The following is a 63,869-nucleotide window of genomic DNA, read 5'->3' on the forward strand; positions in this document are numbered from 1 at the left end:
CTGCCCAGGCACCCCAACTCCACCTGGCCCGTGGTGAGACAGGACTGACTCCCTTGGGAGCCCTGCAGAGGTCTCTCAGGAGGAGCTGGCCCCACAGCCCTGCAGACACCGTGGCTGTTTAAAATTCCGTGTGAGGCCAGTGGCACCCACACGTGAGCAGCGAGAGTTTCATACTCCACCTTTGTACCCCACATCCATCACAGCTGTGGAAGCTTCCAGACTGCTCCTGACACCTGCTCTCCGTCTGCTGCTCCCTTTCTTCTCGGGAAGGGCTTGAAAGCTCAGGAGCCGAGCGTGGCAGACTTAATTAAAGCCTCTGGTCTGACAATGTCTCTCCATCCCTCAGGTCTCAGATGAAACAATTCTCCCCAAACTGAAAGCACTTGAAAGTATTGTCTTTGTTCTCGTGTTCAGAAAGATGAGAAGGGCCCAAAGTCCCCTCAGCCGTAGGAGGTGAAATTGTGTTTGGCTTATTTTCCTTTCTCAACAGCGCTGTTTCGTGTTCTTGAGAGCTCCTGCCTGTTTTCCGGGCGTGATCCCACCATCTCTCTGGGAATGTCTCATTCCTCGCAGCATATGCTGCCAGCTCCTGCTGGGCAGGGACTGGGATCAGCTGGGAACTGGGAATGGGGCTGGGCAGGGACTGGGAATGGGGCTGGGCAGGGACTGGGATGAGCTGGGAAGTGGGAATGGGGCTGGGCAGGGACTGGGATGAGCTGGGAACTGGGAATGGGGCTGGGCAGGGACTGGGATGAGCTGGGATGAGCTGGCCAGCCCTGCCCTGGCCCTCACGAGGGTCACTCTCACTCCCACCCACGGGAAGGGCAACACGAGGCTTTCCCTCCTCCAGACTGGGAATGGGAAAACGGACAGGGATGGATAAAGAAAGCCAGAGGAGATGAGCTAAAGAGGGAGAGCTAAAATACAATAGCTATAAAACAGACAGGGGAGAAGGCCCAAAGAAGGGCACTGCCGAGGGAACTGTGTGATTTTGGGACACGAAACCTCTCTGTGCAGAGCGTGGAGCAGGGGCTGCCCCGGGGTTGGAGGAGGGAGCGGCCCCAGGAGCAGCCCCAGGTGCTCAGGCTCTGCTCACCGGACCCTGCCTGCACCCAGCAGGACCTGGGGAAGGCAGGAAGGGCTCCTGGCACCTCGGGCTGGGCCTCCTTGCACTTGACCTCCAGGGAGGGGAATCTCAGGCAGCACGAGCCAAGTGCTCTGTGCTTTTACTGCTCGGCAGTTTCAGGCGAGCACTTGGAGTTTACTGCCGACTTTATGGGGAGATTTTGTTTCTCCTTGAAGTCACCCAGCATTCTTTTCCTTTTCTTTTTTTTTTCCCCCTGCAATTTTGCTTTTCATTTATCCTTGGATAGAATGAGGTTTCCAGGACCAGGAGGATTCCAGGGCACGGCAGGCTGATCTGGGGAGCTGCACATCTTCTAATGGGCACATTGCTATTAAATATTGCTGCTGAGGCTGGGAAGGAGAAGGAGAAAGGGAATTCCACCTCTCACCAACCTGTCCCCCTCTCTGCTTGCTGCTTTCTGAAGCAGTTGCTTTTCAAACTGCCCCACTTCGGGAGCAACACAAATATACCTATTTCCAACCTGAGGAATGCAGGTTCCTTTAGAAAATTGTATAGAGAAAAGTGGGGGCAACTGAACTTTTATTTTCAGTTGAGGGAACGAGTCAGTGGATCCCCTTGTTACTTTAAAAACCATAATCGAAAGGGTCTTTGTTGTGTAAGCACAAACCCTGACTGTTGGGAGTCCTACATGTTTAGAACACATGGAATTTACAGGTTTTGAGAAGTAATTGTAATCTTGGGGCCAAAAACATCTTACCCAACTTCAGTGCACGGCACAGTTTTACTCCGAGGGACCAGAAGTGTTTCAAATCAGCTCCTGAACTAAAGCAAGTGTCCCAAGGAGATGCAGTTCCCAGACTGGGGCTCACAGAAGTTGTGTCTGGATTCAGAGCATCCCTGGACCCCGCTGGCCCCGGCAGCTCAGGGGTCAGGAATGCTGGAAAAGCTCAGCTCTGCACCGCAGACACAACAAAATGACACCAAAAAAGTGAGATGTGCACTGGGGCAGGGGAGGTTTGGGCAGCCACAGCTGGGAAGATGCTCCTGGTACCTGGGGTTAGGGCAGGCAGGTGCCAGCAGCGCTCCTGGGCCTGAGAACTCACTCAGTATATTCATTTTATCCTGCAGCCACTCCACCTGAAAGCCCCTTTCACCTGATTTTTACCTTTTGGGTCAATCGGATCACAAAAGGAAAAATATACCCCGGGCAGAAGACAATGTGGATAGAGCCTGCTGTCTGTGATTTATTGTTTTAATTAAAAGCTTTTTAAGCTTTAATTAAAAAGGTACATCAGCACTCGGTATTCAAGAAAAATGCCTTTGTGTTTAGGTCAATTGAATAACGTAAAATATAATGAGATACATATTTCTAGTCTGGAGTTTTGCATGGAAAAAAGCAATATACATAATTAAAAAGTAAATTCGAGCTGATAGAAGGGAGATGCTGGCAGGCGAAATAAAAGGTTTGCTTTAGATTAACACCAGTGATCAGGATGGGTTTTTTTTTTTATTTGCTCCCTTTAACATCTCCTAAAAACGCCGTGGTACAGATGAGTGGAGCTCATGGGTGTGCATGAACGAGGAGCAGGGCATTATTCCTGCCCCTGATGGTGCTGAGAGGGCAGAGGGTGACAGCTGCCAGGGGAACAGCTGGGGCACGGAAATTGGGAGTTTTCAAACCTTTATTTCAAATAAATAAATAAAAAAAATATAAATTTCAAATAAAGTTCTTATAAATATTGATATTTCAAAATATTGATATATTAACAATAAATATTAATAATTAATATTAAGATATTTTCCCAAATATTTGGATGCCTTTAGAAAACTCTGAAAACATATGGAAAACAGTTACATTTTCTTCGAAATGGTAAGATTTTACCTTTTTTCTTTACTTTTTGATGTTACAGATGCTACAGGTAGAGTTTTCTGTGCCTGTGGTTTTAGTGGCCACAGAGACTTTGCAGTTTCTTTCACAAGTCAGAAGAAACTGAGGGAAAATTTTTTCTAATCTATCTTCTTTCATTATTTTCTTCTATTAAAACATTTTTTCAGGAGGGCATCATTATATGTCGACATTGTAAATGGAAGCGCTAAAAGGAATTGACGAGGATTTGTTTTTACAGATTTTGACTCCAAATTCTCACTTTGGTTTTATTGGAATCAACACTCAAATGTATCTGTACTGCAGGAAATGGAGAGATTTCATCCCAAAGTGGGATTTCTCCAAAAATCTCCTCGTGCCAAGGAGCCGTGTCCCACAGCTGGAGGAGAATGTGTCCCACAGCTGGAGGGGGAAAATGTGTCCCACAGCTGGAGGGGATGTGTCCCACAGCTGGAGGGGGATGTGTCCCACAGCTGGAGGGGGATGTGTCTCACAGCTGGAGGGGATGTGTCCCACAGCTGGAGGAGAATGTGTCCCACAGCTGGAGGAGATGTGTCCCACAGCTGGAGGAAAATGTGTCCCACACCTGGAGGGAAAATGTGTCCCACAGCTGGAGGAGAATGTGTCCCACAGCTGGAGGAGATGTGTCCCACATCTGGAGGAGATGTGTCCCACAGCTGGAGGGGATGTGTCCCACAGCTGGAGGGGATGTGTCCCACAGCTGGAGGAGATGTGTCCCACAGCTGGAGGAAAATGTGTCCCACACCTGGAGGGAAAATGTGTCCCACAGCTGGAGGAGAATGTGTCCCACAGCTGGAGGAAAATGTGTCCCACAGCTGGAGGGGATGTGTCCCACACCTGGAGGGAAAATGTGTCCCACAGCTGGAGGAGATGTGTCCCACAGCTGGAGGAAAATGTGTCCCACAGCTGGAGGGAAAATGTGTCCCACAGCTGGAGGAGATGTGTCCCACATCTGGAGGAGATGTGTCCCACAGCTGGAGGAGATGTGTCCCACATCTGGAGGAGATGTGTCCCACAGCTGGAGGGGGATGTGTCCCACAGCTGGAGGAGAATGTGTCCCACAGCTGGAGGAGAATGTGTCCCACAGATGGAGGAGAATGTGTCCCACATCTGGAGGAGATGTGTCCCACATCTGGAGGAGATCTGTCCCACAGCTGGAGGGAAAATGTGTCCCACAGATGGAGGGGAATGTGTCCCACAGCTGGAGGAGAATGTGTCCCACATCTGGAGGGGCCTGGCCAGGGGGGAGCAGCTGCAGTAAATGCAGAATTAGGGCAGTGTTGAAGGAGGGGGCTGAAGGGAGGATTTGGTGTGTCGGTTTTGGCAGGTTCAGCTCCTTCCCTGCTGTGCTGCAGCTCCTGGCTGGCCTGAGAGCAGCACAGGTGCCTTTCTCCTCACTGACAACTCCCAGCATTTAAAAGCAAACTGTTTGAGAGGTGGAGAGTTCTGGTTTGGGGTTTTGTTTTTTTTTTTTTTAATACAAAACCCTTGGAAAGGTCCCTCAGGCTTTCTGGGTGTGAGAAAGCTCACACCTCTGGCTCAGGGGTGTGGGGAGGAGCTTTGTGTCCTGTGTGGCTCCGAGCTGGGGCTGAGCTGTGGAGAGCTGGGGGCTCATGGAAGGTTCAGGAGGAAGCTGTGACCTTGGGGAGCTGGGGGTTCATGGAAGGTTTGAAGGAAGGTGTGTGTGCCTTGCAGAACCGGGCTGGAAGAGGAGAAGCCGCTGTGGGGGTGTGTGGGAGCTGCAGAGGGAGACGGTGCTGCTGTCCCTGCAGGGATGCAGGGCCAGGTGTGAGAGGGGCAGGAGTGAGAGGGGCAGGAATGAGAGGGGCAGGTGTGAGAGGGGAAAGTGTGAGAAGGTGTGAGAAGGGCAGGTGCTCTGCCTGCCCCAGGGAGCTGCTCCAGAGGAGCCCAGGGATTCCAGCCTGTCAGTGCCATTCCCAGCTGTGCCATTCCCAGCTGTGCCATTCCCAGCAGTGCCATTCCCAGCTGTGCCATTCCCCTGGCAGTGCCATTCCCAGCTGTGCCATTCCCAGCAGTGCCATTCCCAGCTGTGCCATTCCCCTGGCAGTGCCATTCCCCTGTCAGTGCCATTCCCAGCAGTGCCATTCCCAGCTGTGCCATTCCCAGCTGTGCCATTCCCCTGGCAGTGCCATTCCCACCTGTGCCATTCCTGGCAGTGCCATTCCCAGCTGTGCCATTCCCCTGTCAGTGCCATTCCCAGCAGTGCCATTCCCAGCTGTGCCATTCCCAGCTGTGCCATTCCCCTGGCAGTGCCATTCCCGTGGCAGTGCCATTCCCCTGTCAGTGCCATTCCTCTGTCAGTGCCATTCCCAGCAGTGCCATTCCCAGCTGTGCCATTCCTGGCAGTGCCATTCCCAGCTGTGCCATTCCCCTGGCAGTGCCATTCCCAGCAGTGCCATTCCTGGCAGTGCCATTCCCAGCTGTACCATTCCCACCTGTGCCATTCCCAGCCTGCCCAGGGCTCCTGGCAGTGCTATTCCCCACCAGCACACAGCTCCTGGCAGTGCCATTCCCAGCTGTGCCATTCCCAGCTGTGCCATTCCCAGCCTGCCCAGGGCTCCTGGCAGTGCTATTCCCCACCAGCACACAGCTCCTGGCAGTGCCATTCCCCACCAGCACACAGCTCCTGGCAGTGCCATTCCTGGCAGTGCCATTCCCCACCAGCACACAGCTCCTGGCAGTGCCATTTCCCCGGGTGGGTCTCCCGTGCTGCCCAGTCAGATCAGGATAATTATTGCACCGTGGATGGATTTGGGGGCTGTGGCTGGATGGGCTGCAGCCAGTTCTCTCTTTAGTCTGTGTTTATTTTTCTCTCTGGCCTTTTCCTCGCCTCCACTTCACTGCCAGGCCCCCTTTTACCCCGGGGGTTTCATTTTCTTGTAGATTATCTGGCTAAGCTAAAATGAGCCAACGACTGAATTAACATCTCTTTATTTTGCTGTTAATTGCCACTTGACCAGCTACTCCAAAATTACACTGTGAAGCTGCATAATGAAAGAATCCACGATTGAGAATGTTTTGGTTTTTGGTGTTTTTTTTTTCTAATTTAAAATCAAACCGGTTTTTCTTATTTGCATTAATGAGCTTCACAGGAGCCAGTGGAAGCTCTGGAAAGGCTGTGCTGGGGGAAGTGTTGGGGTTCCCCTTCCCCCTCCATTTGCTGTTTATAACTTTATTTTAGCCCTTGGCTGCATTTGTCAGTCTGTGTTGTGCATTCTGGCCGTGAGTTGTTGGGTATTGACGGTTCCTATTGGCAACTCTGCCATTTATTGGGTGATTTCTGTGTTCTCACTCACCCCCAGAGTGCTTCAGCAAGCTCTGGGTGCTCCTGCTCGGCCAATTCCTCCTGTTCCTTCCCCAGCAGGCAGCTGGGGTGGCTTTCACCCTCCTGGCTGTGCCTGCTCTTGCCATGCAGCTCACTCCTGCCAGGAGAGCTCCTCACCCTCCCTGCTCACATTGCTGGAAATTCAAAATGACCGCACAGGCTCCGCAATCCGCTCCTGTTTAAAGGGAAGTCAACTCAATTTTCCTCTTCTGACAAAGTGCCTGGGTCTCCCAGGCACACAGAAAAGCCCATGTAACAGTCTTGTAGAGATGGAGCTTGATTTTTCTGAGGTCTTACTTAGCATTGCAAAAATACTCCACGTGAATGCTGCAGAAAACCCCAGCAGGTGCTTCTGCTCTGCTTTGCTGTGTCCCTGTACTGAGTTATTATTAGAAATTAAGGTTTCCAGGATTTTTATTCAGTTATGTGCTGCTGAGGGTCATGCAGGCCTGACCAAGAGCACAGTGATGCTCTCCAAACAGGGCTTGTGCTTTTTGTTAGTGAGCTCCATCCCCTTTCTTGTCATTCTCAGCTCACTTCTGCTTCTTGTGCCTCTTTCCTTCCTTTCCCTGTGGCCTGGCCAGGCTGTTCGTGTTCAGCTGATCACTAAATAACATTTGGTCTGGGGTGGAAATGTTTCCAGCCTATCTGCTCATCACTTCTCATCTGTCAGGCACCAATTGCAGGACTACCAGAGATGGGAACCTTTATTTGTTGTGGTGGAAGTGGAGAAGAGGAATCTCTGTGTTTTCCATTCTCCCCTCTGCAGTCAGGGCAGGGAAGGGCTCCCTGGGTTGTGCTCCTTTGAGATCCCATTTTTCTTCTAATTCCTGCCACTGAAAGCGTGAACTGGCAGGGAAGGAGCAGCAAAGGAAAAGGGGAAGGGCTGAAAAATCCCAGGTGTGTGACAGGTCCAGCAGTGCCTGAGGTGTGCCCTGATCAGGACAGGAGCAAAGGGATCTCCTGTGCCCTGAGGAGCTCAGCAGCACACAGTGGGCTGGAAACTTCCCCAGAACATCACAAAAACAAAGGCAAGATAAACAACGGGTTTGTGCCCACTGGCTGAGGTGTGCTGGGTAATTGTAATCAGTGCAAAACCAGCAGAAAAGAGAAGGGTGGGAGCAGGGGAGCTCCTGGAGGGGCTGGTTCTGCACTGGGCAGTGCTGGGGAGCTGGAACTCAGCACCAGCTCTGGCTGCTCACACAGGGCAGGGGCAGCAAGCTTGGCTGAAAGCCTTGGTTTAATTCAGCCTGCTCCTGAGGGAGTAAATCCATGGTTATCTGAAAATCCCACAGGAGGTGACAAAGCAGGCACTGCCCCGGCTCTGCTTTCTCTGAAGCCCTGCAGAGGTCCAGGGATGTTTTCCCTCTGCTTGGGGCTGAGGTGTGTTCCCCCCAGCCCAGCCCTGCTTAACCTCACACGGGCTGGAAATGAACCCCAGATCACAAAATAAAACCCCAGATCACAAATGAACCCCAGCCCACAAAATAAAACTCCAGATTAAAAAATAAAACCTCAGATCACAAAATAAAACCCCAGATCACAAAATGAAATCCCAACCCACAAAATAAGACCCCAGCCCACAAAATGAAAGCCCAGCCCACGTTCTGCTCCTTGGTCTCACACCTGGCTTAACCCCAGCCTGGGCTGTGGGAGGCTGTTTGAGCCGGGCTCAGCAGAGCAGGCTCTGACCAAGCCCGGGCTGTTTGAGCCAGGCTCAGGCTCTGACCCAGCCCGGGCTGTTTGAGCCGGGCTCAGCAGAGCAGGCTCTGAACAAACCAGAGCAGGCTCTGACCCAGCCCGGGCTGTTTGAGCCGGGCTCAGCAGAGCAGGCTCTGACCAAGCCCAGGCTGTTTGAGCCAGGCTCAGCAGAGCAGGCTCTGACCAAGCCCAGAGCTGGCCCAGGAGCAGCCAGGGCTGCAGGGTGTGACATTCCACAGGGATTCTGTGCCGGATCCTTCGGAAGCGGAGCTGAACAAAATGCAGCAGCTAAAATTAAGACAAGCCCCAGCTCCTTCCCTAGTGGGTGCTGGGCTGTTTCTAGGGAAACGCTGTAAAGAGAGATGCTCTCAAATAGCCGGAGTTATTTGGAGCCCAGTCCTGTTGGGCTGTGTCCCGGAGGCTCTGGGCTGGACTCTGCTCCTGGGGAAGCTTTTCCAAGGCTGGGCTTTCCTTGGCAGTGCTGGGATCTGCTGGGGATAAAATCTGACACAGCTGAACTTTGCCCCACTTGAGTTGTCTTTCAAACTGACACAGCTTTGGTGGCTGCCCCTGGTCTGATTTATTGTTATTTATTGTTCTTGTTGCAAGTTTGGGGTTTTCTGTGGCAGCTGGAGAGCAGGAGAGCTGCAGAGCTTGTTTGAGCAGCCAGCCCTGGCAGGCAGGACCTTCCCCAGGCCTGTGCAGGGCTGGGAGCCACACCTGAGGCTCAGGTGAGGCTGCCCATGCTGCACTGCTCAGCCTTGGCCAGGGGATCCCAGGCTGGGCAATGTCCTGCTCTCGCTGCAGGGAGCTCGCTGGGCTTCTCCCCTTTCTGAGAGTGCCACACTTCTGTCTGTTCTAGCCTGGGCCACAGGAAAATTCAGTCACTTGGCCAAGCAGAGTTTTCTGGGGCAGGATACCCAGATTGTTGTCAGGTGGGAGATCTCTCTGGAGCAGAGGGTTTCTCTGGAGGGTTTTGCCCTCTCCACACAGCTGATTTAATTTGTATTCAAGCTTCAGAAGACTGCAGGGTCAATAGGAGCAGATTTCAGAGCAGAATTACAAGTGGGGTTTCGGGCAGGTTGCAGAACGTGGGATGAAGGATTTTGGCAGCCAGGACTGGTGTGGTTGGAGATGGGGCAGTGCAGCTGGAGATCTTCCTGCTCTTGTTTTTCCTGCCCCTCTTTACCTCCATCCTTCCCAACAAATTTTGTGGCCAGAGGCTGAGGGATAATTTGGCAGGTGCAATCCTTGTTAAGCAAATGTTAATAGCAGCTGCTTGGTGTGTCAGTGGCTGTGTCTCAACCTCTGCCCTGTGCCAGTGTCACACACACAGCTCCTCCCTTTGCTCTGGCTTTATTCCATCTCTGATCCATCTCTGATCCATCTCTGATCCATCTCTGATCCATCAGGTGTCCTGTGTGCCTTTTCCACCTCACCCTCCTGCCATTCCTCAGGCTGTGTCCCCTCACTCTGGCTTTATTCCATCTCTGATCCATCTCTGATCCATCTCTGATCCATCTCTGATCCATCTCTGATCCATCAGGTGTCCTGTGTGCCCTGCCCTCCTCACCCTCCTGCCATTCCTCAGGCTGTGTCCCCTCGCTCTGCTCTGTCCCTGCTGTTCTCCTTTGCTCTCCTTTGCTCTCCCACGCTCCCAGGATTCATTCCAGAGCCATCCTTGCTCTCATCCTCCAGCCTCCCAAGCCCAGACACGTTTCTGGATCAGCATAAGCCCCGTTCCAGCTGCTCCTCCTGAGCACATCCCCGTGCCAGGGAGCAGCTCCTCAGCCCCTCTCTGGCTGCTGCCTCTGTGCTGGTGTTTATTTCTGCAGATGAGATTTGTTCCCACAGTGAAATCATAGCTACAATTACCAAGAGCACTTTTACTACACCCTGCCATTTATTGTTTCCTGCTCCTGGGCCACCAGGAGCCATCAGTTTACATATTTTTTTTTAAAAAAAACCCAACCCTAATGTGGATTCACTGGAAGTGCATTTTGCAGACTGAAGGCCTAAATGCCATTGCAATCTTCCTGCTCCTCCCTGTTAATCCCTGTGTTCCCTCAAATTCTGTGTCAGCTTTCTCAGGCAAAATTGGATTTGTTTTCTCTGTGTTCCTGGGTGTCTCCAGCCCTCCTGAGGGTTCAGGGGGCTGCCCCCGTGAGCAGGTCCTGGGGCAGAGGGCAAGGCTCCTGTTTAATGTTAGTCCTGTTTAATGTTGAATGTTGAATGTTGAATGTTCCATCTCTTGGCTGTGTGCAGCACAGGATTTTCTGCCACCCAACTCTCTCCTGCTTCCCCCTGTGCTCACAGCTCCTGAAGGAGCGTGGGCAAGCTCCTGTCTGCCCAGCACCCCGTGGGAGCTGTCTGCTCCTCTCTTTTAGCCTTTTACTCTGCTCTGGATTGGGTGCCCACCTCTGTGTCCTGTCAGCTCCAAACTGGAGCACTGACACCTAAAATCAGCCTCATCAGCTCCTGGAAAGCACTTTTGGGTTAACACCAAACTCTTACTCTTCACTGTAGGAGGGTTTTAAATGTGGCTGTTTTGCAGGAACAGACCTTGGAGGAGCAGCACAGAAAATACTCTGAACTATGACTAAGAGCCAGTGATCACCAGGGTAATCTCCATCTGGTTTGCAAAATAATTGTACTGCTGTTGGCCAGTGAAACATTTCCAGATGAATCCCAGAATCCCAACCTGCTCTGGGCTGGGAAAGGACCTGAAATGGTGGCACCAGTGCCACCCCAGCCATGGCAGGGACACCTTCCCCTGTCCCAGCTGCTCCAGCCCCAATGTCCAGCCTGGCCTTGGGCACCTCCAGGGATCCAGGGGCAGCCCCAGCTGCTCTGGGCACCTGTGCCAGGGCCTGCCCACCCTGCCAGGAACAATTCCTGCCCAAAATCCCACCCAGCCCTGCCCTCTGGCACTGGGAGCCTGCAGAGCCTGCATCCCTCTGTCCCAGCACTCCGGAGCCATGAATAAACACCTGAGCCCTGCTGTTTGCTCAGGGCTGTTTCTCTCGGGATGAGGAGCAGTTCCTGGCCTGTGGGGTTTGCCTGCCTTGCCCAGTGTGATGGAAACCTCGGCCAGATGAGGTTCTGATGAGATGAAACCTCTGGGTTCATGTGCCCAGGCAGGGCCAGGTGTCCTTTGGGGGCTCTGCTCCCCCAGCCAGGCTGCACACACCGTGCCTGGGCATGGCTGGGGCAGAGGAGCTGCCTTTGTTCTGTGCTGAGAGAGCCTTGCAGGACCTGCAGCTGCTGGGGGACCTGGGGAACTCACAGAGGGAACACAGCCATTTCAACCCTGCAGAAAATCCAGTTCACAGGGAATTTCCCTTGGGCCACTGACTGCACTGCTGCAGTTCTGTGATTCCCACTGACTGCACTGCTCCAGCTCTGTGTTTCCCACTGACTGCACTGCTCCAGCTCTGTGTTTCCTTTGGGCCACTGACTGCACTGCTCCAGTTCTGTGTTTCCCACTGACTGCACTGCTCCAGCTCTGTGATTCCCACTGACTGCACTGCTCCAGTTCTGTTTCCCACTGACTGCACTGCTCCAGCTCTGTGTTTCCTTTGGGCCACTGACTGCACTGCTCCAGCTCTGTGTTTCCTTTGGGCCACTGACTGCACTGCTCCAGTTCTGTGTTTCCTTTGGGCCACTGACTGCACTGCTCCAGTTCTGTGTTTCCCACTGACTGCACTGCTCCAGGTCTGTGCTGCCTGTTCCTGGAGAGCAGCAGCTTTTCCAGAGGAAATGCCAGGCTGATTTCAGATAGATCCTGGGGTTTTATCTCTTTGTGTACATCTCTGCAGGAACAATGTGGATGTGTGTAAGGACACAGCTGCTGTGTAAACTCAAACCCACGCTCTGAGTGCTCCCTCCTTGGTGCCTGTCCAGCACTGGAGCAGCTCAGACCTGCTGAGAGAGGCCCTGGGGGCAGATCAGGGACACTGGGATTTATTGAGAACCCATGTGATAGCAGGGAAAAAACATCAAGGTGTCAAATAATGCAGAAAAACCCCACCCCAAAACAACCAGGCAAACAAAACCTCAAAAACCCACCTAGGGAAGAGATTTTGAGCTGCAAGAAGCAGAGTGTAAGTGGGGAGTTGTTAGACTTGTCCCAGCTTTGGCAGATCTCAGGGCACCTAATGATGCACGTGGGGAAAATCCAGCGTGCCTGTGACAGCGCTGAGCAGAGAGAGATGTAAGGAGGGAAACGGGGACCTGCCTTCAGCTTGTAACCCAGAAGGCAAGAAAGAGTTTATTAGAGCCCCAGGAAGGAGCAGGAGCAGCTGAACTGTGAAATGTGACATTCTGAAGGGACAGAACACAGGACCCTGTCAGGATCAGGGGCTCAGCAATGCAATAAGAGATGAGCCAAAAGGGGCTTTTAAAGCAGCTCCAGGAACACCTCTGCTGCCTTGTGCATGTTTTTCCCACTTCCCAGCCTACTGAGGGTGTTTGTCAGGGATGTCCTGGCTGTGCCTGTCCCTGTCCCAGCAGGGCTGGGAGCTCAGAGCTGCTCCCTCTGCCTTTGGCTTGGGGGGCTGGGTGGGTTTTGCTGTGCTGTGCCAGCAGCTGGGAGTTATCCATGTGCTTGTGAGGGACAAAACGCCCCCTCCTCCTGCCCTGCTCCCTGTTTTCACTCTGCCAGCAGCTGGGAGTTATCCATGTGCTTGTGAGGGACAAAACGCCCCCTCCTCCTGCCCTGCTCCCTGTTTTCACTCTGCCAGCAGAGATCCCTGGAGGGGCCCTGTGCTCACACACAGCCCCTGGCACAGACTGCCCAGGGATGTGTGAGTGGCTGCCAAACCCTGGCAGGTGCCTTTTCCTCGGGTTTGGAATGCCATTCCTGGGAATGGCAGCCCAGGAAGGGCTCAGAGGCACAGTCCCCACTGGTGTGATGTGCTCAGGAGAGTGGGGCTGCCTCCAGATCTCCTGGGATTTGGGGTGAGCCACACGGGATGAGCTGGGAGGTTCAGGGACCAGCCTGTGGGAGCCAGACTGGTCTGCAATGCCCACAGCAGAGCACACACATTTTATATATTTATATATTTATATTCTGGAAACATCTGCCTGGTCCCAGCTCCATTAAAGTGCAGAGAGGTCTCTGTTGCTTTGGCTTTCTTCTCCCGGCTCCTGGAGCTGCACTTTGAACAGACTGACCCAGCAACCAGCCCCTTACCCACCAGCTTCAGCAGGAGCTATTCTCAAAAGACATTTCATCAAAACCTGCAAGATGTGACCCAGAAAACATGACCCCTCCAGAGGATGTGTTGCTTATTTTCCTTCAATCCGTTCTCTTCATTGCAGAACAGTTTGGTGGTAAATTGCTGGGATGAAATATGGAAGGGCAGGGTTTAAATCTCTCCTGCCTCACAAGTTTCAGCTAAACACATCTCCCTCCCCTGGGATCTGCCTGATTCTCTGGATGCTGCCAGGGGCAGGGCTCCCACCCACCCTGGTGTGGGAAAGGTGCCAGAGTCCCCTGGGCTCAGGAGAAGCACAGTGACTGTGATGGGGAATTTGGGGCTCCATTTACATATAAAATATACTAACAATCCTGGAATAAAAGGTGCTTGGCTGCTGCACTTTCCTTTTGGAGGGTGTTCAAAGGGTTTGGGAGGGTTCAAAGCTCTGCATGGCTGAGAATTCCCTTTTCTGGCACCTACATAAGTTAAAGAATCTGCCCCCAAATGGTTCCTCTGCCCTTTCCTGTACCTCCCTGGACCCTCTGAGATAAAATATTCTCCATCTGAGAAGGGAGCCCAGGAGAAATCCCCATTCCCTGCACACTCCATGACCTGTTCTTTATCTTCTCTTTATCTCTGTGTTCCCCCATGGTGGCAGGTCCCTGTCCTGTGCTGGGCTGAGGGCAGGACCCTCCTCAGGAGCTTCCTGGCATGTTTAACTGGACTGGGAACTGAGCTGACGCCTTGCTCGTCAGCTTTACCACTAAAGGACATAAAATAAGGCTTTGCTGAAGTGGAGCAAATGTTTTGCAGCTTGTACAGCCCCCCTGGGCTCAGATGTTGTGAGGCTGTTGATAATTTCAGGTTCATTTCTTACTGTCCTTGCACTGGAGAGCTCAGAGCCCTCTCAGTGCCTTTTAAGCTTGAGCAGATGGAATAATAAGAGTGGCTATGGCAATGAAACTTGTATCACTTATAATTTGTGACATAAAAAGGTGGCAAATATTCTTATTTTGGGAATTTGATAATGATTAATTTATACTGATTTATTTTCTGCCTCAGTCATATTTCTCTTCAGTGAGGGTGTGTGAGGAGCAGAACCTGCTGTGTTCACAAAATCAGGTGGCAAGGGACGGAGGAATGGAGCCTGAGTTATTTTGTACAATCACCTGATGAGGTCATGCTCTGGTAAAAAAATAAATGTTTCATTCCCTATCAATGATGCAGGGCTTTAGTAGCCAAAACTCAAAGGCTGAGTCCCAGCAAGCCTGAGCTCAGGATTTCCTCCTGCTGAGCCAGTGCCAGCCTGGCTGCTGGAATTCCCTGGAATTCCCTGGAATTCCCTGGAAATCCCTGGAAATCCCTGGAATTCCCTGGAAATCCCTGGCATTCCCTGGAATTCCCTGGAAATCCCTGGAAATCCCTGGAATTCCCTGGCATCCACTGGAAATCCCTGGCATTCCCTGGAAATCCCTGGCATTCCCTTGAAATCCCTGGCATTCCCTGATATCCCCTGGCATTCCCTGGAATTCCCTGGCATTCCCTGGAAATCCCTGGAATTCCCTGGCATCCCCTGGAAATCCCTGGCATCCCCTGGCATCCCCTGGCATTCCCTGGAATTCCCTGGAATTCCCTGGAATTCCCTGGAAATCCCTGGCATTCCCTGGAATTCCATGGAAATCCCTGGCATTCCCTGATATCCCCTGGCATTCCCTGGAATTCCCTGGCATCCCCTGGAATTCCCTGGAAATCCCTGGCATCCCCTGGCATTCCCTGATATCCCCTGGCATTCCCTGGCATTCCCTGGCATTCCCTGGCATTCCCTGGAATTCCCTGGAAATCCCTGGCATTCCCTGGCATTCTCTGGCATTCCCTGATATCCCCTGATATCCCCTGGCATTCCCTGGCATCCCCTGGCATTTCCTGGAATTCCCTGTCATTCCCTGATATCCCCTGGAAATCTCTGGCATTCCCTGGCACTCCCTGGCACTCCCTGGCCCCTGTCTGTGTTTGTGGGGTTGCTGCAGGGGGCAGCCACTGAGGTGCCCGTGCTGCTCTGTGATTCCCAGGGAACAGGGACAGGAGGAGAGGGAACAGCTCAGGATGGCCAGGGCAGGCTCAGGGGGGACAGCAGCAGGAATTTCCCCATGGAAAGGGAGCTCAGGCCTTGGCAGTGCCCAGGGAGGGTTGCAGTGCCCATCCCTGGAGGGGTCCCAGGAATTGCTGGAGGTGGCACTCAGGGCTCGGGGTGGGGACACGGTGGGGATGGGGCAGGGCTGGCACTGCCTGGATGGGAGGGATTTTCCAGCCCCAGGGGTTCTGGGATAAAATTATTGTGGATGATCCCATCGGGCTCCATCCTGGGAAGCTCAGACTGTCCAGGAAACCTGTGAGAGTCCTAACAGGAGGAAGGGTCAGAGTGGAGCTGGGTGCCTGCCTCTCCCCCGACCCCATTCCCTCACCTGCCAGTCCCTGGAAGCTCCCAGGGAGTTTTCCCCTCTGGCAGAGGCGGTGCAGAGCCTTTCCCACCCCACAGAAAGCAGCATGGGCTGCCTTCCCCCTCTTCCCAGAGATGTGTCTGCAGTGTTCTGTCTGGGACTGTCACCAGCCCAGCTGGGGATCCCTGTGGGGAGCTGCAGGAGAGAGTTAGAAATTCACTTTGCCATGAATTCTGAGGGGCACAGGAGCTCAGAAAGCATTACTTCCCAAACCATGGCATTACTTCCCAAACCATGGCATTACTTCCCAAACCATGGCATTACTTCCCAAACCATGGCATTGCTTCCCAAATCATGGCATTATTTATTTCCCAAACCATGGCATTATTTCCCAAACCACAGCATTATTTCCCAAACCACAGCATTATTTCCCAAACCATGGCATTATTTCCCAAATCATGACATTATTTCCCAAACCACAGCATTATTTCCCAAACCACAGCATTATTTCCCAAATCATGGCATTATTTCCCAAACCACAGCATTACTTCCCAAACCATGGCATTATTTCCCAAACCATGACATTATTTCCCAAATTATGACATTATCTCCCAAATCCCAGCATGGCAGCAGCCCAGCTCTCCGCAGGGTTGAGGGTGGGGGCTGCAGCCAGCTCTGCCCAGGGTCCCATCAGGAGGGGCTCATCCCTTTCCAGCAGGAGCGGGGTCACAGCAGATAAATCCCAGCGCTGCACAAGCTGCAATAAACACATTTCCTGGGCAGGAGGGGGCACTGGGCTGGGCCATTACTGCAGATAAATTATCGGGCTCTGCTGGCGAGTGCTAATGCCTCTCAATCACAGGGGTGTTTTCTACTCAACTCCTGAAAGGTAAAATTAAAGTCCTTGCAAAGAGCTCGTTCAAAAGCCGATCTCAGCACTGCTGCTGCTGCTGAGCTCTTGGCTGAGGATGAAAATCAACATCTGAGCAGTGCCTGGAGCCTGAGCCAGCCCCGGGAAGGGAGGCTGAGCTGGGTCCTGCTGAGGCTGAGCTGGGTCCTGCTGAGGCTGAGCTGGGTCCTGCTGAGGCTGAGCTGGGTCCTGCTGAGGCTGAGCTGGGTCCTGCTGAGGCTGAGCTGGGTCCTGCTGAGGCTGAGCTGGGTCCTGCTGAGGCTGAGCTGGGTCCTGAGCCTGGTGACATTCCCTGCCCAGCTGGGTTCCTGAGCCTGGTGACATTCCCTGCCCTGCCCAGCTGGGTTCCTGAGCCTGGTGACATTCCCTGCCCAGCTGGGCTCCTGAGCCTGGTGACATTCCCTGCCCAGCTGGGTTCCTGAGCCTGGTGACATTCCCTGCCCTGCCCAGCTGGGTTCCTGAGCCTGGTGACATTCCCTGCCCTGCCCAGCTGGGCTCCTGAGCCTGGTGACATTCCCTGCCCTGCCCAGCTGGGCTCCTGAGCCTGGTGACATTCCCTGCCCTGCCCAGCTGGGCTCCTGAGCCTGGTGACATTCCCTTCCCAGCTGGGTTCCTGAGCCTGGTGACATTCCCTGCCCTGCCCAGCTGGGTTCCTGAGCCTGGTGACATTCCCTGCCTTGCCCAGCTGGGCTCCTGAGCCTGGTGACATTCCCTGTCCTGCCCAGCTGGGTTCCTGAGCCTGGTGACATTCCCTGCCCTGCCCAGCTGGGTTCCTGAGCCTGGTGACATTCCCTGCCCTGCCCAGCTGGGTTCCTGAGCCTGGTGACATTCCCTGCCTTGCCCAGCTGGGCTCCTGAGCCTGGTGACATTCCCTGCCCTGCCCAGCTGGGCTCCTGAGCCTGGTGACATTCCCTGTCCTGCCCAGCTGGGTTCCTGAGCCTGGTGACATTCCCTGCCCTGCCCAGCTGGGTTCCTGAGCCTGGTGACATTCCCTGCCCTGCCCAGCTGCTGCAGCTGCCCTGTGCTGGCCTCCCCACCTGAGCACGGCTGCAGGTGCCTGTGGTGGTGGAAAATGGGAAAGGAAGGAGAGGAGAAGGTTGGTGCTGGTCAGGTGAGATAGGGTTGACTCTTCTGGAGGAGAAAAGCAGGTGAGGGAAGGCTGTGTGTGGCTGCAGCCAGGAGCAGGTGCCACATCCATCCCTGAAATGCAGCCTGGGGCAGTGCTGCTCTGGGGTGACAGCCAGAGCTCTGCTGTGAGCCTGTGTGGAGCTGTTCCACACAGAAGAGACACAAAAATCAGCATCTCAGGGCTGCTCTCATGATTCTGATTCTGATGTCTCCTGAATCCCTCAGGAGCTGTGAGTGAAGCACAGCCTGGTACCACGAGGAACACCTCGGTGTCTCCCTGCAGGCAGCTGCTCTCTGCTCTTTATTTCTTTGTGATTTCTGAGCAGGACCCTCAGCCAGGCTTTGTTCTGATGGAGGGACACTGGAACATTGAGGCAAGAAGTGCCTCTATTAATTTTGGAGAGCTTTGTGTGGCAGGTGCTCTCAAGTGTGGGTTTGTGCTGTGGAACAGGAATGGCCCTTCCTGGCCTCTGGAGCCTTTGTTCCTTGAATTGTTGCTGCAATTTCATCCCTGGCTCAGGAGGCACCTCCTGCCTCGCTCCCTTTGTTTCTGTGTCCTCGTCCTCGCTGATTTTTCAAGGGAGAAAATCGTTCCACTCACACCAGGGGTCCTGTGCCACCCCAAGGCAGGTAAATCTCTGACTGCAGCTCCCAGAACGTGGCTCCTCTCATCTTCCAGCAGAGGAAAACACCTCTGAAATGCTGTTTGGACAGGGCTGTGAGGGCTGCTGGTGCCTGTAACCCACCCTTGGTCCAACCCCACCGAAGGACAGAAGCCATTTGGAGGTCACTGCCAAATAACGCTGCTGCTGTAGTGGGGAAATGGACCTTTGACTAATGTGGCATTTCTTTGTGCATTTAAGTCACAAAAAGCTCCCCTTCCTGAAAGGCTGCCTGGGAGAAGTCAAAATATTGTTCCTCTTTCCTGTAAATAAATGCTGTAGATTTGACAGCCGTCACGGACCTGACTTGAAATTTATTCTTTGTATACACAGTTTATCAAAAGGGGTTAGAAACATCATTTTAAAACAATGGTTTGCTGCTCTCTGAAAACACAACGTGTAAATAATATTTCCTCAAGCATTTCATTTCTACTTTGGCTTTTGGATCCAGACTCTGGAAACAGATCTCTGTTGTAACAGGAATTCATCTGGCCGACCTAAATTACCTTTATGAGCAGAGCCTTTCCTTGTGTGAGGGTGTGGGGAATTGTGGTGGGGGCAGGAGGAGAGCGTGGCTGTGCCAGGGCAGGGGGCAGTGCCTGTCCTGGGGTTCCTGCCCTGAGCAGGTGGCACCTGGGGACACAGCAGGGGTGGCACCTGGGGACACAGCCAGGGGTGGCACCTGGGGACACAGCCAGCGGTGGCACCCGGGGACACAGCAGGGGTGGCACCCGGGGACACAGCAGGGGTGGCACTGCTGGGGACACAGCAGGGGTGGCACCTGGGGACACAGCCAGGGGTGGCACCCAGGGACACAGCAGGGGTGGCACCTGGGGACACGGCCAGGGGTGGCACTGCTGGGGACACAGCCAGGGGTGGCACCTGGGGACACAGCCAGCGGTGGCACCTGGGGACACAGCCAGGGGTGGCACTGCTGGGGACACAGCCAGGGGTGGCACCTGGGGACACAGCCAGGGGTGGCACTGCTGGGGACACAGCAGGGGTGGCACCTGGGGACACAGCCAGGGGTGGCACTGCTGGGGACACAGCAGGGGTGGCACCTGGGGACACAGCAGGGGTGGCATCTGGGGACACAGCCAGGGGTGGCACCCGGGGACACAGCAGGGGTGGCACCTGGGGACACAGCCAGGGGTGGCACTGCTGGGGACACAGCCAGCGGTGGCACTGCGGGGGACACAGCCAGGGGTGGCACTGCTGGGCTCTGTGGCCTGAGAGGCTTTTCCAGACAATTCTCTGACCCTCCAGCACTCTGCCCCCTGACAGGTTTAGGCTGGCCATGTGCTAAAGGGCTGTGTTCAGTATCCCCCTGGCTCTTAAAATCGTGGCACATTCCCTGTGCAAAGTGCCACAGGGCTCTGGAAATCTGAAATTCCGGAAATCTGAGCTGCCTCCTGGGCATCGCTCACGCCTCTCCCCACATTTCCTGGTGTTGATTCAGTTTTGCTCCCTAAATGATGCAGAGGTTACATTTGTGCCTCTCTGTCCCAGCAGCTGGGTGTCCTGGCAGGGCAGGATGGTCCCTGTGGGGTGTGGGGTGTCCTGGCTCTGGAGAGCTCTCACCTGGCTCTGGAGCTCTCACCTGGCTCTGGAGAGCTCTCACCTGGCTCTGGAGAGCTCTCACCTGGCTCTGGAGCTCTCACCTGGCTCTGGAGCTCTCACCTGGCTCTGAGAGCTCACCTGGCTCTGGAGCTCTCACCTGGCTCTGAGAGCTCACCTGGCTCTGGAGAGCTCTCACCTGGCTCTGGAGAGCTCTCACCTGGCTCTGGAGCTCTCACCTGGCTCTGGAGAGCTCTCACCTGGCTCTGGAGAGCTCTCACCTGGCTCTGGAGAGCTCTCACCTGGCTCTGGAGCTCTCACCTGGCTCTGAGAGCTCTTACCTGGCTCTGGAGCTCTCACCTGGCTCTGGAGAGCTCTCACCTGGCTCTGGAGAGCTCTCACCTGGCTCTGGAGAGCTCTCACCTGGCTCTGGAGCTCTCACCTGGCTCTGGAGCTCTCACCTGGCTCTGGAGCTCTCACCTGGCTCTGAGAGCTCACCTGGCTCTGGAGCTCTCACCTGGCTCTGGAGAGCTCTCACCTGGCTCTGAGAGCTCACCTGGCTCTGGAGCTCTCACCTGGCTCTGAGAGCTCTTACCTGGCTCTGGAGCTCTCACCTGGCTCTGGAGCTCTCACCTGGCTCTGGAGAGCTCTCACCTGGCTCTGGAGAGCTTTCACCTGGCTCTGGAGAGCTCACCTGGCTCTGGAGCTCTCACCTGGCTCTGAGAGCTCACCTGGCTCTGGAGCTCTCACCTGGCTCTGGAGAGCTCTCACCTGGCTCTGGAGCTCTCACCTGGCTCTGAGAGCTCACCTGGCTCTGGAGCTCTCACCTGGCTCTGGAGAGCTCTCACCTGGCTCTGGAGCTCTCACCTGGCTCTGGAGAGCTCTCACCTGGCTCTGGAGCTCTCACCTGGCTCTGGAGAGCTCACCTGGCTCTGGAGAGCTCTCACCTGGCTCTGGAGCTCTCACCTGGCTCTGAGAGCTCTCACCTGGCTCTGGAGAGCTCTCCCCTGGCTCTGGAGCCCTGTGGGGCTGCTCGCTGCTGCTCTGCTCTTGGAGCTGCTCCTGCAGCTCTGGATGCAGCTCTGGCTGTGTTTCCCAGCCCCTGCTGCTCCAGCTGCTGCCCAGCCAGGCTGGGCCAGGAGCTGCTGCTGCCTCCTCACATTGATTGCAGCTCCTGCCCTGCTGGGGCTTGCTTGGTGCTTCTGTTTCGGTTCCTGGAGGTTTTGATGTTCCATTAACACTGGCAGCACCTTTCCCTTTCTGTTCTCCCTGTGGCCCACCTGTGACATCCCCTGGGCTCCTGTGACATCCCCTGGGCTCCTGTGACATCCCCTGGGCTCTGCAGCTGCCTGTGTCCCCATCTGGACAGGCACCAGGGCCTTCAGCTCCTCCTCATGGCCAATTTTCCAGCCACTCCAGCTCAACCTCCATCCCACGGAACCACGGTTACTCCTGGTTTGACACACCCCATCTATTTGCTTAATGAGAAAATAATTTCATCCTATTTAGAATCAGCTTCTCCTTTCCTCTCTCTCCTTGCTGAGGGGATTTAACAGGTTTTTATTTGGCCTGCAGGGTCCTGGGTGTTGTGTGGAGTGAGAAGTGGTGGTGTTGAAGATGATGCATTTGTTTGATAGTGAGAGGTGAAAACATGTCATATTGTAAGTTGATAAAAATATCAAAAGCTGGCACCACTTGGAGTAAGAAAATGCTGACAAAATGATTCCTTTAACCTCTGAAACAGGGTAATTCCCAGTCATGGAAGTGCAGACTCTTAGCACCCCTTGGAAAATAAACTTTGGCTGAGGGAGAAATCTCCCAGGTGTATCGAGAGCCAGCAGTTTTTATCACTCTTGATCTGAATTCTGCTCTGGATTGTTCTCTTGGGATTGGTTTTTCTTTCTGTTAAAAGCAGCAGCTCCAGGGGCTTTGGCAGCTGGAAATGAGTTGTCCTCATCTATACCCGGGCTGGTTTTATTCAAACTGCTCCAGAGGCCTGGCCCCGAGGCTGGGGCTGTCCTGAGCGTCCCTGTCCTGTGGCCAGGCTGGGCTGGCTCCTGTGTCCCCCTGTCCTGGCACTGCAGGTGGGGAGTGTCCCCTGAGGTGCCCCTGCCACCCCTGTGTGTGTCCTGCTGCACCCTGGCCTTGCTCCCTGGCTCTGGAACTCCAGGGCTTTATGGGTTTAGGGGTTTAGGGGTTTAAGGGTTTATGGCTTTGTGGGTTTTTATGGGTTTATGGGTTTTTATGGGTTTATGGCTCACCTGCCCTGTGGTTTTTAAAGCAATGCCAAGGCTCTGGAGGTCGGAAAGCAGCTGCTTTCCCTGGAGAAGGGCTGCACCCAGGGCTCTGAGAGGCTTTTCCAGCTCCTTTCCCTGGGGAAGAGCTGCACCCAGGGCTCTGAGAGGCTTTTCCAGCTGCTATCCCTGGATAAGGGCTGGATCCAGGGCTCTGAGAGGCTTTTCCAGCTGCTTTCCCTGGGGAAGGGCTGGATCCAGAGCTCTGAGAGGCTTTTCCAGCTGCTTTCCCTGGGGAAGGGCTGGATCCAGGGCTCTGAGAGGCTTTTCCAGCTGCTATCCCTGGAGAAGGGCTGCACCCAGGGCTCTGAGAGGCTTTTCCAGCCTGTCCCTCCAGGCTCTGTGAAGCTCCCCACACAGAAGCAGCTCCTGCAGTACATTCTGGGTCTTTATCCCAAGAAATGCCAACGTGAGCCCACCCTGGCCCCACACCTTTATCCAGGGCTGCCTTTCCCTGAACGCTCTGAGCCTTTCTGGCCTTTTGGGTCCCTCTGGAACGTGTGAAGGAAATCAAACAGCTCTTCCCATCAAGTCTCCTCCCTGCTGCTGCAAACAGCCCAGTTGGAGGGGACTGGGAGCTTAGTGTGCTTCTCTTGTTTCTGGAGTACAAGCAAACCCTTCCTCATCAGAGCTGCTCTCTCACTCACCCCCAGCATTATTAACTCCCTGCTAACCCTTTCCCTCTGCTGATGTACTGCACAGAAAGTGCAGAATTGGCTCTTGAGCAGCCCTTAATGTAGGCAAGCCTTGAGCATGTGCTACCTTGTTATCCACCTTGTGGAAAATCTGAAATTCCTCTGTTTCTCCTGAATCCAAAATTCACCCAGAAATTAAATGTAATCCCAAGTGTTGGTTATCTGAATCCTTCAGACATCCCTCAAGTCACACAACTAATCAGGATCACTGGGATGCAGCCTTTAAGCATCCTAATTTTATTCAGTCAGGAAAAATATCACTGAAGAATAAACCCCATTGCATGGTAAATCATCTGGATCCTTTTAGTAGGGTTTAACATTCTCATTTTCTCTTTTTTTAGCATTTTCCATTAGGATCAGTGGAAAGGATTTGACTTGAGCACTCATGGACACCTCTCTTTGGCGAGGAGTGGCAAAGTCAAATCTGCAGCTTTCAAAAATCTGCTCTGCAATTAAATTTCCGAAAGCCCTATTGATTTTGAGCGGGGTTTTGTTTTTTGGGAGCTGATGGCAATGGGTATTAGCAGGCAGATGTGATCCAAAGCCGGGCTCTGCTGACTGACAGCTCATTTCACACTTTGCTGCAGCTCTGTGCGCATCTGCCGAGCTCCAGAGCCGTGGGGTGAGAGCCAGCTCCCCACAGCCCCAAACCTACAGAGGGACGAGTTCCTGGGCTGGGCCATCCCTGGGGGAGCTCCCAGACCTTCCCCAGGGCTGTTCCCACGGGCAGGAGCACCTGAGGCAGCTTTGAACCATCCTGCAGGGGAGGAGCAGCAGGCTCAGGGCTCAGCTCTCCTGGCCCTGTGGTTCTTGTATTTTCCATGGGGCTGGACATCTGCTGAGCTTGGTCCTTCAGGCTGGAGCCCTCTGCAGCCAGGCTGGGACACCTGGGCGGGCTCACCTGGAGAGGAGAAGCTCCAGGGAGAGCTCAGAGCCCCTGCCAGGGGGCTGGAGAGGGACTGGGGACAAGGGGTGGAGGGACAGGAGCCAGGGAATGGCTTTAAGCTGACAGTGGGTAGATCCAGGTGGGATTTTGGGCAGGAATTGTTCCCTGGCAGGGTGGGGGAGGTCTGGGGTAGAATTCCCAGAGCAGCTGTGGCTGCCCAAGGCCAGGTTGGACACTGGGGACAGGGAAGGTGTCCCTGCCATGGCAGGGGTGGGATGAGGTCACAGAACCATGGAATGGCCTGGGGTGGAAGGGATCCTAGGGGCCATCCTGGGCTGTGCCCATGCCCTGCAGCACCTCAGCTGTCAGCCCAAGGCTCTTTGCCTGCCCTGGGGTGACAAAGTTCTGCCTTTGGTTTATCTGTTTAATACTTTTTGGTTGAGTGCTCTCAAGTTTCATTAACGTAATTTTCCACTCCTTCCTGCCACACTTGTGACAGAATTGTGTGTGAGCAGCTCGCTTGGACTCCCTGGGACAGATGTAGAATTTAAGAGCGGTGTTACTGCCACAGGCAAGTGTGGATGTAGTTTTGCTTCTCTTTCCTTCTCCCTCGTTATTTTTGCTGAGGGAGGCTGCTGTTGAGCTGCTGGGATTGCTGTGGTGCTGCTGCAGGCTCAGGTGTCCCCAGCACCCGAGCCCCAGGCTCACCTGGGCAGGTGCAGCTGGCAGGATCAGCACGGGCAAAGCCTCCCTTCAGCACAGCCCTGAATCCAATTTCTCCCCTGAAAGGCACTGATGGGAGGCAAAGAGCTGAGGATTGGAATAACTCAGAGGCATCACAGTACAGGAGTGCGTGGGGAAGGGGGAGGACTCGCCCAGCTGTATTTTGCTGTCGTTTCTCTAATGATAACACTTAAATGGGCCCATTATCCATTCTGAAATGCAATTGTGGCAATGTACAATTTCCTGCACTGAGCGAGGGACTTGACCTATTTAAATCTCAGAAGGAGAGAAAGAAGATGGTGGTGTGTCGTTCCCTGCTCCTGGGAGTTGCAGACTTGCAGAAATTGCTCCTGGCTGGGGCTGTTCCTGTGGGGCTCAGAACACCCCTGAGCTCACCAAGCTCCTGCCATGGGGAGCTGAGGAGCCAAACCCCTTCCCAAAGTCACCGGGTTCTGCACAGCTCCTCCACCTGCTGCCAGCTGGCTCGGGGGAAAATCCTGGAGATTCCCTCAGTTGTGTTTCAGAGTAGACTGGAGATGCAATGGGATGGGGCAGGAGAGGAGGGATTTAGAGATTTTGGGCAGGAATTGTTCCTGGCAGGGTGGGCAGGCCCTGGCACAGGTGCCCAGAGCAGCTGGGGCTGCCCCTGGATCCCTGGCAGTGCCCAAGGCCAGGCTGGACATTGGGGCTGGAGCAGCTGGGACAGGGGAAGGTGTCCCTGCCATGGCTGGGTGGGATGGGGGGGATTTGGGGTCCCTTCCCCCAAACCAGGCTGGGATTTCTGGGACTGTGGGACATTGACATGAGGATGTTCAGAGCAGTGGCTCTGTCCCAGGGGGCAAAGGAAGGGTCCTGCTGCATTGTCCTGGGGACTGGAGGGATTTCCCCCCTCCTTTTGGGAATGTTCACAGAATCACAGCCTGGGCTGGGCTCGAAGGGACCTTAAAGCCCCTCAAGATCCAATCCCCCTTCCATGGGCAATGACAACCATGCAAAGTCTGCATTTTCTGTTGATTTGGTGATTACTGAAACTTTATGGGAAAGAAAATGGGAGTTTGTGAGGTTTGGGGGAAACAAGAGTAAAGATTGATTGTTAGTGAAGATGGTATCCCATTATTAATTGTTTAGCTCCTGAGCAGAGAAGTCACACATTGCATAACTGTCTTTGGCTCCAGCTGTCACAGCAGCATGGGAAGGAGGCAAAGCCTCGATATTTGCATGTTCTGTGGCCTGGGTTAAACTTTTGCCAGTGTTCTATTAAGATCATACGGTTTCTGAGCACTCTCCAGGAAATTAATATGGAGAGTTGGGAAGATGCAAGTGAACATTTGTGTGGTGGAGATAATCACATATGGGTGGGGACTCTGCTGCAGGATGACATGAGGGAGAATTTTAAAATCACATGTGTGTTAACAGATGGTTAAACCTGACACCAAATGTGAATTTCTTAGTGCAGAAACCAGCAAGAACAATTTAAAAATCACAGGTTTGTGAAATAATGAAGAAAACGACCCCGTATCTTAATCCTGGGTTATAAATTACCTCATTGGAAAGGATTTGTCTGTTTTGGAGTACTGTGACCCCAGGAGCTGCACAGACCATGTCAGGACACCAGTCAGGAGCCACCTCCATGCCTGAAACGGCTTTCTCAGGGCTCAGAAAGGTGCAGAGCTTTGTGAAATGCCTGAGCTGGGCTTTTCCTGGGGGGACCTTGGAGGTGGGAGCAGAGACAGCCTTATCCCTGTGCTGGGGGCAGCCTGGGCTGGGCTCTGCCACTGCTGGCCAGGCTGGGCTGGGCTGGGCTGGGCTGGGCTGGGCTGGGCTGAGCTGAGCTGGGCCGGGCTGGGCTGGGCTGGGCTGGGCTGGGCTGGACTGGGCTGGGCTGGGCTGGGCTGGGCTGGGCTGGGCTGGGCTCTGTCACTGCTGGCCACTGCTGTCACCAGCCAGGCCCAGCCTGGGGGCTTGGGAAGGCTCCTCCGTGGAATCCCAGGATGTTTTCTCTTGGAGGGGACCCTGAAGGCCACCCCAGGGACACCTTCTGCAGCCCAGGTTGCTGAAGGTGCCGCTGGTCCTGCTCTTGGTGCTGAGGGAAGAGTTTCCTGCAGCCCTTTCCTGGCTCAGAAGCAGCTGGAGCTGCTGGGTGCCCTCCCAGGTGCCCTGCAGGCCATGCTCAGGTGTCACCATCTGTCACAGCTCTGCAAAGGACCCAGGGTCCCTGGCTGGAGCAGGACCCATGGCTCTGCTGCTCCCCAGCCACGCTGGAATTTTTAAGTGGTTTTTTCCCTCCCCTGGAAATACAAAGATTAGTGCACAACGCTCACGGTGCACCGTGGCTCTTTCTGCTTTGGAAATGCAGAACAAACCTGCTTTAAACCCAGCAAACACCAGCTGAAGGCTCGCATGGTTACACAGCCTAATTATAAACATTCTGCACATTCCAAAAGCACAGCGGAGTAAATAAATGCATCACCCAGCTGAAGAATGCATCCCTCAGTGTCAGACAGAGAACACTTTGGAAAGTAATTAAAAGCAAAGAATCCATTGGAGTTCTGCAATTTAGCAGGAGTTTAGATTTTGTTTCAGAAATCGGGATGGAGTGGAGGGGAGCCCCCCCTCCCCATGCAAACAATGAATATTCATGTCTCTGGAGCTGGAAAATGAGTGATTTCTGTGGAGAAGGGAAACAAAGTTTGGGTTTTTCTGGTTTATCTTTGAAGGGGAAGGGCTGTGTGCATTATGGAAATGGTTTGTGTTGTTGTGCAGGGGCAGGAGATGCTGGCTGCCCCTCCCTGAAGCACGGGAGCACTTGGATGCATTCATTCATCGCTGCAGGTGCAGCAGGGCAGCTCCTGCTCTGCCTTGCTGTGAGCAGCTCCAGCCCATCTTCCTGCTGAATTATCCTTGGTGCCAGAGAAGGCATCCCTGAACCAGCCCGTATTGTCCACGAGGGACTGATAGGAGCTGATAAAATCCATTTATTTATGGTGTCTCCAGCTCTCCTGGCAGTGCCGTGTGCTGCATCACCAGGAGCCCAGCCTGGCTTTGCGCTTGCTGCGGAGTGGCTTTGCCCATCCCTGAGCCCCCCTCCTGCTGCTGTGATTTGTGGAAAGCCTGCTGGGCCACCAGAGCCAAAATCTGGCACCTTGTGCCTGTCCTGGGAGTGTGGCTGCACATCCAGGCCTCGTTCCTGCCCTGGTGCACGCTCCGAACCCCGAACCTCACTGGGCTCTGCAGCCGAGGGCTCCCCGGGCCCTGCTGCGCCCAGGAGAGGGCCTGGCTCTGGAAAGGAGTGCGTTTTGGACAGGAACGGTGTTGTTTGGACAGGAATGTTGTGTTTTGGACAGGAATGGCGTGTTTTGGACAGGAACGGTGTTGTTTGGACAGGAACGGTGTTGTTTGGACAGGAACGGTGTTGTTTGGACAGGAATGGCGTGTTTTGGACAGGAATGTTGTGTTTTGGACAGGAATGGCGTGTTTTGGACAGGAATAGCACGTTTTGGACAGGAATAGCACGTTTTGGACAGGAATGTTGTGTTTTGCACAGGAATGGCGTGTTTTGGACAGGAATGGCGTGTTTTGGACAGGAATGGCGTGTTTTGGACAGGAATGGCCTGTTTTGGACAGGAATGGCGTGTTTTGGACAGGAATGGCGCGTTTTGGACAGGAATGGCCTGTTTTGCACAGGAATGGCGCGTTTTGGACAGGAATGGCGCATTTTGGACAGGAATGGCCTGTTTTGCACAGGAATGGTGCGTTTTGCACAGGAATGGCGTGTTTTGGACAGGAATGGCCTGTTTTGCACAGGAATGGCGCGTTTTGGACAGGAATGGTGCATTTTGGACAGGAATGGCCTGTTTTGCACAGGAATGGCACGTTTTGGACAGGAATGGCGCATTTTGGACAGGAATAGATTGCACTCGGGATCCACCAGGCCCATTTTTAGCTGAGGGCTGGCAGTGGATGGTTGCTGGGTGAGGCGTTGTCCCCGCTGGGCTCCTTGGGAGGGCCGAGGTCATTCCTGGAGTCACTCCCACAGCAGGAGTGGGGCTAGGCTGGAGCCAGCACCAGCCGGGGGAGTGCTGCTGCTGCTGCAGGGAGCCCACGGGAGCCCTGGTCCCACACTGGGATGGGGACGGAGGTGCTGGGGCCGCAGAGCCCCCGGCCACGCGCTCCGCTGGGAGTTCTGTCCCCAGGTGACGCCCTGGGGCCACAGAGCATGGGGGATCACTGACACGGGACATCAGGCCCTCAGTGCTGCCAGGTTCTCCTGGCTGGTTTTTCTGCTCAGCCCTGCTCGGTGCTTCCTGGCAGCAGGGTTGGCATGGCAGCAAAACCACCCCAAATCTGCCTTCTGACAGCAGAGAAATACCAAGTATTGCATACGGGGATGAGCACTTAATTAAAATTACAGCCCAAAGCCACCCACCTCCAGACTCTGAGCTCTACACACTTCCATTTGTACCCAACTCAAGAACTGAACGTTTTATTTAATTCAAATGAAGCCTCCTGTCAAAACACCTCCTTACCTGCTCTGGGGGAGTCTGCACGAGTTCCTCGTCCCTGACCTTTCCTTTGCATTTTGTAGCTAATGTTGCTTCTAACAAATAGATTTTAATTGTTGCCGTTCAAGGTTTGGAAGAGATTTGTAGAGATAAAATTTGAAAGGATGGGAAATTAAAAGACTTTTCAGAAGAGAAGCATCTCCAAGATGAGACACTAACACCAGACTGAGTTGTTTATTTTTTTAAACTCTTTTCTGTCATTGTCTGGCCCATTCCAGGTTAAACCTTTTGGAGCATGTCCAAGTGAATTGACTCAGAATAACCAACAGGAGCAGGGCCAGAAGCTGACCTGGATGATGTTTGTGGGTCCTTCCAGCCCAGGACATTCTGTGATTCCATGAGTAAGTGCTTGGGAAGCAAATCCTCATGGGCAGGTGTTGTCCTGAGTGTGGATTTTCCCATCCCACACTTCTGTGACACAGGGCTCTGGTCCTGGAAGTGGGGCTGGGATGATCTGGGGTGCTCTGGGGTGCTCTGGGTGTGCTCTGGGTATGCTCTGGGGTCTCAGCCCTGGGGTCTCAGCCCTGGGCTCTGCCTTGGCTGCAGGATTGTCCCAAGACCCCACAGCTCTGAGAGCACGACACATTTCCCACATTAAATGTACCAAATGATGCACAGGCTCCCTGACCTGGCTGTGAAATTGTCGGAGAAATTGCAGTAATTACCTCAAAGTGCCACCTCCAACCACGCTGAGCCATGGATGTTCTTGAAGTAAATCTGTATTTCACTTTACAAATACCTATGAATGTTTTAATTCTCCCCTTCTACAAAAGAGACGTGTGGGCTGACAGAAATTATTCACCATTTGGGACTTCTGTGATCAGGCAAACTATTTAATTTTCCAAGTGTAGATTCGAGGTCTGACTTTGAGGAGCTGAAGTTTTAAATATTACATTATTTCTTTATTTTAAAAGTGCATGCAGGGACAGCACCACACCGCTGGTGAAAGCCTTCAGGACTTTGTGTGGGGAAAGTCTGCGCTTGGCTCCGGGTTATCTTGGAGAAATTAAAACTTCTGAGCTTTCTGCAAGAATCCAGATATATAGATATTTTATATATATATATATATATGTGTGTGTATAAGTATTGAAATATAGCTGTGTCTGTCTGAGCTTCCATACCTGACTGAGCCAAGGTCATCTCTGCAGGAAATTGTCCTGGCTTTCCTTTCTCTGTCTTGCAATTCTATTAATCCAATGGAACAGACCTGAGCCTTAATTTGGAACTTTTTTATGACCTTGGGTTGAGAAAACCTTTATGTGTTTTAGGAGGAATTTTTTTCCTGGAAAGGGAGCTGAGGCCTTGGCAGGGAGGGTTGGAGTGTCCATCCCTGGGGGTGCCCAAGGGATTCCTGGAGGTGGCACTCAGGGCTGGGCTGGGGATGAGGATGGGGCAGGGCTGGGACTCCATGACCTTGAGGGGCATTTCCAGCCTTAAAGGTTCTGGGATTCTGTGCCGTACTTTAATTTCTTCTTTTTCTCCGACCCACAGGAATTGTGTAACTCTCAGACCTGCTGGCTGAATACTGTTGAAATTACGCTTTAATTTTCGAGGAGTTTTGCATTCTGCATCTCATTTTATTGTGAGCATACATCAGCTGTTACTGAGCGTGACTCCAGAACTAATTTTTCTTCCATTTTCCCAGTTTTGCCTTGCCTTCATGCCGATTGTGTTTTACAGCACACCTTGCTCGCTGTCCTTTCGTTATAATTTTAGGGGATTGTCACATATTTCACACTAACTTTTTGCAGTGCTGCTGGAGAAAGGTTAAGTAGGTTCTTGATTACTCCTGTAGTTCTGGGGTTTATGGCCCCGTTGAATTAAGTGCACATGATTTGTGGCATGGCTTGAACACCAAATGTATACATTGAATTATTTCTTTACATTTCATTGCAGCAACAGGCAATATTCTAGAGGGTAAATATGTATGCAAATTACCTATATTGAGAAAACTTTCTGCTCTTTCTGTTTACAGAAGATGGATTTATTCCTTTGGAAATATATCAACAAAAAGACACAAATCTTTCCAGTTTTAAGAAACCATTCCAGAGCGCCAGGGGAGAGGGGCAGCTTTACAGCCATGGTAAAAGGTGGTTTTATGTGTGAGTTACTTTTTATGTTGTGTGGAGCCCAACCACTCACGTACGCTCTGATCCCTGTTCTCACTTGGTACATTTATATTTATTAATTATTTATGACGTCCATTGTTGCTGTGTGACTTTGTTCCTTGTCTTGCCTAATGTGCCTTGGCATGTCAAAGCAGTATTTTTATAAAAACCCCCAAACTCTAATCAGAAGATACTTAGTGTGCTGTGAAAATTCCGTTCCCAAGACAGAGGGAGTGGGGGGATGCTTTTTCTGGGCTTACAGGAGTTACAAAGCAGACTGGGTTGGCTTCTTAAGAATGCAAATGATTGCGTGTGAGCAAGATCCGTTGGTACAAAAATAAAATATTCCACATCCTGCTTGGGAAATAATAATCCATATCCAAGCAACACGTAGTAGGTGGCTGAATAAGACCCTGGCCTCAACTTGCTGCAAAACACGAGGAGCTGTATTCGCTTGGCAGTGATTAAAAATCAAAGTGTCACTGGTAGCCAACAGAGTCACAATCTCCTTGTGCTGGGGGTGGATGTGCCCAGCTGGCTCTGGAAGTTTGAAATTCCAGGCACGTTTCCCCGAGGGGTTCCCAGCGCTGTTGTTTGATCGACTGTGCCTCACGTGCAGCGTTTCTTCTCCGACGTGCTCCTGATGGATTTGATGGTGCCCAGGTTCCTGGTGTGCAGCTGAAGGGGGTTTTTAGTTTAAGGCAAACTTTGATACTTCTTTAACTTTGCTAAGTGGAAGAATCCATCCCTGGCAGGGTGGGCAGGGGCTGGGATGGAATTGCCAGAGCAGCTGGGGCTGCCCCTGGATCCCTGGCAGTGCCCAAGGCCAGGCTGGACATTGGGGCTGGAGCAGCTGGGACAGGGGAAGGTGTCCCTGCCATGGCTGGGGTGGGATGGGGGGGATTTGGGGTCCTTCCACCCAAACCAGTCTGGGATTCCATAATTCTGTGGTTCCATAAATCTCATTCTAAGCCAGTAGAGCCAGACTTTATTCCCATGAGATCAGAGTCCCGCAGAGGTGAATCCCAACAATATTTTTCACCAGCTGGAGAACAGCAGGTGCTGGCAGCCCAGGAGGTGAACCCTGGGAGTCCCAGCCTCAACACCAACATTCCCTTGGCTGTGTGGATTCCATTTGATCCGGGCAGCTGCTGTAAATCGCAAGCTCCGGGGTGCAGAGCTGGCAGGGAGCTGCCCACGCTGTCCCTGAGCCTGCCAGGCCAGCTCTGAGCGCTGGAGCCGTGTCCTGTGCGGGGCTGGCACGGGACAGTCCCCAGGCTGATGGGGAAGGGGATGCTCCCTCCCAGCTGAGGAAGGAACTGCCAGGTTTGTGCATTGTTTATAAATAAATCCCTCACGGGAGTGCGCTGAGCTCTCCATATGTGCCGCTCCTCACGCATGGAGCACGGGGGGTTCATTATCATATTTTTGATGACTTGCCGTTGTTCTCTGTTTACTTTTGCCCAAAAATATGTCCTTCCTCTGCTGTAGCAACTTCCAGGTTCCCTAATTTGTTTTGTTTGAAGTGTATTTCTCACAGTCACACACTCCAGCGTAATGCCGGCGTGGAGCTTGTTATTTAGCAACTCATTTAAATGAAAATAGACATAATTTAAATAGACAGAAATGTCCTTTAATACTATTTTTAAAGACTAATGGAGGAGCTCTGCGGGCTGGTGCGATGCGCTCCGGAATACAAAATAAACAGAGTTGTTCAGATGCATTTGGATGATTCTTCCAGCCCTTTGTGGGGTTTTTTCAACTGCACAGTGGTAAGATTTATCAAAGGGATTGGGAATCACTTTGATACAAAAGAGATATTTATTTCTCTGCAAGCTGGCACTTCCAGGAGGTGATGGAAGGATTTTTCCTTTTGTTAAAATATTACTTCAGAAATTGCCAGTGGTGAGAATCCTTTCTGTGTCTGCAGCTCCTGCTCTTTGATGAGCAGAGCCCAAACAATGATGGATTGTTTTAATTGGGGAGATTGCTGCATTTCTCTTTGGGCTGGGTTAGAGGGTGGACAGGCCTCAGGCTGGGCCAGGAGAGGTCTGGAGTGGCTATTTGGAATTAATTCTCCATGGGAAGGGCTGCTGAGGCAGGGCTGGGGTCCCCATCCCTGGGGGGAACTCAAAGCCGTGTGGAGGTGGCAGCTGGGGACACGGGGCAGTGCTGGCCTTGGCCCTGCTGGGAATGGGTGGATTTGATGGTGTGACAGGGCTTTTCCAGCCTCACAATTCCCTGATTCCGAGCCAGGGCTCTGCCTGGCGTGTGGGGAACATTCCCCAGGTAAAGACACCTGGCAGCACCGGGGCAGGGCTGGGCTTGGCTGGGGTTTAGGGGCTAAAATTGGCGTCTCCAAATGCAAACAGCCAGATTGGCAGCAGGGCCTCAGATAGAGATTTCATAAATAATTAAATATTTCTATATATAATTATATATTTATATGTATTTCTATTTCTTCCTTTTTTTAATGTAAGAAACACTTTTGTTCTTTCTGGATTCAAAGACTTTAACACAGTATCTGAAGTTTAATGAGTGAACAGAAGAGTGCTGATGGGTGCCTTTATCCTCTTTTCCCTCCTTCTTTTAGGTCTCATGAGGAAAATTGGGTAAATTGGGGCAAGGAATAAAAGGTTTAAGCAAGGCTTGGGTAAAGTAGAGAAAAGGTTTCATGAAGTCCAAGCCTTTCCTTTCCTCCTTTTTGATGAAATCAGGATGGCTGGGAGGGAGTTCAGGACCTTTATGCCTTACAGGGATTTTTAAAAATAATTTTTAAACAACTGAAAGTGAATGTTTGCATTCAAAGAGGCAGTTTCAGTGCTGTGCCATGGCAGGGACACCTTCCCCTGTCCCAGCTGCTCCAGCCCCAGTGTCCAGCCTGGCCTTGGGCACTGCCAGGGATCCAGGGCAGCCACACCTTGTGCTCACCTTTGCCTCTCCACAGGAAATAAATCTGTCCCACTCTGCAGACGTGTGGTTTTTAAACCATGGCAGCTGTATACATTAATTTTTATGACCTGCAGTATTTAATCTTATTAAATAATGACTTTAGGAGCCTGTTCCCTGGTGTAAGAGGATTAGGCTGCTCCACACTTTGTTTGTACTGCAGCGTGGAATCAGCTTAACACAAGTTTTATTGAATTTTTTTCCAACTTGTCTTAGGAGAAGTGGTTAAGCAGAACTCATTGCCAATTAATCTGCTGAGTTAGGGTGACACCGAGTGCTGCAGGTCTGTCTTGGTCCCCTGGGTGCTCAGGGCTCCCCTGGTCCCTGCTGTCCCTCTTGTCACAGCGAGCATCTGCAGAGGGGCAGAAAAGCAAGGGAATCCCAGGATGGTCTGGTTTGGGTGGAAGGGACCCCAAATCCCCCCCATCCCACCCCAGCCATGGCAGGGACACCTTCCCCTGTCCCAGCTGCTCCAGCCCCAATGTCCAGCCTGGCCTTGGGCACTGCCAGGGATCCAGGGGCAGCCCCAGCTGCTCTGGGCACCTGTGCCAGGGCCTGCCCACCCTGCCAGGAACAATTCCTGCCCAAAATCCCATCCAGCCCTGCCCTCTGCCACTGGGAGCCATTCCCTGGCTCCTGTCCCTCCATCCCTTGTCCCCAGTCCCTCTCCAGCTCTCCTGGAGCCCCTTCAGGCTCTGAGCTCTCCCTGAGGCTTCTCCTCTCCAGGTGAGTCCCCCCAGGTGTCCCAGCCTGGCTCCAGCCCTGGAGCAGCTCTGGGGCCTCCTCTGGATCCTCCCCAGGTCCCTCCTGAGTCTGGGGATGCAGAAGTGCAGAGTGCAGGTGGATGGGGTCTCGTTGATGCCCTGTGCAGCCCCAGGTGAGCTGTGGCTCCCTGTCCTGGCTCCTTCCCTCCCCTCAGCTGCTTCCCTGAGAAACGCAACCCGCATTAAAGAGGCGGCATCAAGCTGGTAGAAAATAAAAGAGGTTTAAAAAAAACCCACAGGAAAATGGCATAAATTAGAAGCATTGAGAGTTTCAATTTCTTTGTGCTCGTTGTTAATGCAATTTTTTTGCACTTCTTTCTGTCTAAAAAGATTGAAATTTCTACCAGGGTAGTATTGGCATAATACAATGAAATCAAACTCTTTCAACAAACTGTTGCTATAGAAAACTTAAAAGCAGAAAATTAATGTGCTTTGAAGTGTTGTAATTGTCGTTAATAGAGGGGTACACGGAGGATTAAATATATATATATATATATATATTACTTACTTACTTTTTCCTCACCTGAATTCAGTTTTGAGGCTAAAAGCAAGACATTTAAAATTCTCTTAATGTCTCCAAATTCAACCGCTCCTCTTTGTATTTCTGGATCGCTCTCAAGTTTGCTTAATTAGGAATAGAAATAGGGCTGGAAAATGGAAGAGGCAGCAGCATGAAAAAATGAACGTTTTGCAGGTTGCAGCAATGCTGTTTGTTCTCCCTGAAGCTCAGATTTTAGGGAGCCTGGGATATTTTAAAGATGATTAGCATGGAGAGATTTGTTCGTCCAAGGTATGTTTTAATGGAATATTTAGAAGTATTGGATTGTGTAAATAAATAAAAATCAAAGGGAAGTTTCCTAGGTGGGACAGCTCAGCTTAGCCAGGCTGTGCTCAGAGCTTGGCCCCTGCTGTTTGTGGAGGAGATGAAATCATGGAGCTGCCCCAAGAGAGGCCAAATTGGGGGAGTCAAGGGGCTGGGAGAGCTGGGGGGCTCAGCTGGAGAGGAGAAGGATCCAGGGAGAGCTCAGAGCCCCCTCCAGGGCCTGAAAGGGCTCCAGGAGAGCTGGAGAGGGACTGGGGACAAGGGATGGAGGGAAAGGACACAGGGAATGGCTCCCAGTGCCAGAGGGCAGGGCTGGATGGGATTTTGGGCAGGAATTGTTCCTGGCAGGGTGGGCAGGCCCTGGCACAGGTGCCCAGAGCAGCTGGGGCTGCCCCTGGATCCCTGGCAGTGCCCAAGGCCAGGCTGGACATTGGGGCTGGAGCAGCTGGGACAGGGGAAGGTGTCCCTGCCATGGCTGGGGTGGGATGGGGGGGATTTGGGGTCCCTTCCACCTAAACCAGTCTGGGGTCTTGTGAGTTGTAATGAAGAATTAGAAAACTGCTGTTCCAAATGGTATTTTCAGCATTGTGGGTCCCTTCCCCTGCCTGTGCAGGCTCTGGGTGCCTCACATGGAGCTCTGGCAGGGCTGGGGGAGCCAGCAGAGCCTTTCTGGGAGGAGCAGATCCCTGGGGCTGAGCTGGGCCTGGCACCAGGGCAGGATGAGCCCAGGGACAGCCAAAAACCAGAATTATTATAATTATTATTAGAAAAACCACGGCTCCTCCTGCTCTGAGAGGGCATTAAACAGGACATGGGAGATGGAGGAGCAGCCAGCTGCCAGCCTTTTATGTTTCTCCCATTGTGTTTTGTAGATTTGTCAATTTATTGGCCATTCCATCCAGCCCCTATTGGAGCAGTTGCTGCTGAATCGATATAAAGATAATTTTAGTTTGCTTGCATGTAAAATTTATTCAAATATTGATGGTTCTCTTCACAATATGGCCCACATAGATTTGTCAGGACAAGGCAGCCTATTTCTGAAAGCGATGGTTAAAATTAACTTCAGGATTTCAGAGCTGGACATGCATTTCTTGGAATAATTTTAGCGCTTCAGGTTTAGAATCAGTAGCCCTGTTTGTAACTTAACCATGAGAAGAATTCAGTAATAAGCACCACAGCGCCTTGGCCGATGTTTAAAAGCTCTGTTTGTGCATTTCTAAGGCAGGGAGGAATGGAGGATGATCATCAGAAGAAGGCAAAATTCTCATTTGTATTTGGTGTCGCTGTGATTTCTCCTCCTATTGTCTCAGATCTGGTTCTTTTTTCCTCCATCCCTCCTTTTTCTTGGTCCATCCCCGTCGGAGGAGGAAGTTCTTTCCCAGGTTTGATGTGCCAGAGCCGTGGTGGGACAGCAGCACTCACAAAAGGCTGAGCCCACGTTCCTGCTCTTCCTTTTGAACTGAGGAGCTTGAGCTGTCTCAACAATCCGGATTTTCCACGCTGAACCTCCCCTGGGGCACTTGAGCCCATTTCCCCTCCATTCCCTGCTCTCCTCTGTGCTTTCCCTGCTCTCCTTAATGGTTTCCTCACTCTCCTCCATGGTTTCCTCACTCTCCTCCATGGTTTCCTCACTCTCCTCCATGGTTTCCCTGCTCTCCTCCATGGTTTCCCCGCTCTCCTCCATGGTTTCCCCACTCTCCTCCATGGTTTCCCCGCTCTCCTCCATGGTTTCCCTGCTCTCCTCTGTGGTTTCCCCTCTCTCCTCCATGGTTTCCCTGCTCTCCTCCATGGTTTCCTCACTCTCCTCCATGGTTTCCCTGCTCTCCTCTGTGGTTTCCCCACTCTCCTCCATGGTTTCCCCTCTCTCCTCCATGGTTTCCCTGCTCTCCATGGTTTCCCCACTCTCCTCCATGGTTTCCCCACTCTCCTCCATGGTTTCCCCGCTCTCCTCCATGGTTTCCCCGCTCTCCTCCATGGTTTCCCTGCTCTCCTCCATGGTTTCCCTGCTCTCCTCCATGGTTTCCCTGCTCTCCTCCATGGTTTCCCAGCTCCTGCTGGTGTCCCTGGAAGGGATGAGGGAGCCTGTGGGTGCCTGCTGGGCTCGGGCTGGTGTGGATCCTGTGCCTTGCACAGCTCATCTGCTGACCTGGGCACCACCCAGCCCTGCCCTGGCCCTTTCCTTCACTCCTGCCTGGCTCTGACCCACTCAGCCTTGCTTGGATCAGAGCAAGGATCCATCCTTGGATGGGAGAAGAGCTGATATTTGTTATTTATTTCAGCGTGATCCGCTTCCTGGGAATTTCTGACAGCATTAATTCCTTTTCTAGGCTTGAAGTCTGAACTCCTATTTCAGGTTTTTCTCTGTTTGCCAGTGTCAGGAGTGGATGATCCCACTGGACAGGGTTTGGGATAATGGCTTTTCCAGCCCTTCCCGCTTCCAACACAGCCCTACAGACACAACCAGGGTTATGCTGCAGGTACTTCCCAAGTCTGACTAGACACAACCAGATTTGCTTTTTTTTTTTTATTTCCATTTCCTTTTATATCTGGAACAAATTCAAATGCATGAGAAGGAAAGAGAGACCTTTCAGTATTAGATGTCAGATTAGAAGCTTGAAATAGGTCTGGAGGGGAGGCAGCAGCACTTACACAGCTCCTTTTTCGAGGAAATCTCCTGGGAACAAGAGAGATCCTCACGCAGCATCACTCTGAAAGCAGAATTACCTTTTTTAGATGGCTGATGAAAGCAGATGTGATGGCTAAAAAACCCTCTCCCTCTCTCTCCAATCTTAATTAATAGCTGAACAAAGTTTATATGGAATTTCCCACCTCTCAAAGACACCTCTTTAAACCTTTGGGTAAATGCATTTTGAAGGGTTTTTTTGACCAACACTTAAAATATATTCTTACCTGTTTTTTCCCCCCAAGTCTTGGTTCCTTAAAGCGAAAATAATGAAAAAAAAGTGCTTTAACTCCTCAGCCCTTCAGGTGCCCTGCCCAGCACTGGGGCACAGAACTCCTGAGCTTCCTCGTGGCTGTTCATTTATTTGCCAAAGATCAAAAGGTCAGGCACTTCCAGCTCGGTGAAGCTTCCAGTGAATTACATCATGCATAAAAATTGGCTATTTCCAAGCTACCCAAGCTCTCCTGTGAGGATATCTTGCTCGCCTGAGCAGAAAACAGGCTGTGTTAGCAGCTTTTGTGAGAGATGTTCTCCGCGAGCACACGGGCCCTCCACGCGTCCCCTGGATCAGCCCCAGCTCCTCGCTGCAGCTCTGCCTCGGGGGCTTCCACAGGTTTTTATTCCCATTTCTTCCGCAGGAATCCCGGGGAAATGAGCACAGTAAGGGCCTCTGTTGAGCTGTGCTCACAAACTGGGTTTGAGGGTCCCCCGAAGTGCCCCAAACCTTCAGGAAAGACTGGGCAGGCAGATTCAGAGAGTCATGGAAGTGCCAAGCTTGGGAAAGGCCTCCAAGATGATCAAATTCCACCTTCAGTCAAATCCCACCGTGCCCACTGACCCGAAACACAAAGCTCTGATGCTTTTGAGCACCTCCAGCCATGGGGACTGGCAGCCCCTTCCAAGGCCTGAGCACCCCTTCCGTGGAGAAATCTCTCCTCATATCCCGCCTGAACCTCCCCCGGGGCACTTGAGCCCATTTCCCCTCCATTCCCTGCTCTCCTCTGTGCTTTTCCTGCTCTCCTCCATGGTTTCCCTGCTCTCCTCCATGGTTTCCCCTCAGCCCTCCATGGTCTCCTCACTCTCCTCCGTGGTTTCCCCGCACCCCTCCATGGTTTCCCTGCTCTCCTCCATGGTTTCCCCTCACCCCTCCATGTTTCCCTGCTCTCCTCCATGGTTTCCCTGCTCTCCTCCATGGTTTCCCAGCTCTCCTCCATGGTTTCCCCTCACCCCTCCATGTTTCCCTGCTCTCCTCCATGGTTTCCCCACTCTCCTCCATGGTTTCCCTGCTCTCCTCCATGGTTTCCCCACTCTCCTCCATGGTTTCCCAGCTCTCCTCCATGGTTTCCCCTCCCCTCCATGGTTTCTCCACTCCTCCATGTGAGGTTTGTGGTGTTTGGCTAACCCAGCCCAAGAGCACAGCCTGTGCCTGCCTGTGTTTAGGCAAGGCTGAGGATCGTGGATCGGGAATCTGATCATCTCCAAATTCCAGTTATTGCAAAGCTGGAAATGCACGGGCAATGGCACCAGCCAACGCTGAGGGAGAACGTGTGTGGGAAAATGCAGTGGAAATGGAGGTGCTGTGGGATCAGGCCTGAAGCAGGAAGGGTTCCAAACATCTTCTCTCAGGGATGGCTTTCCTAAACCTCCCGGCTGGACACTGGGGCTTGGAGCAGCCTGGGACAGGAAGGTGTCCCTGTCCAGGGCAGGGCTGGATCAGCTTTAAGGTCCCTTCCCATCCAGGCCATGTTGTTATTTCTGATTCTATGTCATATTGCAAAACCCTCCTGCTTTTTGCAAATTCCGTCCTGAATCTAGAAAATAATTCTAAATGAGTCTATTAAAAAATTAATTCTGATCTATTTTAAAAGGAAAAATGAGACTTAACGTGAAAACATTTTGAACCATAGCAACAGCATAAAAATTATTTTTTGAGGGGGATCTTTTACAACTTAACTCGATCCCTATTTTCTATTTTTAACCTTTAATCAGAGCTTCTGGCTTGTTGGGAAATACAATAAATCTTTCTATCTCCAAAGCTTTTAAAGTGTTCACCGTGCCTGCTGTTCTCTTTCTGACAGGAGATTATCCTTTTGAGTTAGAAATTTTCTATTATTTGTGTCCGAAACGGTTGAAAGTCAAAGTGGGGGCTCAGGTCCCATTAAGAGCAGCCCTAATGAAGGTGTGGGATGTGTGGAGGTTTTTCCAGGCAGGGACATTCTCCAGCCCCACTGCTGGGAGAAAGTCCCCACTTTGTCCTTTGTTCTCTTTTCTGGCTTCAGCCCTGCTGTCCTCACACAGCCCTGTCACGGGTCCAAACCTGGGCTTGTTTTCCCCACCCTGGGCTGCCCAGCCGGTCAGAGGTGCCTTCAGCCAGCTTTAACCTGTCCTGGGTGTCCCTGGGCATGGGAGAGGAGCTGAGCTGGATCCCAGGAGCTGAGCCAGCTCTGTGCTCAGCTGGAGCTGCCCCACAGCTGAGCCGTGGGGATTCCATGGGACCACAGCATGGTGGAGAAGACATCCTAGATCATCAGTCCCAAGCTTCACCCAAACCCCACCACGCCAAATAAAGCCCATCACAACATTCCACCTCTGCTTCCAGGGCGGGGGGCTCTGCCAGTGCCCTGGGCTTGTGTTTCAGGGAAGAAATTCCTCCCAATATCCAGCCTGAACCCCTCCTGGAACAACTTGAGGCCATTTCCTGTTCTCATTTCGCTCGATCCGGGAGAAGAGGCCAACAAACTCATTAACTCCTCCCTAGTTTATTATTGATATAAATGTTTCAGATCATTCTGAGTCATTAATTTTAAGGCATCGAATCCCAAGGTCTCCTGCCTGACTTTTTCTGCTTGTTATTTCCTATCTGCTCAAAAGTTGCTCCAGGACTTGGGTTCCTTCTTTCTTCCTCTTCCCATTTTGAAATTAATCACTCGTGTGTTCCAGTCCGTTGGATGCTCACAGGAGCACAAGGAAGGGGCTCAAAGCCCAACCCTGCAGCTGCAGAAGGGTTCATCCAGCACCATTTTCCATGGCTGGAAGTGGGAAGGTGGAGCTGCTGGAGCCAAGCTCTGGGATGGGGACTGGCATTTGGGAATGGATGTGCTGATGGGGGAAACTTCATCCAGGTAATCCCTTGTGTTGCTGCTTTATCTCCTGAGAAATATTTCTTTTGGGATGGCTGTTTTGTTCTGGAGAGCTGGATGTGAATAATGTGTTTATCAGGGCATTTCAAAGCATTTATTAGGGTATTTCAGTGCGTTTCAGGATATTTTCAATGCATTTTTAGGGTGTTTCAAGGCCAGGGCTGAGGCACTCCCTCGCTCTCTCCAAATGAAGGGAATCAGATCCAACAGCTCCTACTGTGAAAACTTCGTGAAGCTGCTGCAGCTAAAGGAGGAGATTGTAATCTTTGATTGACCAGGACTGTGGGGGAGTGGGAGGACAAGAGGCCCTAGAGCTGCCCTCTTGAGCCACATTTATTAAATCAGCTCTGTAGCCTGGAAATTCCCATGGATGCTTCATATTCCCTGATTTTGTTAATGTTGCTTTTAAATTTAGCTTTAAATTCTTGTAACTGTCAAGATTTGCTTACGGCTATTGAGCACATGTGAATTAATTTCAGACAATTGCCTTAAAAGTAGGAAAACACAGTATTTGTGCAAGGCTTCTACAATATTTTGTTCTGAACTTAAAAGTCTTCCTGTTTCATACAAACCACCAACAATTTGAGTGAGTAATTCTCCTAAAAATAACTCCTACCTGAGGGGAAAATGACTCACCTTTTATGTGAGTCAGCCCGTGGACTTGAGGACCCCCAGGATTTCTTTCTAGCAGAGGTGGGACTGTCACATTCCTGGGAAGATGAGGAAACAATCCCAGCCTGGAGTGGGCTGGAAGGGACCTGAGGGGCTGGAGAGGAGCTCCAGCAGTGCCCAGGGCCAGGCTGGATGGGGCTGGGAGCAGCCTGGGGCACTGGGAGCTCCCTGCCCGTGGCACTGGGTGATCTCCAAGGTCCTTTCCAGCCCAAACCAGGCTGAGATTCTGGATTTTATCAAAGTGCAGGAGTCCAGACCCACGGCTCCCTTGGACAGCTCCAACACTCCCTCTCCCATGGTGGTGCAGTGCCCATCCCTGGAGGTGTCTGGAGTGCCAGAGGTGGCACTCAGTGCCCTGGGCTGGGGACACGGTGGGGATGAGGCACTGCTGGGACTGGATTATCTCAGAGATCTTTTGCAACCTTTATGATTCAGGAATTCTGTGATTCCCTGCTCCTCCCAGCCTTGCTCTCCTGCCATCACCCTTTCAGCTGCAGTACCAATGGCCCTTTATTCCTTCCCTCTGCTTTTTTAGTCCATGAATTCCCTCTGTAATTCTCTGAAATGCAGCTCCTCTTTTCAGTGCAGCTCTTCCTCACAGTGTCCCCAGTGAGCAGTACCCCAAACTCTGTTCCCCCAGGGTGAAGCAGCTGGTGCTCGGTGTTGGGGCAGCTGGGGGGGCTCAGTGGCCTCTGCTCAGGGCTGGTCCCACCCCAGCTCTGCAGACCCTGAGGGAAGCAGGAGCACTGTTCCTGTCAGGACCCTGAGGGAAGCAGGAGCACTGTTCCTGTCAGGACCCTGAGGGAAGCAGGAGCACTGTCCCTGTCAGGACCCTGAGGGAAGCAGGAGCACTGTCCCTGTCAGGACCCTGAGGGAAGCAGGCCCACTGTTCCTGTCAGGACCCTGAGGGAAGCAGGAGCACTGTTGCTGTCAGGACCCTGAGGGAAGCAGGAGCACTGTTCCTGTCAGGACCCTGAGGGAAGCAGGCCCACTGTTCCTGTCAGGACCCTGAGGGAAGCAGGCCCACTGTTCCTGTCAGGACCCCAGACCCTGAGGGAAGCAGGCCCACTGTTCCGGTCAGGACCCTGGAGCCAGGCCCGTTTCCCTCAGGAATGGCTTTGTGGCAGTGCCTCAAGCTCCTGCTCCCCACAGCCCCCAGCTGCTCTCCATGCAGGACCCACGGGGCTCACAAAGGTGTCCACACGCTCCGAACCTCCTGAGCTGGAAATCCCACCGGAGCAGAGCCTGCCTCACGGTTTCTGCAGAGCCTGCCTCACGGTTTCTGCAGAGCCTGCCTCACGGTTTCTGCAGAGTCTGCCTCACAGTTTCTGCCGCTCCCTGCTCCCCATCCTGATGGCCAATTGCCTCGGGAAGAGCCTCTGGCGCTGGGCTCAGGGACCTGCCCGATTCCTGTCCCTGTCCTGGCGGTGCCCAGGGTGGGGAAATGGGACTCGGGGCTGAATCCCAAACAGCCTGTCTGGAGCTGCTGCTGCTGGGCCGAGCTCTCCGGCTGTGCTTTCCCAGCCCCTGCCTTTCCCGTGGCTGTGTCCATGGCACTCGGAGAGGGGCTGGCTCTGCTCCCTCCTGCTGCTGCTGTGTCCCACACTCCAGCGTGGGATCGACACTGTCAAAAACAATACTTATAACAGACACCGCGGGGATTTTCCTGCTGTGGCCTCAGACGAGCTCGGGTCAGCACAGACCCCCTTGGCTGCAGTCCTGGCTGTGGTTGCTGATCACAGATATTCCCACACACACCACGGACCCACCACCTCCTCATAAACAGAACAGCTTCTTTGAAAAGGTTTGGCTTTCGACTCCTGGCCAAAAAAAAAGGTTTTTTTTTTCCAGCTGTCTCCTGAGGTGTGAACCACAGTGGCCTGAGTGATGGGGCTGCACGAGTTGCTCAAGGATATTTTGTGTTGAGCGGTGTCCAGATGGATTTAATGACACCTGAAGAGCTGTTCCTGCCTGGCTGAGTGCTCCAACCCCACCGAGTATCAGAGAAACCTGATGTGTGACAAGTGGTATTTAAAGGAATTGTGATCCTGGGGTTTATTTGCCACGGATCAGTTTAATTAGGAATGGCATTGTGCTGATTGGAAGCTGTGCTCTGAAGGACTCGTTCACTTTGGTTTGGATGTTAGAAATGCGTGGAATTCCCCAAGGAATGCCCTGCATTTGGAATGAGCTAATCCTGCCGGTTTAACAACCACTGCCTTGGCAGAGCAGGGGGAACGCTTGGATCCCTGGTCTGGGAGGGCTTTTCCAACTGAAAGCATTCCAGGTTTCTGTGAAGATGAACTCTCTCATCCTGGCTGTTAGGGGAAGATTTCCCCGAGCTCACCCTGAGGATGTTTAAGGCAGAGGTGGCTGGAGCTGACAGTTCATTAACAATGAATGGCACGGGCTAAGCTGACATCGCCCAATGGGCCATTAAGCAAAACTGCTGCCAGCAGCTTTAAACTCTCCTGCCTTAAGTGACATATCCAAACTAGGAGCTTGGAGCTCGGGAATAAAGCAATTCCTGGAAGAATGCACTGGAAGAGCGGCAGATTTTTCCTGAATTGCAGATTTTTCCATGGAACTGTTCCTCAGCGCAGCCACAGCAACACTTTACAAAGCACAGCTCTGTGTCATGCCCCAAAAGTTCATTTTTTATCCAAACATCAGCACTTTTTCGGGGTGTTGGTGGCTGCCCCTGGACCCCTGGCAGTGCCCAAGGCCAGGCTGAAGCAGGCTGGGACAGGGGAAGGTGTCCCTGGATGGGCTTTAAGGTCCCTTCCCACCCAAACCATGTGGGATTCTGCAGTCCTGGGAAAAGATGCTTCCTGGAAAACAGGAGTTCTCTCCTGGCACCGAGTTCAGGGCTCAGGAGCTGCAGCCCCAGGTGGGTGAGGAGCAGCTTCCCCTTCTCCCTCAGCTCCTGTTCACCTGCAGGAGGAGTCAGGGACAGCCTGGTGTCTGTCCAATCCCCTCTGCAGTGCACGTATCAGCAGGCAGGGAGGGAAATCCTCATTGGAATGAGAGGGTTGATAGCAGAAATAATGAGACTGGAATTTAAAATTCCAGGTTTCAATTCCAGCATGGGACTGGAAGTTTGGGAAAAGCAGCCAAAGGTGTGTTTGTGTCCTGGGCTCTGCCTGGGTGGGTCCCTGGGGATGCAGAGAGGGGCTGGGGGTGTTTGTGCTCCCCTTAACACAGGACTGGATGTGCTGGGGCAGTTTCACCCTGTCCCCTGTGCCACAGGGAGGGCAGAGCCTCAGGAATGACATGGAGGAGCCCCCTCAGTGGGGCTGAGGTTCGGAACATGGAGCTCTGATCCCAATCTCCAATTCAGCACTACAACCCAACACTAAAACAACATTTCCAGAAAAAAGGCAAACCTCCAATTCTTTCAGTCTGAAGTCTGCAGAGCACGCTGAGAACAGGCATGGGGGATTTGGGAGGGGCTGGAGTTTGTTTTTGGTTTGTGCTGGTGACAAAGCTGTTGAAGTTTTCAATGTCACTCGGAATACTTTAAACACAATTAATCAATACCTTAATGACAGCTGCCCCTTTGTGCATGCCGAGATAATTGGGTTGAAATTCCCCAGCTGTCAGGTGCAGATGTCCCTCCCAGAGCTGGGAAGGAAGAGGGAGAGGAGCTGTGATTCCCCAGAGTGGGAATGGGGCACTGGGAGCTCCGTTCCCAAAATAAGGGTTTGTCTCAGGTGTATCTGCCGTTCTATATAACAGAGTTTATTCATATATCATGGGACATGGGACAGTGGGAATGGTTCCCAGTGCCTGAGAGCAGGGCTGGATGGGATTTTGGGCAGGAATTGTTCCTGGCAGGGTGGGCAGGCCCTGGCACAGGTGCCCAGAGCAGCTGGGGCTGTCCCTGGATCCCTCTGGGAGTTTAATGAGGCTGTGCAGGGCCAGGAGCTCCACGCTGCTGTGGGAAGAGTGATTTGGTGGAGATCTGACTCTTCCTTGGCTTCTTTCTGTGCCTCTAAAGCCTGAGCTCAGTAATCAGGGTGGCTTTAATTTGATATCCACCACTTGTGGCTGTGCTGATCGATATTGGTAATATCTGTTCGTAGGGAGATGTTCCAGGAGCCGGAGCATTTGTTCCACGCTCAGCCTAAGCCAGCACTGCAATTTTGTGTGGGGATTAGTTTGAGGCTCGAGCTACACAATATTTTCCAAAGCCCAGCTCTCCAGAGCGTTCATTGCCTTCAGCCTGATATTGATCGTTATTTTTATCATTATTATCCTGGGCTGGAAACCGCAGCTCCTGGAGCCCCTGCTCGGGTCAGCCCAGAGCAGCTGTGATGGAGAGCTGGGAGCAGGACCTTGGAGAGAGGGAGCAGGACATTGGAGAGAGGGATCAGGACACTGAGAGTGGGATCAGGACACTGAGAGAGGATCAGGACATTGCAGAGTGGGATCAGGACACTGGAGAGTGGGATCAGGACACTGGAGAGGGGATCAGGACACTGGAGAGTGGGAGCAGGACACTGAGAGAGGGATCAGGACACTGAGAGTTGGGATCAGGACACTGCAGAGGGGGATCAGAACTTTGGAGAGGGGAATCAGGACCTTGGAGAGCTGCTCGGGAGAGAGAAGGCTCTCCGCTCCATCCCAGCAGGAATGTGAGTGTCACGGGCAGGTTTTCCCTGTTCTATCCCAATGGGAATGTGAATGTCACGGGCAGGTTTTCCCTGCTCCATCCCAGCAGGAATGTGAGTGTCACGGGCAGGTTTTCCCTGTTCCCTGCTCCATCCCAGCAGGAATATGAGCGTCACGGGCAGGTTTTCCCTGTTCCCTGCTCCATCCCAGCAGGAATGTGAGTGTCACGGGCAGGTTTTCCCTGCTCCATCCCAGCAGGAATGTGAGTGTCACGGGCAGGTTTTCCCTGCTCCATCCCAATGGGAATGTGAGTGTCACAGACACGTTTTCCCTGCTCCATCCCGGCAGGAATGTGAGTGTCACAGGCAGGTTTTCCCTGTTCCATCTGCACACATGCAGGTTTTGGCAGGGTCACTGCTCCCCATCCCACCTACGGTGGCCCAGGCTGTAGAAACCACCCCAAAATGGAATTTCTCTGCCGAATAAATAATTGTGCTGCACTGAACAGTTACACTGGAACTGGAATGTTTCAGCAGAAGTGTCCTTTACTTAGAGGAATTGGTTTTTCAATTAGGAAATTTGCTTCTCCTTGCCCTAAATGATAGAAAGGAAATATCGGTGCCGAGGGATAAATTCAGGTAATGGCACTGTAAATCCCCAGGCCTGTGGCAGTCAATAAGGTGAAGGAGGTTTTTAGGTTATTTCCAGCCCAGGTGATCTGACAAAAAACTGCTCTGCAAGTTACCCAGCACCTTTTCTGGGAGGTCTTGCAGGATTTTTGTGCTTGGCTTAGTACTGACAATTAAAGCTGGTCTAGAGCAATTATTTCTGGGTTTCCTTTAGAACGTGAAATCCTTACTAGGGCAATTCAGGAAAGAATATTATTTAATCCTGTGATATCTGAGAGGAATAAGAGGGTTTCACTGGGAGGTTTGGGGCACTGGTTTCAGGTGAACACCATTTGCTGCCAGTTCACAATCACAAGGAAAGCTCAGCACCGTGGTGCCACACAGTCCTTAAAATGCCCCAAGTTTGTGGGAAAAAGCTGTTTCTGATGTGTCCCCATTGCAGTGGTGGCTGTAAGGGGAATAAAACTGGTAAGGTTTGTTCAGAGGTTGGTAACTGGAAATGCTGCCATGGCAGGGGGATTTGCAGCTGCTTATGAAACCTCTGGGGGCCAGGAAAACACTTCCAGTGAGGGAGAAGGCTGGGATGATGATCCCATGGGAATCGTGGGAATTGCACACTGGGGCTGAGCTGGGTCAGACAAATGAGTCAGAAAAGCTTTGGCTGGGGGTCTGTCCAGCCCCCTTACATCCAATTGTTTAAAGTTCATCAAGTTTCAACAGCAATTACAATAATTATGACACAGCTACACATCTCTGCTGCTGGCTGCAGACCATCCACGCTCATCCCATTACCATTCAAATGAAGGTAATTTGAATTTGGCGTTCTAATGCAGGTAAATAAAAGGAACACCCGTGTTAGGTGGCAGCCCCTGCTTGTTTTTAATGGGACTGGCAATTACGGAGATGGATGGCTTTGTAACAGAAGGGTTGGGCTGAGGGGCTGTGAAATGAAGGCTGGGGATGATGGATGCTGAGGCCTGAGCTGGCTCTTTTCTTCCTGCACCAGCAGCTGCCACAGCTCCTGCCCCTGCAGCCTCCGGGAGGACGGGGAAACCCAGAGCTCTCTCCTTCCCAGCTGGGCTCAGCTGCCCCGTGCTCAGCAGGGCTGTTCTGAAGGACAGGTTGTCGCTGTCACCCAGCCCTGTCCATGTCCCTTTGGACGTGTTTTCCTTCAGAGCCCGTGGTTGTCCCAAACCACCCTGACCTGGCACAGGTGCCCAGAGCAGCTGGGGCTGCCCCTGGATCCCTGGCAGTGCCCAAGGCCAGGCTGGACATTGGGGCTGGAGCAGCTGGGACAGGGGAAGGTGTCCCTGCCATGGCTGGGGTGGGAATGGGGGGATTTGGGGTCCCTCCCCACCCAAACCAGGCTGGGATTCCCTGACTCTCTTTGTCCCCAGGCTTTCCCAGGCTGTGCATTCCAGTTCCACTCTCAACACCTGGCTGAGTTTGGCAGGGCAGGGCCTCAGATCCAGATCAGAGGATCTCAGATCCAGGCTGCTGCCCTGTCCCAGAGCGAGGACACAGCTCCAAACAACAGAGCCAAGATCTCCAGGGATTTCCTGCCCTTAGTTCAAGCAACCCAGGCCATGTGGGGCAAGCCCCATCCCTCATTCCCATGCTCTGCTCTTCCCTTCATGCAGCTCCAGCCCACCTGGGGTTTGGGCCAGGGCATTTGGGCTCAGCACATCTGGGCTGGGGCTGGTTAAACCCTGCCTAACTCAGAAAACCCAACTGGAGAGAGAAGAACTCTCACTTAGAGAGAGTTGGGGAAAAGTAAATATTGTAGAGTGTGGGGCCCTCACCTGTATAGTGTGTAGGGCTGGGGAATCTATTTAAATGATGAATTATTTAATATTAACGCCCCCCTCGCCCTATGAGCAGCAGAAGTGGGTAATGTATAGCACAGGCACAGACTCTGCCTTCCCCTGCAGCCACAACTGCCAGGCTTTATTTATTGCCAATATCATCAGCAATGTCCTGAGCCTGCGTGAGGCTGCTGCTCACAAACCACCGGAATGTTTCTCCATGAAATAGAAGATGGATAAAAAGGATCTTTATCCTGTCAGTTTGATGAATAATTACAGGATAGGAGCGACTAAAGAGCTGTGCTTGATGCAGGTTTCACCATCAGAGTTAGGGCTGACAGAGAAATGGGGTTTTTTACTACATTAACAAAAGCTGTGTTTACAATCCAAAAATTGACTGGATGGCCCCAGTCCTTTAGAGGGGTATTAATGCACATTTAATTCAAATATATGGCATTGATCTGGGTTGTGCTGAATATAATGGAGCTTCCAGCACGGTGGGCCCCTCCAAAAGCCTCCGACTGCAAATATTTGCCTGACTCCAGGCTTTCTCAGTCTGTTTTCCTGCAATTAATGCCATCTATGAGCTTCCCTCGGCACGAGGGCTGTCACTGGAAATCAGTGCCTGTGATGAAGCTGTGCCACTCCAGGAGAGGTCCCTTTGGGCCACATCTCCAGCCCTGTGCTGTGTCCGTGTGAGTTTTCCTGGAGTTCCTCTGCCTGGGATTTGCACCCCCGGAGGAGCCAGCCGTGAGGTTAATCCTGGAAATGAGTGTGTTAATCCTGGAAATGAGTGTGTTAATCCTGGAAATGAGTGTGTTTGTTAATCCTGGAAATGAGTGGGTTTGTTAATCCTGGAAATGAGTGTGTTAATCCTGGAAATGAGTGTGTTAATCCTGGAAATGAGTGTGTTTGTTAATCCTGGAAATGAGTGTGTGCCTGGAATCAGTCCTGTGGGGAAGGGCTCTGTGGTCAGGGAGTGAAACTCCACTGATTTATCCCTGGGGATGGGACAAGGGGGCACAGCCTTCAGCTGAAGGAGGGTGCAGAGCCTGGATCAGGAAAAATCCCTCCCTGGGAGGGTGGGGGGCCCTGGCACGGAGCAGGATGCTCAAGGGATGCTGCTGGGATCAACCTGGGACACTGGGAGCCCCAGGGCTGTCCCTTTGGTGTTCCTGAGCGCTCTGATCCACCAGCTCTTGCTGAGGGAACAAAATCTGCCATCAGCAGATGAGAGGGAACACGGGCAGAATGTCCCCAGCAAAGCCTTCAGGATGAGGTGGACTCAGTGCTCAGTGCCTCCTCACTCTTTGAAGAACATTTAGTTTGGAATTTAGCCCAGAAAGTGCATCTGCCCCAGCAATTTACACCTCATTGGCTACGCCTAAGGAGGGAGGAAATGAAGGTGATTAATTAAGGACAAATGAATTAGTCTCACTTTGTGTGGATTGTGGCTTTGTACAGGAGAAGCTTTTGGGGGGTGTTTGGCCCTGGGTTGGGAGCCAAGAGCTGGGCTGTGTGTGCTGGGCTGGCAGGAAAGCTCGGGGAGCTGAGCAGGGTTTCCTCCAGGAGGGGAAATGTGCAGTACAGCTCAGAAGGGCTCTTCCCCCGTCTGCCATTTGTCTTCACATAAGGTTTTGTTCTCACTTCATTCTATGCTAAGGTTGATGCTAAATCTGCTATTTTTGAGACGTAAGTGTCTAAAGGAAAGTTAATCGCTCCTGGGAGTGGATAAAACTTTGCTGAAAGTATTTTATTTGGGGAAAAAAAACCTGCTAATGGTGTTTAGGCTGTGGGTGGGATTTTTTTCTCGATCCTGGTGTAAATCAGGAGCAAATCAAGAGAAGTCTGGTCTGCCCTTGGGAGCTGCAGAGGGGGGGATGTTCCTGGAGTGCTCTCTGTGAACCCCTCGAACCAAGGCAAAGAGGGAGCTCCCCCTCCACCCCAGGGGCTCGGGGGCACTCGGGGGGTCCAGCTGGGCTCTGACTTTGTTTTATTTGTTTGTCTGAGCAGCTCCCTGGGAATCCTCTGATCTCCTGTGCCTGGCTGCCCTGATGCACCAGCCCTGACCCTTCAGAGATGAGGAGATTTTATTCTTCATAAAGCGCTCGCAGTCTTCTCTTCTTTTAGATTTTAATGGGGCTGGGTTCTGTTGGTGGTTGGTTATTCCATGCCCCTCATTACAGGGAAAAAGCTCCTTTGGAGAATGCATCCAGCCTCTCCTTTGCGGGACACCAAAGGTTTGGGTTCATTTTGATACATCAGAGTTAGGAAAAAAAAAGTTATGAAGATTAAAAGACTTACGACCATCTCCTTTGGACTCTGCTCTCCCTTCAGCAGCAGCATCTTTATTGGCTCCAGGAGGAGGAAAATATCCTCTGAGATAATGAGACTGGCAACTTAAATCTAAATATTGTGGCTTTTGCTTGGAGCAGGGCAGAGTTGGCAGTTTCACTGCCTGAGCCCCAAATTCACAAGAGAAGAGCTCAAGGTCACCCTGGGTGAGAATGAGCAAGGGATGTCCTGAGATGGGGAGAGGAGGAAACCTGAAGCTGATCAAGACTTTTGAAGCTAGTTTTGTTCTAGCTGGACTGAAACTTGTTTAAAAATCAGTCAATTAAGGTAATAGGCAGCACATTCTCGTGCTAGGGAGAGCCATAAATGAGCAGCACAAAAAAGAGAAATATTTCCTTCTGCGGAGCCCCTCAGATGAGGCAGATCAATAACACACCTGTGTCAGGGGAAAACAGCCATCAGCAGCTCCAGACTCGGGGTTTGAACCAAGCTTTGGGCAGATGGGCACACACACAGCTGCTCTGGGAGCTGTCCCTGCACGTGAATGACCCGGGGGCTGGCAGAGCAAACGGGCACATGGGGACAGAGCCCGAGGTGACACCGAGTAAAGGAGCTGGGGAACAGAGTGACTCTCATTGGATTGCAAATCCAGCCTGGACTCCAGGTGTGAGAGTGGGAAATTCATCTCTCACCTCACCAAACACTGCCATGGAGGGAACAGCAGCCCTGAAAATCCATCTGCAGCTGTCCTTCATCCTGGAAGTCTGGGAATGGCACGTGCTGCCTTCCTTCAGGTGCAGGGTTCATGGCTGGGACATTCCCAGGCCTGGGGGTGCTGAGGGGGGGTCTGGGGGCAGTGATGGTGCCAGCAGCCCCAGTTTGGGGCAGTGGGGGTACCAGCAGCCCCAGTTTGGGGCAGTGACGGTGCCAGCAGCCCCAGTTTGGGGCAGTGACGGTGCCAGCAGCCCCAGTTTGGGGCAGTGGAGGTGCCAGAAGCCCCAGTTTGGGGCAGTGGAGGTGCCAGAAGCCCCAGTCTGGGACAGTGTCAGCAGCCCCAGTAGCAGTTCCATGGTCTCCCAAGGAAAGCCCATTCCCAAGCTGGGCGCTCCTGTGCCACCTCCCGAGGAGCAGGTGGGGACACGGGGCTCTGGGGCTGTCCCCTGTCCCTGGCAGGCTCCATGGCTGTGACAGCCCGTGCTGACAGCCCCGAGGGTTCCCTGCTGCTGCTGCAGGAGCCACAGAGGAGCAGGGGCTGCAGGGATGGGAGGAGAGCTCGCAGGGGAGCAGAGCTGCCTTCTCCTCCTCCGCTCTCCAGTTCTCCTCAGGAAAACAAGAGCAAAACAAACGAGGGCTTGTTCAGGTGGGAATTCCCTGTCCTGGGGCTGTGCAGCTCCACTGCAGGTCAGGCTGGAGAGGAGAAGCTCCAGGGAGAGCTCCGAGCCCTGCCAGGCCCTGAAGGGGCTCCAGGAGAGGGGCTGGGGACAAGGGACGGGGGGACAGGAAGGTGTCCCTGCCCATGGCAGCAGCGGTGACCCTAAAGGATCCCTAAAGGATCTCTTCCAACCCAAGGCACCCCCTGGCTCTGCTCCATCTGCTCTGCAGCCCAGCCTGAAGAGATGCAGGGGTTTTTCCACCTGACTTCTGCTAACTGGAATTTGCTGGCAATAGTGCATCGATAAACTGGCTGGGTTTGTGCTGAAGGTGCTTGGCAGGGCTGATTCCGTGGGGGGATCGCTCTGCACTTTGCAGCCTCCTCCCTGAATCTCCCCTGGGGCTTTAAAGGGAGAATCAGCAAAGGGGAGGGTGGGATTCACCTATCAGCGACTTTATCAGTTCCTTCCAAAGCCCTACAAAGAACATGTTTTACAGGCGGCTCTGTTATCTGCTACTCCATCTTCTTATTACCAGACATTTCTTAGCAGGATGTTTTGATATCACTTTTTCTTTGCTTATCAGGAAGTCTAAGGCTGCTCAAACAGGCCCAGCTGCTTGGTGGGGTTTATCCGGGCTCAGAAATGCAGTGTAATAACAGATCTTTAATAATGCAGCACGGGGCTGTGCCTGCCTGATTTATAAACTTGAGAGCTCCAGCAGTGCCCGGCTAACGGGGATTTACTGCTCCCTGTGCTCCAGCATCCCAGCAATGAGGGGGGAGCAGATGTGCACTTTAGAGAATGTCACACTTTGTTTCAGCAGGGCTTGGGATAAATCCTGCCCTGTCAGGGGTCTGAGCCGGCTTCTGGGCCAGGCAGAGCCTGGAGACAAGAAATGAACTCCAGGAGCTTGTGAAGCAGCTCTGAGGTGTCTGTTCAGTGCCAGGAACTTCTCGTGTCCATCCTAAACCTTCTCCCTTTTTCATCCTAACACCTGAGGACTCGGTTTGGCGGTGGTGGCTGAGGCAGGAGAGGCCATTTGGGTCCTCTGGACCCCCCTTTGGAGCCCTTCCACAGCCTGATCCCAGCCCAGAGTGCTGCTGAGGCTTCCAGCCCAGCACTGACCCTCCCTGGGCAGAGCTGGGGTGAGGGGAGGCTCTGGGTGTGAGGGGTTTCACCTCTGGGACCTCCAGAGACCACCAGGAGAGGTTTGGGGAGGCTCTGGGTATGAGGTTTCACCTCTGGAGCCTCCAGAGACCACCAGGAGAGGTTTGGGAAGCCTTTGGGTGTGAGGGGTTTCACCTCTGGCGCCTCCAGAGAGCATCAGGAGGAGTTTGGGGAGGCTCTGGGTGTGAGGAGTTTCACCTCTGGAGCCTCCATAGAGCACCAGGAGGGGTTTGGGGAGGCTCTGGGTGTGAGGTTTCACCTCTGGAACCTCCAGAGAGCACCAGGAGGGGTTTGGGGAGGCTCTGGGTGTGGGATTTCACCTCTGGAGCCTCCATAGAGCACCAGGAGGGATTTGGGAAGAGCCTTTGGGGCAGCTCTGGCCTGGACCTGTGGGCTGAAGCTGGCAGTGCCTGGAGAGCTCTCGGGGCTCCTCTGGGACCCATCACACTCCATCCAGCCTTGCTCTCCGTAATTCCAGCTCCTCAGCACCGTTTTACAGCCCCTGAACGCTCTGAATGTGCAGCCAGCTGGGCTTTCCCTGTGGGATAATCCATCATCCCCAGGACACTGCTCCTAACAGCTCCAGATGGCACCGGGGGAGCTCCTGCCCCTGCAGTGGCAAAAATCCTCAACATTACCTTTGAGTATGGCACGTGCAGTCCTGGGGAGAGAGGGGTCCGTGAGGGGAAGGGTTAAATGTGATGCCAGGCTGGGACATCTCAAATCCTGAGCCTTTCCTGTCTGAAGGGGAAGGAAAGCTGCAATTGGAGATTGAGGACAAACGAGGATTTGGGGGTTTTCCTGTAAGGAGCTTTTAAAACACCTTGGTTATGTTAAAGCATTTTAACATAATTGGGGGGGGGTTTGTCAACATCTTCAGCCTCAGCTGCCTTCAGGAACCCAAATGTCACAGCCAAGAAAAACACAATGAGAACTGGCTGAGAACTTTGAACTTTCCAGGGGAAGGAGAGCAATGACGACATTATCCAGAAATTCCCTGCCAAGAGGTTTCCCCAGTGCTCCCAGGGCTCTTGGGAAGGACTGGAACAGAAAGGAGTTAACAGCTGAGGGGGTGAGCAGAGCTTTTAAACAGACTGCGACGAGAATTCTTCATCCACCTCTTTTCATTCTTCAAATGAACAAATGGCAAAAGCTCCGTGTTGTGGTTTCCAGCCCATTATTCTCCCCTCGTTGTCAGGGCAGCTGCTCGCTGGGTTTCAGAGCGGGGAGAGGGCTGTGCTCGCTCTAAAGGGCATCCTTTCACTTCTTCTGCTCCTGCTGCCACTTCCCAGTGAGATAAGCAAAATGAGGTGCTATTTTTCCCTGTGAATACCTGTTTATCCTGGTTGTCATGTCTCTGCTCTGAACCCTCGGAATGCGGTGGGAGGATTTCTCTCGCTCCTCTGTTGCACAAGTAAATCACAGCAGAAGGCAGAGGGTTCTGGCACAGCCTCCTCAGCTCGGGTGTGTCTCTGCGGGGGAAAACAGAGCCGTGGGATCAGGGAAAGGACCTCGAGGAGCATCACACACAGGTCCTGAGGAGGAGGGGTCAGCCTGAGCCTTCAGTTCCTGGAGCTGTGGAATGGGTTGGGGTGAGAAAGGATCCCAAATCCCCCCCATCCCACCCCAGCCATGGCAGGGACACCTTCCCCTGTCCCAGCTGCTCCAAACCCACTCCAGCCTGGCCTTGGGCACTGCCAGGGATCCAGGGGCAGCCCCAGCTGCTCTGGCAATTCCATCCCATCCCCTGCCCACCCTGCCAGGAACAATTCCTGCCCAAAATCCCATCCAAATCTGATCTCTGGGTCATTCCTCTCCTGAACCCCTTGGTGGTGGCTCTGCCAGCATTTCCTCAGGCACTGAGGACATTTCTTGTCCTGCCCCTTCCCCAGCCCCAAACCTCTCTCCTGTTCCTTGAAAAGCAGTTTTATGCCCTTGGTTCCAGTAGGAGGGCTCATTCCCCCTGCTAGGCTGGCTTTTCTCTCAAATACATGCTTGAGAGCTTTAATCTGCTGCAAGCAGGTGCCACTGCAGGTGAGCTCTGCTAAGAGCATATGTTTAATTATGCTGCTGAAGTCAGTAAAAGCTGTTATTTTAAAAAACTTCCTTTAATAGTCTGGGTAAGCGTTGGCAGCCAAACATTCTCAGCTGCAGATCTATTCAGCTTATTATTCCAAAACAAATTTCAGACTTGCAAAAATATTGGCTTGAAGGAGTTTAAGCACAATGGAAAAATGAGAGAGGTTTCATTCAGGGTGCTGTGGTCAGCTCCCAAATCCCTCAGTTCCCAGGAACTGAACTGAATGGAGATGCCTCAGCCCTGGAGGGAAATCTGGGATGAGAAGCTGTGGGTAAGTGGCTTTAAGAGGTCAAAGAATGAAGGTGTCTGTGCTTGAAATGGAAGAACCCACGGTCCCCAGGTGCCACTGCCACTGTGAAATACCCCCAGGGATGGGGGCTCCCTGGACAGGCTGTGCCACTGCCTGACCCCCCTTTCAGCGCAGGAATTTCCCCAATCTCCCATCTAAACCTTCCATGGCACAACTGCAGGCTGTTTGCTTTTGTCCCCTGGCAGCAGAGCCCGGCCCCAGCTGGCTGCAGGGAGCTGGAGGGGTCAGGAGCTGCGGGGACTGGGGGGACAGGACACCCCTCTGTCCAGAACAACTGGAATTTCCTGTGGTTTTCTGGGAAGCAACAAAGCACAACTGTCTCTCTCAGTGCAATGTGTGTTCCCAGACAGCCTTTGGAAGGAGCCTTTGGAAAGGACAGGCAGCCCTTGGAATGAACCTTTGGAAGGGGCAGGAAGGAGGCCTTGGAAGGAGCAGGAAGGAACCTTTGGAAGAAGTCTTTGGAATGGGCAAGAAGGAGCCCTTGGAATGGGCAGGAAGGAGCCTTTGGAAGGAGCCTTTGGAAGGGGCCAGCAGCCCTTGGAAGGAGCCTTTGGAAGGAGCCCTTGGAAGGGGCAGACACCCCACAGAGGCTGTGCTCCAGCAGGATCCTGTTCCAGCTGCAGGACAGGCTCTGCTGTGCATCACTGCAGCCTCAGTGACTTCAGGGGAATTTTATTTATGGGTAAATAATCCTGAGCTCCGAGCTCCCGAGCATTAATCTCAAAGCGAGGGCTCTGCTTCCACATTTCCTGCTGCTGTAAAATGAACGCCAGGTTGCACTGGAGGACTCAGTTACAGCCTGGAAGTGTCTGGGTTTGCTGTTCCCAGGCACAGCTGCATCCCACACCTCTCCCCAGGCACATTTCCTGGGAGCTGTCTCCGAGTTCAGGCTGTAACAGCCAGGTGCAAATCCAAGGTGATGTTTCAGCTGTCTCCTCTCCCGCTGAATTAGAGCCCTCTAATGATGCAACACTAAATCCATCCTGAAGGCTTCCAGCAAGCAGAGTTTCTCTGGGAAGTGTTGACACCTCACACCAGACAAGTTTTGCTGGAGCGAAGCAGGTGATTCTGCCCCTCTGAATGTCAGTGCCCCAGGGCAGGGGATCAAACATCTCCTGGGGGTGTTGGGAATGGGCAGCAGCTCTGGGAGGGGCTGGTGCCAGCAATTCCCCCTGCACAGAGGCAGGGACCAGCCCTGAACAGGGACCAGAGGGGGCTGGAGCCTCCTCCCTGGGGATGTTCCAGACCCCAATCCTGTGCCCTGTGCCCTGTGCCCTGTGCCCTGTGCCCTGTGCCCTGTGCTGGAGCAGGTGCCCCCCAGGTCCCTTCCAGCCTGACCCAGGCTGGGATCCTGGGAAGATGAGCACTGCCAGCCTGCTTGGTGGGAATTCCTTCCCGTTCTCATGTTCGGGAGGAAGTGTCACTAAAACCCCTCAGTGTGAGCAAATATCTCCATTCCCCCACTCCTGCCTGCAGGGCTGCTCCTGGGCTGAGGGTCCTGCTGGGAAATGCCCTCATTTCCATTCCAAACCCCTCCTCCATGGAGGTTCCTCCTGGAGACAAGGAGCTCTGAACCTGTGCTGAACTCCTACAGAAACCTGTGATGTTCCAAGTGGCCGGTGTGGAGCAGCTTCATCGATTCCCAGCCCAAATCAGCAGTGATGGGACAATTCCCAGCCCCGACATCCCATCCCCAGCACTCCTGGGAAGTTTCCACCTCACACAGACCCCGGTTCGCTGCTCCCACACCTGCACAAGTTTAGAGATTTACTGGGCATTCACCTGTCTCTAAATACCTTTTAACTGGAAATGTACTGAATGAATTACCCTTGGGGGGTGATGTGACATTTGCTTGATCCTGGTGAAACGGGGAAGGCTTCCAGGGCTGAATCGAGCGAGGGGTGAATTATTCATGTGCAGCATCTGGAAATCTTTACCTTGGTTTCCTGAATTAGGAAAACTGGGAACCTCAGCTGATACCCTTGTAATATCCTGCCACCCTGGAAGGGGTTAGAGCTCGGATTCTGTCACTTCTCAGCACTTTCTGTGAGAGCTGCTGGTCGGGAGGCTCCGTGTTTGCCGAGGGAAAGCTCCTGGTGCAGATGGCAGGGCTGGAAATATTGCAGGGCAGGGAATATTGCAGGGCTGGGAATATTGCAGGGCTGGGAATATTGCAGGACAGGGAATATTGCAGGGCTGGGAATATTGCAGGGCTGGGAATATTGCAGGGCTGGGAATATTGCAGGACAGGGAACATTGTGGGCTCGTCCCCAAGCCAGCCTGGGAAAGAATTCCTGGAAATGCATCCTCACCCTCAGGGTCAGGGAATCCAGGTCCCTGTGAGGGGCAGGGGGAGCTCAGGGTGGGGATGAGGGACAGGAGGAGATCAGGGTGAGGATGAGGAGGAGCTCAGGGTGGGGATGAGAGCAGCCCCAGGGAGGGAATGAGGGCAGCCCCTCTGGAATGGGGTGGCTCAGCCCAGACAGCCCCTGAGGAAAGGCCAGGGCGGTGCTCGGTGCTAGGGCTGTTGCTGCTGACACGAGCAGGGGACTGCAGGCAGCGGCACATCGCTGTTAAACCGGGATTTGGGGCTTTCCTGGGCTCTTCCTCTGCCTTTCTCTTTCTGTGGGCACGGGGGATGAGCAGCCACAGCCAGGACATGGCTCAGGACCTTCCTGATGGATGCAGAACGGAGCTGGAGCTCTCTGATCTCTCCCTCGCCGTTCCCATCAGGCTGGGGATGGAACTGGAGTGTGGGGGTGATCCCACAGGGGCTCTGGACCCCCAGGATTGGGGACACAAAGGCCCCGGTTGTTCTCGGGCACCTCGGGGTGATTGTGGGGTCTTGGATGGGATCACAAGTCCTTGTAGAGTCAGAGAATCCCAGACTGGTTTGGGTTGGAGGGACCCCAAATCCCACCCATCCCACCCCAGCCATGGCAGGGACACCTTCCCCTGTCCCAATGTCCAGCCTGGCCTTGGGCACTGCCAGGGATCCAGGGACTCTGGGAATTCCATCCCAGCCCCTGCCCACCCTGCCAGGAACAATTCCTGCCCCAATAATGTTCCTCAGGAGGAAAGGGATCCAGAGAACCCCAGTATCACCCCAGCTGGCACCGGGAGCAGGCAGGGCTGGGTTTGGGAGCAGCTGGAGCCTTTCAGCCACACCAATAAAATCCTTTTCAAGTCCAGTCTCTCCCTCCAAGCCACTGCTGTTCAGGAGAGCCTGAACCAGATGGAAGCTGACGAGGTAAACATGGAAATAAAAAGCTCAGAAATGGCTTTAATGTTTACTTTGAAGCAAAGTTATTTTAATGAATTCCAATTAACGTTAAAAAAAAAAAAAATCACTTTTGCTGGATGGTCCCTATGGTTAACAAGGGATGCAGATGTTTTTTGCACTAATTGTTCTAATCTAAGTGTTTCCCTACTTTGCATTCTGAGTGCACCAGCTCTCGTTGCCCCATGGTATTTAAAGAGGAGAAAGTGATTCCATGATGTTTTATTTCCCAAAAAAAGCAGGAAAAAAATCCTGCTACTCTTTGCATTTCAACGTTATCTGGCAAATTTGATGACCTTCTAAATAAATTTAAAAAAACCACAACCCAGTATTTCAAAGATCTTTTGTAACACAGTAACCAAGACATCCCAATTCAGAATTTTGTTTATCATCAAAATATTTATTTCACCAAACCCTTGTCCTGTACCCCAAAAAATCCTCACTTGAATCTCCTGTTCAGCGAGGTCATCAAAGAGATTTTCTATAAATTAAAAATAAACTGGAGGTGTGGATCTTTAGTTGTTGAAAAGCCATTATAAATGATAAATTCTGGAGTTGGGTTGGAGGGGATCTCAAAGCCCGGCCATGGCAGGGACACCTTGCACCATCCCAGGCTGCTCCAAACCCTGCCCAGCCTGGCCTGGGGCACTGCCAGGGCTCCAGCTTCCCAGGAATTCCATCCCAGCCCCTCCCAGGGAACAATTCCTTCCCCAGATCCCATCCAGACGTGCTCCTGTCAGTCTGAAATCATGCCAGCCAGGCAGGAATTCACCTCCTGCACCGCAGCAGGGATTTCTCAGCTTCTCTTGACACCTTCAGCTGCTGCAGCCAGGCCAGGCTTCCCGGGGAGCTGCTGATGGCTGGAGGGAAGTGCTGTGGCTGCTGAGCCCGGTGAGGCTGGCGGGAGCTCCCAGGGGATCCCAGTCCCTTGGGAACGGGAACGCTCCCGTTAACCCTGCTCTGCTCAGACCCGTGTTGGGAGGAGCTGGTGCTGCTGCACTGGGCTCTGCTGTCCTGCCCTGGGCTCTGCTGTCCTACCCTGGGCTCTCCTGTCCTACCCTGGGCACTGCTGTCCTACCCTGGGCACTGCTGTCCTACCCTGGGCTCTGCTGTCCTGCCCTGGGCTCTGCTGTCCTACCCTGGACACTGCTGTCCTGCCCTGGACATTGCTGTCCTACCCTGGGCTCTTCTGTCCTACCCTGGGCTCTGCTGTCCTGCCCTGGGCTCTGCTGTCCTGCCCTGGGCTCTGCTGTCCTGCCCTGGGCTCTGCTGTCCTACCCTGGATATTGCTGTCCTACCCTGGACACTGCTGTCCTACCCTGGACACTGCTGTCCTGCCCTGGACACTGCTGTCCTACCCTGGGCACTGCTGTCCTGCCCTGGACACTGCTGTCCTACCCTGGGCTCTGCTGGGGAACTGGGGAGCTCCTCCAGCTGCAGCCACCCTCTGCTCAGTGCCTTCAGTGCAAATGATCCCGGCGCTGCTTCCTCCGCTCCTGCTCTCAGTGGGCTGTAAAAGCCTGGCTGAAAGGCAGCTGAGCCTGCAATGGTCTGTGGGTGTTTGTTTGTCTGCTGTAGGGTGTAGGTAATAATTACATTATTATATTTTACTTTATCGATATATTATATATAAAATTTTATATATACATACACTTATATTTATATTATAAATATATTTATATCATTATATTATTATATTTTTATTTATATATTATACATTATAAATATATATTATATATGTACATATATTTATATTTATATTTATATTATTTTTATATTTATATTTATATTTATATTATATTTATATTTATATGCTATATGTAATTTTATATATTATATAATATAAAATTATTACATATAATTCTATTATATATTATATATTATATTTAACACTATATAATTATATATAATTATATATAATATATGTAATTTATATGTTTTTATATATATATATATTTTTAATTTTTTTTTTATATCTGATGCTGTCCATGCATGTGACATCCTGACTCTGCTGCTGCTGCATCAAAATTTTGCCCCTGGAGAATGTTTGAAAAAAACCCCAACTCAAACCCTCCTGAAATGAAACTCCATTTGTTTTCCACTTCTGAAAATACAGAAGGGTTTACAAACCCTTCACCATTTTTCTGCCTTTTACGAATTCCGAAGGAAGCAGCAGCTCTGCACTGAGGGTGTTGGTTGTGTTCCAAACCCAGAGAACATAAAAGCCAAGCAAAGTATTTGCTGGAGGAAATGTGTTTTTATCCAAATTCCTGTGTCTGTACAAATGACAACTCCTATCTAAGTCACACTTTTAATTGAAATAAGGAATATTTTGCATGGATTGTCAGTGGTGGTGCTGCTGGATGGAGGGAGAGCAGAAATGGGAGCGGTGGAGGAGCCACGGGGCTGGGATGGGGAAGGAGGAGATGGAGCAGAGGCTCAGGAGGGCTCCTTGGGGAGCTCCAGGGTTAATTCTGGGATCAGCCAAGGGTTTGGAATGGCTCAGCCCTGCAGAAGGATTCTTTTGAGGTCAGGCCCCCACGAGAGCTCTGCCCCACTCAGGGACGCTCGGAGCTGCTCTTAATTCAGGCTCAGAGAAACGTGTGGAATCACAAGAAGCAGCAAAGAGCCGAGAAACCTTTCCATGCGAGCTGGGAAGGGAGCAAACACAGCAGGGACAGCCCCAGCCCGGTGTCCTGCTGTCCTGGAGCTGCTCTGAGCGGTGCCACCCTGCCCTGGGCCCTGGCACTCCCCTGTGCTGGGCACTGCTCACCTGTGCTGGGCACTCACAGCCTCACCTGTGCTGGGCACTCCTCACCTGTGCTGGGCACTGCTCACCTGTGCTGGGCACTCACCTGTGCTGGGTACTGCTCACCTCTGCTGGGCACATTCACCTGTGCTGGGCACACTCACCTCTGCTGGGCACTCCTCACCTGTGCTGGGCACTGCTCACCTCTGCTGGGCACTGCTCACCTCTGCTGGGCACATTCACCTGTGCTGGGCACTCACCTGTGCTGGGCACTGCTCACCTGTGCTGGGCACTCACCTGTGCTGGGCACTCACAGCCTCACACGGTGTCCAGGAGAAGCCCAGTGACCCACCCCAAACCCATCCTGAGCAGGGACTGGGCTGCTTTGGAGGTTTCCCCTGTCAGCTCCTCAGCTCAGGCAGACGAGATCCTTTCCCTGCTCCAGGAGCTGAGAGTCCCTAAGGCAGAACAATTTCCATGGACAAAACCTTTCCCAGCTTTCCCTGCTGAGGCAAACCCCAGTGACACCCACAGGGGTCACATCCAGGGGGTCACAGCCACAGTCAGGGGGTCACAGCCATACCCAGGGGGTCACAGTCAGGGGGTCACAGTCAGGGGGTCACAGCCAGGGGGTCACAGCCACAGGGGTCACAGTGAGAGGGTCACAGCCACAGGGGTCACAGCCAGGGGGACACAGTCACAGCCAGGGGGTCACAGCCACATCCAGGGGGTCACAGTCACAGGGGTCACAGCCAGAGGGTCACAGTCACACCCTCAGGGGTCACAGCCACGGGGTTCTGGTGCTGGTTTTGCTGCAGGGTTCCAGGTGGGAATGCAGAGGGATGCCCTGCCATGGGAAAGCCGTGCCAGCAGCACTTCCATGAGCTCTCCTGCTCCCCCTGAGCCCATCCCTTGGAGTCTGCAGTGCCAGCCCTCGGGGAGGGAGGTGTTCACGTGCAGCTTTCAGCACCATAAACCTGCTGCTGAGCTGGTTCTTGGCACTCCGAGACACTGCAGCTAATTAAGATAAAGCAGAAAGTCTCTGGGTAGAGCGGGAGATGAAGGGACTGAGAGTTGTCGTCTATTAGAGTTAATAATGTGTACAGGGTTCCCTCTCCATGCTCCTGCAGAAACCTCAGCCAAGTTTTGTGCAGGGAAGTTCTGGGGAATTCTCTGGATTTAAAAGTGGTGAGTTTGTAAGGTGGGAAAAGAGGGAAATAGGAAATATGAAATGGGAAAACAAAGAACTCACAGCTGGCTGGGGCTGAGGGGAGAGAAATACAATTCTCATTGTGGCTTTAAAACAGAGTTCAGGGGAAAAGCAAAGGAAAA

At 52.7% G+C, this 63,869-nt stretch overlaps 4 long non-coding RNA genes across 4 annotated transcripts; 3 read left to right on the forward strand and 1 right to left on the reverse strand.

The window, feature by feature from the left end:
• Window positions 1–21,266: 21,266 nt before the first annotated feature.
• Window positions 21,267–21,769, forward strand: LOC111944635 (uncharacterized). The gene is made up of 3 exons (XR_002871352.2): window positions 21,267–21,391; window positions 21,512–21,597; window positions 21,681–21,769. It is a non-coding gene; the product is annotated as an uncharacterized LOC111944635 (long non-coding RNA).
• Window positions 21,770–24,147: 2,378 nt separating this feature from the next.
• On the forward strand, window positions 24,148–31,561 carry LOC147651803 (uncharacterized). Its single transcript, XR_015289879.1, has 3 exons — window positions 24,148–24,382; window positions 29,315–29,437; window positions 31,072–31,561. It is a non-coding gene; the product is annotated as an uncharacterized LOC147651803 (long non-coding RNA).
• A 6,688-nt stretch (window positions 31,562–38,249) lies between these two features.
• Window positions 38,250–43,934, reverse strand: LOC147651804 (uncharacterized). The gene is made up of 2 exons (XR_015289815.1): window positions 43,285–43,934; window positions 38,250–43,173 (listed from the first exon to the last, which is right to left on the reverse strand). It is a non-coding gene; the product is annotated as an uncharacterized LOC147651804 (long non-coding RNA).
• LOC147651805 (uncharacterized) lies at window positions 43,051–47,350 on the forward strand. The gene is made up of 2 exons (XR_015289816.1): window positions 43,051–46,898; window positions 46,935–47,350. It is a non-coding gene; the product is annotated as an uncharacterized LOC147651805 (long non-coding RNA).
• Window positions 47,351–63,869: the final 16,519 nt, after the last annotated feature.

This window comes from Cyanistes caeruleus, chromosome 8, assembly GCF_971803275.1.
Source record: "Cyanistes caeruleus chromosome 8, bCyaCae1.hap1.1, whole genome shotgun sequence".
Classification (NCBI taxonomy): domain Eukaryota; kingdom Metazoa; phylum Chordata; class Aves; order Passeriformes; family Paridae; genus Cyanistes; species Cyanistes caeruleus.